Source organism: Monodon monoceros, unplaced genomic scaffold (assembly GCF_005190385.1).
Source record: "Monodon monoceros isolate NGI ecotype Baffin Bay Population unplaced genomic scaffold, NGI_Narwhal_1 Super_Scaffold_1, whole genome shotgun sequence".
In the NCBI taxonomy this organism is placed as follows: Eukaryota; Metazoa; Chordata; class Mammalia; order Artiodactyla; family Monodontidae; genus Monodon; species Monodon monoceros.
Window position 1 is genome coordinate 63,674,477 of NW_021703765.1, and position 67,439 is coordinate 63,741,915.

Below are 67,439 nucleotides of genomic sequence, written 5' to 3' on the forward strand. Positions count from 1 at the left end.
ACTCATCCTAAGGCTTAACTAGGGCTTAAGGATCTGCTTCCAAGTGATTCGCTCATATGGCTATTGACAGAGGCCTCAGTTCCTCACCATGTAGGCCTCTTCATTAATGTCCTCGTGACATGTCACCCACCTCCCCAGAGAGAGTGGTCCAGGAGAGAGCAAGGAGGGAGCCATAATGTCTTTTGTGACTTAGTCTAGGAAGTAATGTCACTTCTGCCACATTTTGTTAGAGGCAAGTGACTAGGTACAGCTCACACCGGAGGGGTGGGGTGGTAGGCTCCACCATGTGAAGGGAAGAGTATCAAAGAAACTGTGCACATCTTCAAACCACCACAGTTTCTAATGTTGCTTGATTAGGTAGAATGGCTTCCATAGTGTCTCTGAGTCCCCATCTCTCCCCTCTCTCTTTTATTCATATTTTACTAAGTTGTTGATTAAAAAACTAAAAATAGAGTTGCCATATGATCCAGCAATTCCACGCCTGGGCTTATATCTGGAGGGAACTCTAACTCAAAAAGATACATGTACCCCAATGTTCATAGCAGCAATATTTACAATAGCCAAGACATGGAAGCAACCTAAATGTCCATGGACATAAATCCCTTGCACTTCTAACTCCGTCATGGTGGCAGCTTCCTAGAGGACACAGCTGACACCCAGGCCCTGGCTCCTCCGAACTGCCAGACCCCTTACCCCCAGGGATGCCTTCCATCTCCATCCCGCGACACTAGCATCCTCTGTGCCCCCTCCCCTCCTCTCTCTGTCCAGGGCCTTGCCCTGTGTCTGGCACATAGTAGACTCTCAGTTACTATTTGTTTTTGAACGAATACAGAATGCTCTGGAGCTAGGCACTGCCTGCACCATTCTCCTGGCACAGAGAGCTGCAGAGAGCCCTCCAGGTGGGGCCAGGAGGCCAGCTCCACTGGGCAGAGGGAGGGTGCCCTCCAGGCAGTGGCGAGGAAGGCCCTGTGGTGGAGAGGCTCTTGTGGAGCTGGGAATCTCCCAGAGCCAGGGGAGGCCCTCCCCACAGGCCAGAGGACATCTGACCTGGCTTCTCCCCAATCCACTAAGTGACTATGGGCAAGTCACCTCTCTTCTGGGGCTTCACTCCATCCATCTCGACAATGGGATGAGAAGCCCTGCCTTGCCTGTCTCCCCAGGGAGGGGCAGGGGTTGTGAGCATCAGATGAGATCATGGCTGGGAAAATGTGAACAGGAAAGAGTGGGGTTCGCTGGGTCCTAGGCCTGGGGTCAGGGTGTGGAGGGGGAGAGGGACAGAGAAGGGAGGAAGAGAAAAGATTAGGAGAGAGGGAGACACACGCACACGCACGCACACACACACGCACACACACACACACACACACAGGAACAAAGAACAGAAAAATGCGAGACAGAGAAAGAGGGAACGAGTGAGAGAGAGAGAGACGATAAAAGGGGGGCTTCAGTGAAAAACTGTAAAGAGAGACAGAGGAGAGAAAGATAGAGAAAGAAATGGAGAGAGAAAATAAGATGGGGAGTTAGAGACAGAGAGAAAGATGGAAGAGGGGGATGGAGGAGACAGAAAGAAATGAGAATCAGAGTCAGAGAGGGAAAGCGACTAACAGCCAGAGAGGGATGGGTGAGGAGCCAGGAGACAAAGGGTTATGGGGCCGGATGGAGACAGACAGGGAGAAACAGTCTGACAGGGAGGGAGGGAGAAGGGAACACCTTCTCCCATGGACCCTGACCCTGCACTCCCCACTGTCACCCACTGTGCACCCTGCCCCACCCCAGACGGGTGGGGACCCAGAGAAAAGCCTCGGCCCCTCTGCCTGTAGGGCTCAGCTGGCCCTGTCCTGTCCTGCTGGTTTGGATCCCGACATCCTCCGTTCCGAGGCCGCTGAGGGGCACCCCACTGGGAGGTAGGGCTCTGGAGCCTGTCCTGTAGGCTCACTGACGTGGCCACTGGTTAATCTGAAGGGAAAACCCAGTGACACCCTCCCCTGAGGCCCGGGCAGGCCCCAGCCTGCCTCCCTTTGGGGCCCAGGCAGGAAGAGACCTCAAAGGTCAGCTCCACTGTACCCCTCACTGTACAGAGGAGGAAACCATGCTCCGAGAAAGGCAGGGACAAACCTGCAGTCACACAGCCAGGCAGTGGCCTAACCAGGACTCGCTGTCACAGATGCTATGGCCCCAAAACCTTTGAGACTTGCTTTCTTCTGGGTAAATTGCTTCCTGCCCAGGGGTGTCCTGAGCCGTAACAGTGTTTCGAATGCCAGGCACTGTGCTGAGAGTCCTGTGAAGTGGCTGCTGTGAGTATGCCCATTATACAGATGAAGAGACTGAGGCTCAGAGAAGTTGAGACTTCTAGGCCTGAAGTCACACTGTGCCAGGACCCAAGCTAGGTCCATCCGACCTTGAAAGTTGGGTTCCTGCTGTGGCACCTCCCAGCCTCCCTGGGTTGTTCACCAGCAGGAAAGGGCCCTGTAATATGGAAAAGGAGGGCAGAGGTGGGAAGTTGAGTTGTAAGTACCCAGCTTCCCCAGATGGTTGGAAGGTGAATAATACATCAGCTTTGAGACATAGGAACAAGTGTCTGGGTGTAACCCTTCCCTGTTGGACAGACCACCCCTGTCTCTTGAGGTACACATGATGCCTGCTGTGTCCCCCAGGTGACTGCAGTCCAAGGATGGAGGTGGCTGCAGACACAGCCCCCTAGGCCACCTCTGCTCCTCTGGGGACCACAGTCCCTTCACGCCCAGAGCATCAGCCCTGCCCAGTGTTGCCTTCTTCTTTAAAAATCAATTAATTAATTAATTATTTTTATTTTTGGCTGTGTTGGGTCTTTGTTGCTGTGCGCGGGCTTTCTCTAGTTGTGGCGAGCGGGGGCTACTCTTCGTTGCAGTGAGCAGGCTTCTCATTGCGGTGGCTTCTCTTGTTGCGCAGCACAGGCTCTAGGTGCACAGGCTTCAGTACCTGCAGCACGCAGGCTCAGTAGTTGCAGCACGTGGGCTCTAGAGCGCAGGCTCAGTGGCTGAGGCGCACGGGCTTAGTTGCTCCACGGCATGTGGGATCTTCCTGGACCAGGGATCAAACCCATGTCCTCTGCATTGGCAGGCAGATTCTTAACCACTGCACCACCAGGGAAGCCCCAGTGTTGCTTTCAAAGTCTTTTCTGGCTGTGTCTACACCATCTATCAGACCAGGAGGGCTGCTGCCGGGCCATGCCTATGCTTGGAGTCCCAGGAAGTGGGGAGCCCTGGGGCACTGTCCCCTGAATATGCTGAGTGCCTTTCTTAGAACCAGGACTGGGCAGGGAGAGCACCCAGGTGGCGGGGGGGGGGGGGGGGGGGGGGGGAGGGGATGCTCCCTTTCCCAGAAGCCTCAGAGCCTCCCGGGGGAGGGGTGTGGCCACAGAGCCCCAGCCCTGCCCTTACCTCCTTTACCCAGCCTTGGCAGAAGCCCGTGGCTCTCTGCCAGCTTCATGGAGGTGGTCTTGGCAGCCATCCCTGGGATGGGGAGATGACCAGTTCTGGGAGCCTCCTCTGAGCCCCCAGACCCTCTTCCCTCCCCAGGGAGATACAGATCCCCCTTCTGGCCCCTGCCCCCAGGGCCCAGGGCTTTGGCTCCTACCGTCCCCGTCCAGGCGAGGCTGGTGGCAGGTGACTGGAAGGCGTGGAGAAAGGCAGGCCAAGTGGGGGCGTGGGCCCCGGCCCGTGTGCTCCTCAGCCAATCAGCGGCCTGCCCAGCCGGTGGATTCAGTTACAAGCCCCAGATCACCCCACACTCCAGCCTCCTTCCTACTCCTCCCAAAGCTCCATTCATTGGCCCCGCAGCACCGGGTCGGCTGGGCTCGCTTCCGCTCAGCTACAGAACTGCTGCCTCGTGGGCCCACCAGGGTAGGATTCCCGGGGGCTTTGTCTGACTGGGCTGGGCCAGGGCAGAATGGGGGTTCTGGTGGTGCTCTTGGGGGTGCTGAACTTCCTGGGGGCAGCTCTGGGGGGCTCCCCTGCCCTCCACTTGCACAGCACCTCCTGCCACTTGGCCAGACCCATCTCTGGCAGCCCTTTGGGGTTCCTTAGCTTCTTGGGCAAGGATACCCAGGGACTAGCCCTGTTCCATGCCCGCTGGGATGGGCACGGGAGGCTGCAGGTGTGCAGCCGGCAGGATGAGCCAGAGCTCACTACAGCCTTCAGTACCCTCTGTGCTGGTGAGATCACCCGGGACTCCTTCATCCACACCCCTGGACCTGAGCTGCAGAGAGCCCTGGCCACCCTTAAGCGTCAGTGGGAGGCCTGCAGAGGGCCTGCCGAGAGTCCAGCAGAGACCAGGGAGAAGCGAGCAGCAGGGCAGAGTGGAGCGCCTGGCATGGGGAACCAGCGGGTGAAGAGAGGCTGGACCATGCCTGGCACACTGTGGTGTGGCATTGGGGATTCTGCCAGGAACTCCTCGGAGCTGGGTGAGCCATCGGCGTGTGGACAGGGGGGCTGGTGCGGGGGGGGGAAATGCAGCCTTTAGCCCTGGTACCCACTCTCCCAGGCTGTGTGTCCTGAGGAAGTGACTTAGCCACTCTGACCCTCAATTTCCTTATCTGTAAAATGGGGTGACCATAAATCTCATCGTGGGATGCTTAAATGTGGTTATAGATGGGAAAGGTCCTACTCACACCTGGGAGGCTTCATTAATTACCATCTGAGGAAGGAGGCTGGCTGGGATGGATCCAGGGTCGGCTGAGCCAAAAAAACATTACCCAAGAGGAGGTTTTATGGGCACAGGGTGCCCAGTGGAGGGGACGCCAAGACCCAAAAGCCTGGGTTCAAATCCCAGCTTAGCCCTTCCAAGATGAACGAGTCACCTCCCCTCTCTGAATGTTTCCTCACCTGTACAATAAACGTGACACCTCCTTCCCAGGGCTGCTGTGTGCTTGGGTGTGGGAAGTGCCAGGCATTTGGGAGATGCTCAGTAAAGGGCATCATTGCTCAGGTGGTGAAAAACATGCATGGCTTTTTTGCACTCTCGGTACAGCTGTCAGTGCATACACGTGGAGGGCTGGGAGGAGGACTTGGCACTTGAGTTGGAGCAGGCTGGCATCCTGACAATGCCTCATTGTGCCAGCGAGATTGCATCCTGCTGTTTACCATTCCAGTCCACACACATTCATAACTTTGGAGTTTCACTTGTGGTGTGAGCCCGAGAACTCTGGAGGCAGACACCAGTTCACCTGAGGGAGATCTTTCCATGGGCAAGGATTCCGGGGTGGGCTGCCTGGCACTTGGAGTTGCCCAACAGAGGCTGTACCTGGGTGTTCTCTTCAAGCTTTGGAACTGTGAGTCCCACAGGGAGAGGCCTGAGGCCACCCAGGTCATCTGTATCAGGGCTGGGATGAGAACCAGGTCTCTGCTCCCAACACCACGCAGGCATAGCCGGCATGTGGTGCCCACGACCCTGCTGAGCTGGTGCCCCCTCCGCTCCCTGCAGGGGTCTTCCAGGGCCCCGATCTCTGCTGCCAGGAACACGACCGCTGCCCACAGACTGTCTCACCCTTCCAGTACAACTATGGCATCCGAAACTACCGACTCCATACCATCTCCCACTGCAACTGTGATGCCAGGTTGGTGGTGGGCAGGGAGGGCTGGGAACTTGGTGTGGGATTATCCACTGGGATTACCTGGTGCAGAGTCTGGGATTCCAGAGAATCCTAAAGGATCAGCCAGCCGGAGTCCACTGTGCAGTGGGAAAGCTGAGGCCTAACAGGAGAGGGGACACTTGGACCCCAAATCACCTGGCTGGTAGTGACCAGGTGGTCTGGGAGAGGAGCCAGGTAGCTCTCTGTGGTCCAGGGACCTGAGTGCTGGCTCTGGGACAGGTTCCAGCAGTGCCTGCATGACCAGCGGGACTCCATCTCTGACATCGTGGGCGTGGCCTTCTTCAACGTGCTGGCGATCCCCTGTTTCGTCCTGGAGGACCAGGAGGCCTGTGTGGAGTGGTACTGGTGGGGCGGGTATGTGGCTGCCCCTTTCGAGCCCCTTCCCAGCCAGTGGGGAGCTCGGGCTCCAAGCCTGGGAGGGAAGCCTTTCTGTATGTCTGTCCTCCAGGGAATGATGCCTCGTCCTCCCTGTCTTCTCCTCAGGGTTGGGCCCAGGATGCAGACGCTCCCTGGGTGCCCTGCAGGACCTAGTGGGATGTGGGATGAGGGGTGGGACTGGCAGAGCCCTGATCTCCATAGAGATGAACCTGGGGACTTCTGGGAGGGGGGATTCTGGGTTACCAATTGCCACCATGTGCTACCTCCCAGGTGTAGAACGTATGGCTCTGTATCCCTCGCCCGTCTCCAGCCCAGGACCTTCTACAATGCCTCCTGGAGCTCCCTTGCCATCCCCCTGACTCCCAGTCCTCAGAACCCAGCACCCAGCAAGCCTCGGTGGATTCAGCATCCTCAGAAGTGGCCAGCACAGCAGAAAGAGTCCGAGTACCCCAGCCAAGCCAATGCCACAGCCCTCCAGGCCCCTGTGGCCTCCCCTGGGCCTGATGTGGCCTCCATAGTCCAGCTGGAGGTCACTGATTCAGGCCTCCAGGGACTATGGCGTGGCCTAAAACCTCAAGGTGAGCTCAGAACCTAACCTTGGGGGCTCCTGTTGTAAGGAGGTGTCCCTGACTCTGTTCAGGGTGGGGGGCCCCTGTGTTGCTTCCTTTCCTGCTCTGAGCTCCTTCTGGGGTCTCCCAACCTATCTCGTGCTGCAGCCAGAGGGATTTTTGTAAGCTCCAAACTTGTCCATGGCACTCCTCGCTGAGGCCCCACCATGATGTCCCAACACCCAGGGGTTGTCGAGTCTGGTCCTGCAGATCCTACTCCCCAGTCGAAACTCCAGTTCCACAAACTTCATTCGGTTCTTCTAAAGCCACTTGCTCTCTCCCCCTGCTGGGCCTTTGCACATGCTCTTCTTGCTGCCTGGAGAATTCTCCCTGACTCTTCCCCTCTTCCAGCCTCAGCTTAGAAGCCTCTGCCTCCAGGAAACCTTTTCTGACCACTCTCGACTCTCTGGGCTTCCCCATGGCAGCACTACTCTGTGTGTGTGTGTGCATGTGCGTGCGTCTCCTATGTGTGAGGCACTCTGAAGGCACAAAGGGCATGAGATGGAGGGACACTGTGTGTGTGGGACAGAGCATGTGTGCCGGATGGCAGTGGGCATCGGACAGGGCTCCTCTCACCACCACACCTGCCCCCAGGTGCCCGCCAGGCCTGCCGCGGCTTCCGCCGCCTGGACCAGTGTGAGCACCAGATCGGGCCCCAGAAGACCAAGTTCCAGCTGTTCAACAATGCCCGTGAACCCCTCTTCCACTGCAACTGCACGCGCCGGTGAGGCCTGCTTGGACCCTTGGGGGTGGGCTGCCTGTTGCCAGGCACTGGGAAGGGACACGTGGCTGACGAGGCCCTGCCCCAGCCTGAGCCTGCCTCTGCCCTCAGTCTGGCACGCTTCCTGAGGCTCCACAGCCCACCTGTGGGTGCCAACATACTTTGGGAGCTGCTGGGCATGACCTGCTTCAAACTGGCCCCTCCACTGGACTGTGCTGAGGGCAAAGGGTAAGTGACATCAGGGCCAGGAGGGATGGGGGACTTCCCAAGGGGTGGGTTGCCTCTGCTCCCTTTGTGCACCTGGGCTGAGAGGGTGATGGAGGGGGTCAGGGGACCTCTGAGCTCCACTGTCATCATCCCTGGGTTCGGCTCTGCAGTTGGCCCATGTAGGTTGCATCTCAACTCTGTCATTTACTTCCTGTGTGACCTTGCAAGCTGAATAACCTCTCCACACCTCTGTTTCCTTACCTATAAAATGGAGGTAGAAGCCAAGGAAGTGGCGTGTGTGACGTACATAGGCCAAGGCCTGTAGGACACATAGTAAAACACCTGCTTAACTCTTACCCCATAATCCACAATTTCATTTCAATTCTGATTCTCAAAGCTAACTCTGTTACTTTTCCTATTTCACAGGTAGGGAAACTGAGGCCCAGACTGACCCAGGTTTCTGCAGCCAGCTAGTGGCAGAACCTGGGCCTCTGGGTGCCAACCCAGGTTTATTCTGCCCCCTGCTAGGTGTAACAGCCCCCCACCCTCCCAGTCCCAGCCCTGCTCCTCTCTGGGCCTTGGTCACCCTCTCTGCAGAGTAGGGTGGGATTCTTGGCAGTTATGACCACCTGCCCCACTTTTCTCTCTTCACAGCTGTTCCAGAGACCCCAGGGCCATCAAGGTGTCAGCTCGGCACCTGCGGCAACTTCAGCAGAGGCAACTCTGGCTCCAAGGGACAGGCACAGACAACAGGCAGGCATGGACTTCAGAGCACCCAAAGGTCCCCATGTCCTTCTATGACCTGTGCCTGCAGCTGACCCAGGGAGCCGGAGGACCTTGAAGGACAGCAGAAATCCTGGAACCAGTGACCTCAGTTCCAGCTCTCCTGGGCACAAGACTGGACCTCGTCCCTGGCTTTGCTAGGCCCTGGGGGTCTCAGCTTCCCCTCCACGTGTTAGACTGAAGCATGGACGGGCTCTCGTGGATAGCCAGAGGGCTGCATGGGTAGGGTGGGGGGGCCAAGACCCAAATGCTGGACCACGTCTCCTGCTGTGCTGGGTGATCTTGGGCTGGTGACACAACCCCTCTGTGCTTGGATGTGGTATTCAGGAGGCTCATTCTGCTGCCCCAGGCTTGGGCCTTCCCAGAGAAATTAACATCCAGATGGGAATGGGGAGAAGGTAACATTGCAGCAGCCCCAGGAGGTACCAGGAGGAGGGACATATATGTCTATGTTGCAAAATTAATGCATGTCTCAAGAACTTGCCCAGGGAAGCCCCAGCGTCTGCCTGCTGAGGTCTAGGGCAGCAGGTGGGGTATGAGGGATGTCACAGAAGTGCCTGTGTCTGAATCCAGGGTGGCGGAAGCTAGAAAGGGGCTTCCCAACTCACCTCCCCAGGGGACCCCTTCTCTTAACAGCTCCTATGCTCTTCCTGGCCCAGCCCTGGCCCATTCTTTCTGCCCTAGACCTAAATTCAGATCTCCCCCGTGCCCTTAAGCAAGAGACCTCCTTCATTCTGAGCCTTAGTTTCCTCGTCTGAAAAAGGGGAGTGTAAACAGGACCTACCTCTACCTCACAGGGTTGTTGAGGATTAAGCGAACCAACTCACGGACAGCACTCAGCACCTAGTAAATGTTCCCTCCCTCCAGCACACAGCCAAACTGCGCTTAGGCGTCTGATTTTTTTTTTTTTTTTTTGCGGTACGCGGGCCTCTCACTGTTGTGGCCTCTCCCGCTGCGGAGCACAGGCTCCGGACGCGCAGGCTTAGCGGCCATGGCTCACGGGCCCAGCCGCTCCGCGGCATGTGGGATCTTCCCAGACGGGGGCACGAACCCGTGTCCCCTGCATCGGCAGGCGGACTCTCAACCACTGCGCCACCAGGGAAGCCCTAGGCACCTGATTTTTAAAGGTTCACATAACCTCTTGGAGGTCTCAGTTTGCTCACCTGTGAAATGGAGCTAAGAACTACACTGAACTCAACACCACAACTTGTGGTGCAGCTTAAAGGACATGGCATGTGTAATGTATACAGCTGGTGCCTGGTAATTGTCAGATCTGTCATCCTCTCATCTCTTTAGTCCCTTCCTCTGACTGTCCCCAACCCTAGACTGCTAACAAGTTAGGAAGAAGTCAGGAGTGAGGCTGGAGAATTTAATTCCTAATTGATGACCTCTAGGTTTGCTCCCCCATCCCAGATGGGGGCTGGGATAGGGGTTTGCTGATTGTCACAGTTGAGGTGCCAGGACCAAGTTTGGGGGACCCCAGTTGGCCACCCCTGGCCAGAACAGAGTGGCAGGTGCACATAAAGCTGGAGCAGTAGCAGGAGGGAGGCAGGTGGGTTTGCAGAAGGTTGGGGCAGAGTGGGGGCCACCTGGGCCTGCCTGCCCACCTCACCCTCAGGGCCCCAGGCCCCCTTCCTCCAGGCCCTGCTGACCCTGGGGGCTGGGAGACAGGCTGTCGGGGGCCGGGGCCTCCCGATCGGGTCCCCAGGAGCTGCCACCACCGGGGTCTACGGTCTCTAGGCGCAAGGCAGGCAGCAACCCCAGGCTTTGAGGCACAGATGGTGGGAAGGCCCAGGACCCAGGCAGCCCAGGGGGCCCCTCCTCACTGTTGCCCCGGCTGCCACCATCACTGCCCCCGTTGGGGGCTACCCGAGGCAGGCGGCGGCTCTGGGGCGAGGGGCTTCGGCTGGTGCCACGGCGTTCACAGGACGAGGGCTGCAGGGCGAGGCCGGGGAAGCGGGCCAGACCTGGGCTTCGGCTACGGTGCCGCTTGGACTTGCCAGGGCTTGGGCTGCGGGACTTGGATGCAAGCAGCTCCAGGGTGCTGTCATCCTCATCCTCCGAGCTGGCACCCGAGCTGTCTGTGCTGCTGCTGGCCAGCTCCGAGGTAGGCAGTGAGATCTGGGGGGAAGGCTGGTCACTGGGGTGCCCCTCTCCCCAACCGGCCACTGAGGCCTCTGGGAACCACTCCCGCCCTCCCCCTTGGCAGACCCAGGAAGGTCAGGATACTTGTAGGAGGTCACAGAACAGAATGTAGAAGCTGTAGAGGCATTTGAATACTCCTTAGGCCCCCCTGACCCTGCAGCCTGGCCTACTTACCTGGAAGGGCTCAGTGACCCCGATAAGGATGCTGTGGGTGTGGCTATAATAGCCCAGGATGAAGTCTCCGTGACCCTTGGGCAGTGACTCCTCACTGAATGTCACCTGGTGGGCCAGGGGGTTTAGGTCCAGGTTGGGGTGAGGGAGACAGCCTCAGGACCCTTCAAGCTGAATCCTGAGCCCCCAAGGGCAATGGGGACTTCCTCCCACTCTCCCCCTCCCCTTAAGTACCTGGTAGATGTTCCCATCCACATCCTCGTGTTTGGCCCAGACATAAGCCACGTAGTCCTTGCAGTGGCGGAAACCCACCTGGGGCAAGAGCAATCAGGGTCGTGACCCCTAAGGTCTGACCCCAGCAGCCTTAAACTCTGGGGAAGCCAGGGACCCCACGTGGGTCCCTGGCTGCCCCTTCAGGCCCTTCCTTCCCCGATGTACCGACCACCCCTGCCCGTCTCACCCGGTACAAGCCGATCCAGTCCCAGGAGCTGCGGGCGAACACCGTCTCTATGCGGTACCTCACCACAGCCTGCTCCGGCCGCACCCACTCGTCTGCCACATCCAGCCGCACAAGCGGCACTTCGTCTCTGAAGGCAAACTGCCCAGGGGCAGGGGGCAACATCAGGGGAGACCCTCTAGTATTCTACGCACCTAGAGCCCTTGGGCCTGCGTCGGCACAAATTGGCTGAGATGAAGGACCTTTGAAGCCACTGCACGGGCTGGGAAACTGAGGAAGAATAGGTCTAGGATGAATGCCAGGTTTCCTGCCTCCCAGCTCAGGGCTCTTTTTGTCCTTAGCCTCCTTAGGGAGTGAGTGAGAACACAGCTTTGAAGCTTAGTAGACTGTGGGTTTGGCCCTGGCTCTGCTATTGTTATGCAGTGTGACCCAAGGTGAGTTTCTTAACCTCTCTGAATAGAAGGGCTCCTGTCCTTAAACTCTGATGATCTTATTTAACTCTTGGGGTTGCTCTGCAGATTCAATGAGATACCATATAAAGCATCCTATAAACTTCTCAGTATACAGTAGGTGCTCAATGAATGACTTGCCTATAAGTTAACAAAGGAGTCCCATGATGCACTGGATATTCTGGAGTAAAGTGAACACCCATGAGCAGGCAAGAAGAGCTCTGGGTAGATGGCTGGAGACCGTCCAGGCTCTGCTACTAACCTGCTTCATGACCTCAGGTAAGCCCCTCATCAGGCTAAGTAAGACTCAGTTTCCCCACCTGTATTAAGGAACCACTATTAACCTTGTTTGTCATCAGTCCATGGAGACAAAAGAATCTTCTCTTCCCAGGGTCACCCCAGGCTGAGCAGGGGTTCACCATGTGGATGGGGTTGCTGGGGTGGCAGGTGGCCAGGGTATTGGCTTCACCTCTGTCCCTCAGGGAAAGACTCGGTGGTGCCAGCCTCAGGCTTTGTCTGCTCCCCTGTTTATCTGGTTTCAACTTTCTCTCCCTCCTCAGCTTCTAAGCCAAGCTGCTCCAGAATAAACCAGCACATCCTCTCCCTGCCTGTGGGTTCCTAACAACAGGTCTGGCCAGGTTGCGCTCTTGGAAATACCCTTTAGGGCCTTGTGGGGTCAAAACTCCTGCTGAGCCCTGTGCTGTGTTGCTTTGGATAAGAGATTTAAGTTCTCTGAGCCTCTGTTTCTCTCATCAGTAAAACTGGGAGGAGAATTTAGACATCCTCAGGGCCTACCACAGTATTCAAAGGGATGACATACATGAAGTAGGCTACACAGGCTCTGGCATATAGTAGGTGCTCAACAGGTAATGTTTTACAAGGGACAGGGTTCTAGATAAGGAGGGAAGGATAGGGCACCCAAAAGGAGTGGTTCTCAAGGTGAGGTCCCTGATTGGGGGTTAAACTTCACACCCAAGGCTTTTACCAAAGGTCATGGGAGGCCAGACATGGGCAGATTTCCATTCCCAGCTGAGGACATTGGCCACTGTCCCTCTGACTGACCATATGACAAAGTTAGCAGGGAAAACATTCTCTGGTCTGCTGGGCTCCCTCTTATCAGATCAAGAGAATCGGAGAGCCCAGAGTTGAGTTTCAGGACTGGAAATTGGGCTCCACCCCACTCTACTGCTGAGCCTGTGTGCAACTTGGGGCGCATGCCTACCCCACTAACAGAAAGTTGGACTACATGGTCTCTAAGATCCAGTTCTGACATTCTCGGATTTCCCCTTTTTCCTTTGGCAGCTAGGAGCCCCAGTCCTAAACACAGGGGCTTCCCTGGTGGTGCAGTGGTTAAGAATCCACTTGCCAATGCAGGGGACACGGGTTCGAGCCCTGGTGTGGGAAGATCCCACATGCCATGGAGCAACCAAGTCCATGCGCCACAACTACTGAAGTCTGCATGCCTAGAGCCTGAGCTCCGCAACAAGAGAAGCCACTGCAATAAGAAATCCGCATACCACAATGAAGAGTAGCCCCCGCTCGCTGCAACTAAAGAAAGCCTGCGCGCAGCAAGAAGACCCAACGCAACCAAAAATAAATACATAAATCAATAAAAATTTATAATTAAAAAAATCCTAAACACAATGCTAAATTTTATAGTAACTATATAGGGTTTAGCTTTGTATTTTTTTGTATCTCTACTCCCCCTCCCCATCACATATGGTAAGATGGTAAAAAAATAATAAATGAATGTGAATGAATGCTACATGGGATTTGAGTAAATATTTTCGTGGCTGGTCTTATTATATATGTGAATTTTAACATAAGTTGCCCTAGCCTTTCTCAGAAAAGGGGAATTAGAGATTAGTGGAAAAGGTATACCCTTTGAAATCAGACTAGTCAGGGTGCAAATCCTAACCTTCCCTTTAGTAGCCAGGTGACCCGGGGCAAGGGGTGCTGTGTCTCTGGGCCTCAGATTTTTCACCTGAAAATGGAGATCATGGGACTTCCCTGGTGGTCCAGTGGTTAAGACTCTGAGCTCCCAATGCAGGGGGCATGGGTTCGATCCCTGGTCCAGGAACTAAGATCCCACATACCGCATGGCATGGCCAAGAATAAATAAATAATGGAGATCATAATCCCACTCCCAGTCTGCTGTGACAAGTGGATGCTGCTGAGGGCAGGTCTAAGGGGTTACCGGTGGGCAGTGGGATGCTGAGCTGGGCCTGGGGATGTCATGCGGGGAGGATGAGGCCAGGACTCACGTGCAGGACGAACTGGGCAGCCACGGGCTTGTGGTCGCTGACAGTGTATTCCATGTGACTGTGGTAGCTGTGCTGGGTCACCTGGAGCCGGTGGCTCTCCCGTCCTGAGGGGCTGGGACCTCCACCTGGAGCCTTGACCTTCCACAGGATACGGTCTGTCCAGGCTGGCTTCCGCTTCTTGGCACTGTGGTGGGCAAAGGTAGGCTGAGTATCAGGGGTTGGGGGTCAAGGCACCTATGCCTCCTGTCTCTCTTTCCTGTCTCCCTTATCCAGAAGACCTCAGCCCACATCCCCACCTCTCATCCCAGTTCTGAGCTCACCTGGTATCATATTTGTTAGTACCCACGTCAAACTTGAAGGTGGGCGCAAAGTTGAGGGGCCCCTCCTGGAAGCCCCTCAGGATGGGCCAGGTGTTCTTGGCCATGTTGAGCTGTGAGGGTCCAGAAGCACAGAATTGGACAAGAGCTTGGGCAGGGCAGATGAGGGCAAGGACCATAGCCTAGGGTACAGGTGGTCCTAGGGCATGTTCTGTGTGCTTGGGGTTTTGGGGTCCAGGCTGGGATACCCCACCTGGTCTTTCTCCCAGAGCTGGTGGAGCTGCTCGCTGTCGATGGCAAATTTGACGAAGTGCAGGTCGTAGCTCTCGATGCGGAAGTTCAGGTCCCCGAACCAGAACACGAGGCTGTTCGGAGGTGGGGGTCAGCGGGGTCCATGGGGTGAAGAGCCCAGCCCAGATCCTTCTCTGCCCCCATCCAACCCGACAGCTGCTCCTAGTGATGACGCAGAGGGTGGGTGGGTTGCTGCAGGGCCGCCAGCCCACCACGGAGCAGCAGGGGGTGTAGACCTAGAAGTTAGGTTCCGACCCCTAGCAAGGCCTTGCCCCTCAGCAAAGCTCCACCCTGCAGGCTCCACCTCCCCATCAAACTTACCAGCTTTCTCGTTCCTAGCCATAGTGTGGGTGGTCTCCACCCCCATAGGCCCCGCCTCTCCCCACTAGGCGCACCGGCCTCGCCCCTGAGTCCCACCCCTCCTTCACTAGCCCCGCCCAAGCCCCATTAGGTCCCGCCCCGGCCCATACTCGTGATCCAAGATGCCTTGAGCTCCAGGCCCCTGGAACTGCTGGAGGCTGAGGATGGTCTGGAAGTTGTCCTTGCGCTGCTCCGCTTTGTCCATGTGGGCCGGCAGGTGGCAGTTCAGGAAACACAGCATGTGCCCGAAGGCGGCCAGTCGCACACTCACTCCACCCTTGTTGCCCTTGGGAAACAAGGTTGGGTGGGTTATGGGCGGGGCCTAGGCTAGGAGGTGAGGCCCGCGGGGCTTAGGGTGGGCGGGGTCAGCGGGTGAGGCCCAGGACCCGTGGAGGTGTGGAGAGGGGTGGGTTCTAGGGAAAGGAGTGGAACAATAGGAGGGGCGGGGACAGAAAGGGGCGGGGTCTAGAAAACGAGGGGTGGGGGTGGGTGGGGAGAGGCAGGCCTCAGAGTAAGGGGCGTAGCTTGGGGAGGGGATATTGCCAGTACGCGGGGGTCCGGGGACTAATCTACGGATCCCTTAGGGCCCTGTACCCTCCCAGGCCGCTTCCACGCTCACCCAATAGCCACCCAGGCCAGTGCGCGTGCAATCAGTCTGCACATCCCTCAGGAAGGGCAGGTGGTAGTACTTGGCGAACAGCAGCAGGATGACGCCCTGCATCCGCACAGTACTCACCTGCAGCAGAGGCGTGAGGAGGCTGAGAGACAGGACACAACTCCCCCGCCCCCGCCCTCGCCTTTTCCGGTTCTTAAAGGTCTGCTCTTCCATCTTCCCATTTCATGGACCCGGCCACCGAGGCCCAGCGGGCCCCACGGTGAATCAAGGCAGAGCTAGGGCCGAGTAATCCATGGGTCTCCACCTGCCCGGGGGTTGAGGGAGGAGTTACCAGCACGAAGTTGAAGGGCCCCAGTGCGTCCATGAAGAGCTCGCTCCACTGGTCGGTGAAGAGCGCGTCCTTGAGCCGCTTGTTGATCATAGAGTTCACTTCCTGCAACCTGTGGGGGACTGTGAGGCGGCCTTCGGATTGGGGGGGGCGCCCTAGAAACCCCTCCCGTGGGAGAGGGTCTGGGAGGTAGGAGGGGCTCAGGAGAGAGTCTACTCGCCCTGTCCCCTCACCCTATGGCGATCATGTCTGCCCTGTCACTGTCATCGCTGCTGCCCAGGTGAAGGAGGGATGTGACATCATCGGGGGGCATGGCGGTGCCCACGTTCCATGTGACCACAGTGATCCTGGGGAGGTGGGGGTACAGAAGGGGTTACTACTGGGGACCACTCTCTTACCCTCAACCTCCCTCCCACAGGGCTTTTTCTGGGGAAATAAGCTTGAGTATAAGCCCTCAGAAGGACCCACAGTGGGCCCAGGGTCCCTTCCACCAGACTCTTCCAGGGGACATCAACTGAGGCGGGGTAGGCAAGTCCCTTAGGAGAGGATGCTGTCTTCCGAGGGCCCCAGAGTGGGCCTAACACCCACAGGGAATCTTCCTCAGGGAGGTCAGCTGGGGTGGAGTAGGGTAAGCCAACCTAGAAGGATGGCTAGTCTTAGAGTTCAAGCCCCAGCAATGTCTTGGGAGAGGGCCCCTCACCAGAAGCCAGGGTCGCTCTTGCAGGTGGGCTGAGCTGACCAAGAGGAGGATGACGAGGTGGATGTAGAAGAGGAGGTGGTAAGAGGGGCTGGGGTTTCTCTGGGCTGAAGGTTGGGGCTCAGATGCCCACCAGGCCCGGCACCCTGGGTGCCAGGCCTGGGGAGGGCCATCTCAGGAGCTGGGGGGACACACGGGGAGCGGTTTGGGGAGCGGCTGGGGGAGCGGCTGGGAGATCGGGGTGGCTTGGGCAGAGGTGGGGGCACAGTCTGGGCTAAGGGGGCCCCTGGCCGGAAGGTGGGGTAGAGAAGTCCGGGAGAGCGAGTGCCAGGCTCTGGAGGACCCTGGCCCACATCCAGGGGCAGAGTCTGTGGTGTCTGGGACAAGACAGGATCCTCAGGGCTGCTGCGGGGGGCCTCAGGCCGGGCTCTGAAGGAGGGGGAGATCTGAGGGTCTGGGGGGGCTTGAATCAAGGATGGGGAGCCCACAGGACCAGATGTCTGAGTGGGGGGCTGGAGATGCCCTTCTGAAGGGGAGAGAGGTCTAGGGGCTGGGGCATCCCTCTGTTTAGCTGATGTCCATCCCACAGAGGCCAGGGCTGATGTCATGGATGCTGGAGTCAGGGCCTGTTCCTGAGAGGGTGACAGAACTGGACTGGGCACTGGGGAAGAGCTGGAGGGGGGCTGTGGGGGCTGTTTCTCAGATGCCATGGCCAGGCTCAGGCCTGAAGCAGCCAGGGCTGGCTTGGGTCCCATGGAGGCAGGCGGCACCTGCTTCTGGTCCCTGGACAGTGGAGCCAGCCTGGGCCCCAGGGTAGCTGGAGGAGGCTTCGGCCCAGCCGAGGCGGACACCACCAACTGGCCCACAGATGTTGGAGCCAGTCTGGAGCTGCGATGGGCAGGAGCTGTTTTCTGCTCTCCAGGGGTAGACATTGGAGCCAGGATGGGTCGGGGAGATGCCAGAGCCAGGCTTGGCCCCTTTGAGGAAGGTGGCATTGCTGCTGGTGGCCCCACAGGTGTCAGAGCCAACCTTGGTTCCGAGCATACTGGTGCTGCATTCTCCTTCGCTGAGAGCTGAAAACGTGAGTCCATCTTGGATAGGACAAGTCAGAGACTCAGAGTCAACCCTAACCAGGCCTCCACTTCCATATAGACCCCAGCAGACCCTGTCTAGCTAAGAAAGGCACATCTTTCTGAGGAAGTTCTTCCTAATTTCTCACCTCAATCCATTCTGCTGTGAATCAGCTTCTCTTTTGGAGGAAACAGGACATGGAAACCTATCCCCTCCCTCACCTGTGACATCTCTTTCATAGATGGGGAAAATAAGACCCCAACTCAAAGGAGGCAGAGTGTGAGCCTCTCAGAGTGAGGGCTCTCCTTGCCTTCCTGGCTGGCACCCACTCCCTGGCCACCCTGGAGTGTTGGGTGGCTGGAGTCAGCTTCCCTGAGCACTGCCCACCCCTGCAGTCCCTGCTGCTCCCCTAGCCAAGGGCTACTGATCTGACCCCCCCAGATCTTCCCACTCAGGACACCCTGGGGCCAGCCTGTTAAACACCACCCCCTTTCCTCCACAGTACACAGGAACCCCCAGGTTCCCCCCGCCACGTCCCAATTCCTTGGTCACAGCCCTCTCTGTCCTCGTCACCCATTCCTAGAGCTCTGTGCAGGAGCAAGAGCCTGGGTTGGGACTGGCCATGTCGATTCCCAGCCCAGCTCTGTGTGACCTTAGGCAAGCCCTTCCCTGCCCAGGGCCTCAGTTTCCCTGTCTTAAAATGAAGGACCCTGGTGAAGGATCCCTGGCCACACCTGATCCTGGGAAGCCTAGGTCTCATATCCTCTGCATGTATGAGCCAAAATTTGCTAGGCTTCCATTTGAGCTCCATGGAATAGTCATTCCTCCCAAGTGTGATTCTAACACCCAGAGCAAGTCCAGGATTCTGTTGATCCTGGCGCCGCACCACTGTGCACAAGTTGTACCCTCTTACCCTTGTCACCCCACCTGTGAGGACAGGCAAGCAGGTATCCTCTTTATGTCCAGCAGGTGGAGTGGGGGGTGTGGGGCCCTGCAAGGACCTCCTCTTCCTCTCCCATCTGTCCCTGTCTGATGCCCCTGTCTCCAGAAGTCAGGATAAAGTGTCCCTTGCCAGGGAGGGTAGACGAAGGTTTACACTCACCCTAGGGTGGCCCTATCCCTGCCTCCAGAGATGTAGTTCTGTCTGCATCCCGTGTCCTGCTTGGTTCAGAGAATCTGAAACTCTGCCTCCACCTCTGTCCCCAAACTCAGCTCTTTGAGGCTTGCATTTTGGGCATCCTCCTTGGTTCCTAGTGTCCCACTCCAAACCCCCACCCCAAACACCACACCGCCTCCAGCACTAACAACTTAGACATCCCAGATGTTACAGTTTCAGTCTTCAGGGACAAGCCTTCTCATTTTGCATTAGCTCAGAAAGGACAAGCAACTTGCCCAAGGTCACATAGCAAAGCTGGAGCACAGCTGGGTCCCCTGATACCTGGTCCAGGGCTTTCCCAGGAGGTCCTGGAGACAGCTAACTCCATCTCTCTCTGAGTGTCCCATCACTACCCCCTCAGCCCCTAGGGTACCCTGTTTGCCCAGTCCCTGCTTGGTGGGCAGAGGAGAGTGCCAGCCCCTCAGCCGGGGCACCAGGGTGCCTGCAGTATGTGTGTGTGTGTGGGGGTGGGATTAAGGATCAGGAATGGGGGAACTAGGATTTAGGGGTCTTACCTTGGAGGGTGCCCCAGTTTGGGAAATCCCATGGGGCATGGGCAGGGGGCCCAGGCCAGCCTGGGTCCCCGGCCTCCCGCTGCCACTGATGCCCTGGCCCTCCATGTCTGCAGCCCCCAGCAGCCTGGGTTCCCCTGGGCTCCAGCTCCTCCGCTAGCTCCCGGGAACCAGTGATGTCATCAGCCGTTTCAACCTGCTGAGAATTTAAAGACACAGGCACCAACTTCCCAACATAGAGGTGGCCAGGGCAAGGTGGCCTACCCCCTGGGGACTGACTGCTGAGCCTGGAATGGTCATGGTGGGGGAGGAAGCAGGGGGAGTGGGTCCATTGGTCTGGCACAGGTCCCAGCTGGCAGCATAGTGGAAGCTGTCTTTCTGTTCCCACCCTCCAGTCAGTAGGCCTGGCCAGCCCTTGCTCAAGGGAGGGGCATTGACACACCTGAGGGTAAGGTAGCTCAGAGGTCAGCCCCCTCTCCAGGGCTTCAGAGACACCTGAGTCTCTGCTCTGATCCTGTGACCTTCTTGACTCCCTGCCAGCTCAGGGCTTGCCTTGGCCCCCACCCTTGCCCCATTTTCAGGCCTTGGTGCCCGCCCCTCGCCTGGCTCTATCCTTCCCATCCCAGAGCCAGACACTCAGGCTCCAGCAACTGGAGTCTTTCCCATCTCAACCTCAGCACTGGCCCCTCCTCTTCTGCAGACACCTTGAGCCTGCCCTTGGATGTCCCCACAGCCAGGCCCAGCCCAGCTCCTCTCAGCTTTCCTCCTCCAAGACTCACTGGGTGTGGCTTGGGAGAGGGACTTGCTCAAGGTCACCTGGTGAGCTGGGGAGGTCCCCTGAGCCTCAGTGACCCAGGAACCACAAGAGTCAATTAGGATGTCTGGGGGAAGGGAGCTGGGGTGGAGAAAGCCCCAGCAGTGAGGGAACAGACTGGCAGGAGGGTCAAAAACAGGTCTGGGAACTTCTTTGGCCAGGACCCAGCATAAGGCCTGGTCTCCAACAGACCTAGGGAAGTGTTTGTTGAATGAATCAATCAATCAGTGAGAAGAGTGAATGAGTGACTGGTTCAGATACGGCCGGAGATAGCTGTGGGCTCTGCTTCTGCCTCTTCCCCACTCTCAGTCTTATCTGCTAAGCAGTCCCTGAAACCCTGATTCCTCCAGAGCTGCTTGATTGCTTACAGAGGAGTGATCTCACTCCGTTTAGGCAGAAAATGATCAGAGTTTTGTGCCCAGAGCTCCCTGCTGATCAACAGTCACCTCTGTATCCTCATGGACCGGTGTGGTCCCCTGCATGAAAGTCACGTGGACAGATACCTCATTCCCTCTCCTGGATGGGCTTCCCACCTCTGCTAGTCTCTGGGTCTAGTCTGTGTTTCTGGGCTAGCACCTCTATGAGGCTGGAATTTGCAGGGGCAGAGACCCAGGCCATATTAGGGTCCTGGGGTAGAAATGTGGTAATGGTGGAAGTGATGACGTTGGTGATGGGGGAGGTAATGGACAGTGGTGATCGAAGGGGTGGAGATGATAATGTATGTAATTATGATAATGGAAGTGAGGACTGACAGTGCTGGTGGTGGTGGTGAGGTGACAGTGCTGGCAAAGTGGAGGTAATAGTGGTGGGATGGATGTGATAGAAGAGGTAGTGGAGGTAATGGTGATGGCAATAGTAGAGATGATAACAAAGGTTGGTGATGGTGGAGGTGCTAGAATGAAGAGATGAGGGTTATAGTAACAGTGGAGGAGGGATGGGGCAGACGAGGTGGTGGGGGTGTTATGCTAACGGAAGAAGAGGTGGTGGTGGAGTTGGAGGTGAAGATGCGGGTGGTGGTGAGGGGGGAAGTGAGCGTGAACAGGGTGGTGGTGCTCAGGCCACCAGATGTGGGAGGAAATTTTGAACTTACCCTGCCTAGCCCTCTGACTCCTATTTTACAGATGGGAAAACTGAGGCCCCCAAGAGTACTTGGCTTCTGTTGCAATCCTGGAAGTGATGGGAGACAGATCCATGTCCCTGGAACCAGTCCTAGGGCTCAACCATCCGGGCTGAGACAGGAGCATCAATGTCCTTGAGAAACCAGGCAAATGTCATGCAAATAAGTATTCAAAGGGCTCCTCTGCCCCAGTAGGGCAGCCAGGATCTCCACCATGTCCCCTCCCTGAGCTCAGATCCTTCAGGGGACTTTGTTTCTGTCTCTGCCACTGACTTACTTGGAGAGTCACTCAGATTCCTGGTCTGTGTAAGGCAGATAAAAACAGTAGATACCTCCAAGATTGCTGTGAGAATTCAACAAGATAATACATCTGAAGAGTTTAGCACAGAGCCTGGCACAAGCAAGCTCTCAGTAAGGGCAGCTTCCCTGGAGTTACCACCATCACCACCACCACCACCACCACAATCATCATCCCCATCATCGTCATCTATTCCAACCTGCCCATTTGGAGGATGCTGAAACTGAGGCCCAGCATGGCTGCATTCCTGGGTCGGGGGGAAGGAAAAGGGACTCTGAGACCCAGACATGGCCTTGCTAGGGGAAGGGGGCAGGGGGCGGACCTCGGCTGAGAAGAGAACAGGGTAAGAGCTATATTTGAGCTCCTGGTATGATGACTAAGGAGGTTGATAACAGGCTCTGGGGCTCAGCGTGGCAGGCTGGGGGCAGCTGCCAGGGAGAACCACCCCCCTGGAGGTGGCTGTCTCCGGAGACACCTCCTGGCTCCCTCCCTTCCCTCGCTCCTGGGGGTAGGGGTGGTGTACTGAGGCAGAGAGCACATCTTTTCCTGCCCCATCCTGGAAATCTTAGTGCTACCCTCCAGGCTGTTTGGGTCAGGGATAGGAAAGGCGGTGGTTGATGGATTATCTCAGTTACTCTCCATAGTAACCCTGTGATGTTGGTAATAAGATCCTCATTTGACAGAGGAAGAAGCTAAGGCCTAGGGATTACACAGCCAGCAGGGGACAGAGCATGGGGTTCCCAGGGAGATGGTGGATAATTCTCCCCCACAGAGGTTCCTGTTGAACCTATTCTTTGAAGGAGAATCTGTATTGCCAAACTGAAAAGAGAAGAAACACCCCGGGAAGCAGAGGGAGCAGCAGGTGCAAAGGTATGGAGTATGAAGGGTTCCGGCTGTGAAAGGATGCAAACTCTGGACACGTGCCCTCATGGCCCTTTGGCTCAGAGTAAATCCCCCAGAAGTAGAGAAGGGAGAGAGAGATGTGCTTCTTCCTCTTTCTTCTTCCTCTTCCTCGATCCACCTCCCAGGGGCACCTGAGGATGGTAATGGTACAGAAGGATCTGTCCTCTTCGTTTTGCTCGCTGGTCACCTGTGAGGGAGGTCACACTGTGGCCACTAGTTGAGAAATGTTTTGAGACATAGAGGGTGCTACAGGGTAGTGTGGGAAGGTGGAAGAGGTAAGCATCAAGGAGGGCTTCCTGGAGGAGAAAGTATACAGGACCTGGAGGAGCATTTTTCCTCCCAAGGCTTCACTCCAGAGTTCCTTATTGGTACCAACTGCCACATGTTATATCACTCTCCCCTCGTTCTCACCTCTGGGGCAGGTGTCATCCTCACCTCCCATTCTGCTCCTCAGGAATGGGTTCAAGGAGGAGGAGTGACTTTCCCAAGGTCACACAGCTGGGGCCAAACATCCTTCCTTCCTCTCCTCAGCTCCCCCTCCTCCCAGGCAGGCTGGCACCGGCTGTCAGCTGCTCTGAAGTGAATGGCTATTTTTATTCTGGTTTGAGGGGATCTCGGGCAGCAGAGCCATGTAGGTTAGAAGGCTCTAGGACAACTGGCTTCAGCAGGCAAAGAGAGGTTTACTGCAGGGACAGAAGCTTGCCTGGGGGCTCTCCTTTCTTGCATGCTGACCTGCCCTTGGTGCCCAGGTCTCCAGAAACTTCTATATTGGAGCTCAGAACAGAGCACAGAGCCAGACTAAACCCTAGCCCTGAGTCCAGATCCAGCTTGAGCCCTAATCTTGGTGTTAACTGAGCCCCAATCCCACACTAAGACTGAGCCTCTACCCCAGCTCTAGATTGAGCCTTGGTTCTGGTCAAGTACTGAGCCTGATCCAAGCCTGACCCTAGCCTGATTCCAACTGGAGACCTCAATTCTGGACCCAGATCGAGCGCTGATCCTAGCTTAAGACTGAGTCACAGTCACAGACTGAACTTTAACCCTGGTTTGGACTAACCCTTGATTTTAGACTGAGCCCCAAGCCCAGGTCTAGACTGAGATCCAAGTCTGGTCATTAACTGAACCTGGTGGCAGACTGAGCCCTGATCTTGGTCACAGACTGAGCCCTGAATCTAATCATTGACTGAACGCTGGTCTCAAACTGAGCTCTGACCCTGGGTCACACAACTCTGGTCACATACTAGTCCCTGACCTCAGACTGTGCACTGAATCTGGTCAAAGGCTGAGCCCTGAACATAGTCACAGACGGAGACCAAATCCCAGTCACTGACTGAGCCCTGACTCCAGCCCCAGACTCAGTTCTGAACCTGGGCATAGGCTAAGGACTGACCCTGACCTTGTCTGAGCCTGGCTTTATCACAGACTAAACCACAAACCCAGCCCCACCTGAGGAGGGCTGCTGGCCTAGATTACAAACTGCCCCATAAAGGCATGGATTACGAGCAGAGATCTGTTCTGGGAGATCCTGGGCCTCCCATGACTGCTGATGCTGGAATGTTCCTGGTAGTGTTGTGGCCAGTCACTACCATTAGCTGGCTAGTCAACACTCAGCAGCCCAGGCTATGGCCCCTCCAGGACACAGAGTCCAGGTTAATGCAATGAGGGTGGTTTGGTGGCACCTGTCCAGTGAACAGCGTGGGCCCATGGGGTGCTGAGGTTTGGCTCTGTCAGCAGAAGAGCCATGGGCTCCACGGGGCCTCTGGATTCAGCCAATCTGAGGCCCTTGCTGGGGTGTGGGGTGGGGTAGAGGGAACCCATGGCATATGACCCATTCTTTTTGTTAACAAATGTTACTGTTTGTGTTTAGGTAACACATGTTTATTATAGAAAACACAGAAAAATATTGTAAAGGAGAAAAAAAAATTCACCTATAATTTCATCTACCAAGAGATGACCATTTTGACTTCTTGGGTTGTTTCCTTTAGATTATAGTTTTTGGTGAAGGCATATGTATTTATATATACATATTTTATAAAATCCATTGGCTACTCTGTTGCCGCCATACATCCATTGCAGCTCATATCCTTGACAATCTTCAGGAATGGGTCCCAACTGGTTAAGCCAGGGAGCATTTGCATTTCCCCAGACACTTGATTAGATCATGGATGGACCTAGTGAGATATAAGGAGACTTTTGCTGGGGGTTTTGGGAAAGAAAGCTTGTTTTCTCTCCTGAGAAGTTTACAAAAAAAAAAAAAAAAGATTTCCCCTTGGTTAGATATGAATGAAGAAGTCTGTGGTGGTACTGGTTACTACTGGCAGCCATCTTGACACCATGAAGGTAATTGGGCTAATGATAAGCTGATGTTATAGAAGCAGAATGGAAAGAGATCAGGTCTTGGTGACTTTACCAACCAGATCAAACCTCACCTGAAGCCCTCCCTGCCTGGACTATTTTGTTATTTGAGCTAACAGATTCTTTTCATTGTTTAAGCCAGTTAAACTTGAGGTTTCTGTGACTTGCAGCCCAGAGCATCACCACTCCCAACTGATATTACTGTTTCATAGCTTTTTAAAAAAATTTAATACCATAACTATGAGCATTCTCCATGTCATTCAACAGTATGCTGCATCATTTTAAACAATTGCTTGGTTCTCTACCCTAAGGAGGTATCACCATTTATTTAACTCATCCCCTGCTGTGACATGCTTCTGTCTTCTCTCCAGTTTTTCACCATGATAAACAGTGTCTTGATAAACATCTTGACCTAACAATTGACTCCCTCTCTGAAGATTACTTTGGGTCAAATTCTGAGAAGTGGAATACTGGGTAGAAGAAATATTTTTAGGGTTTTGATTTACTGTGTCAAATTGCCTTTCAGAAAGCTTGGATGAATTCCCACTTCCACAGCAGTAAATAGAGTGTTAGACATAGCCTGTCATTTCAATAATCTGGATAGAACCAATTATATTTACTGTGTCCTCATGCATTTATAGAGAATGGATATTAAATAACAGCCCTAAGCCTATTATTATTATATCTTCACAATCAAGTCAGTGAATGGGAGGTAGCAGGGTATGAACAAAGGGCAGAACTGACTTTTCCGTTAGGCTCAGTGTCTAGGACCCATCATACTTTTAGGGGTCCACAAAAATATTTTAATTTTAACTTCTTTTAAAATCGGAAGAAAAAAATGAATAAGTAATCATGAATCCAGCCTGGATTACATTCATTTTATTAAATCAAAGCAGTTGTAAAATCCAATTTTTAATATATGTTTTTTAATAAAGGAAGGGGCCCAGGAAGGCAAAACTGGTCATAATGCAGCCTTGGTTTGATGTTGAGGAGGATTCTGAGTCCCAGGCTAGATTCGGTGGGAAAGAGCATTGTGATCAATGTGCTGTCTGCCTTAGGCTTGAAGAGAGGAAGTAGCATGCTGATCTAGTTATCTTTGTCTTGGTGAGATGAACACAGGCATGTTTTAGGTTCAAATCCCAGATCCACAACTTAATTGTTTTACCTTTCTGAGTCTGTTACCTAACTTGTAAAACGGAGTTCATGGGGCCATTCTGAGGTACTGTGCCAGGTACTGTTCTAAAGAGCTTTCTAATGTGTATTAACCCTTTTATCCTCCCAGCTCCGACGTAATATTCCCATCGCCACACGTCTGCTCAGGAAATTGAAATCCAGATCGGAATTTCATCCAGAGAAATAAAAAACACAAAAAAGGATTCCCCAGGCCTCAGTTTCCCCATCTTCAAATCGGGTGTCTGACCCAGAAACTCGCGTGTCCGTCCGCATCCCGCCCGCGCCCCCTGCCGGCATGAGGGGGCACTGCCTGGCCGCATCCTGTCGGAGCGTCCATGCTCTCTGTCAGCAGAGGGAGGGTGGACACTCTCGGGGCTGGGAAAGTAAAGGGCTGAGAGGAGCCCAAACCCCGCCGGGAGAGCGCGGGCGGCCCCCACGCAGGCCCTGGGCGGAGACCGAGAGCTGGGGGCGTGGTCCCTAGCGGGGTGGGACCTCAAGCAGGGACCTGGCCAACTCGCGGGCCCAGACGTGGCGCAGTGGCCAGACGGTTCACCTCTCGCTTGCGGATCATCTTCGGCCGGGTTTCAATGCGCCTCCCGCTGCTTTCGCCGCCCCTGCTGCTGCTCCTCGCGGCAGTTGCGGCCGCCACCACCACCTTCCGGCCCGACTGGAACCGTCTACACGGCCTGGCCCGAGGCCGGGTAGAGGTGAGTGTGGCGGCCCCCAGGCTAGGGACCACCGACCCCTAACCCCGTGGCCCCTTGGCTTTGGAATCACCGCCCGTTCTGACCCAGGACCCTCCCGACTCCCATGTCCCCCTCGGCACCAGGACTGTCCCTCCCACTCCCCAGCCCCAGAACGCCCCAGCACCCACCGTGGAAGCCCGAGACAACCGATCTTGAGGCCTGGAAATCTGAAACCTCCCCAGTTCCCCATCCGGCCAGACATCGGGCCCCAGACACATTGGCCCTGTCCCCTAACTTCTTCCAGCCTATGACTTTCCCAAATCTGTCCTCTGGAGCCCAACCTCCCATCCCCCCATCACTTCTCTTTTTCCTGGAATTCCTCCCCACTCCAGTTCCGGTTGGTCTCACTCCCTTTGCCTGGGAGACAGAAGACTTTCTGGGAGCCTCCCTGCCACCTGGCTGGGAACTGCCTTACCACTCTTACTCCTCAGCAATCCCCCCACCCTCCCCTGCCATGAAATGCCCCACCAAAGTCCCCGTGTAACTTGGATCATCACAGACCCTCTCTGGGCCTTGGTTTTCTGCCTGAAAAAAGTTGGGGGGGTGGCGAGGGCGGGGAGGAGGGAGGACTAGAATGGGTAATCCTGGGGTCTGGACTCCCCTTCAGGGAGTACAGGGAGGGGCCCTCCCAGCCTCCTTTGTTGGGGAAGCAACCAGATGGTCTGTAGGGCTAGGCTGCAGGTGGCAGGGAGAGCCAGCTCTGCACCGGATGAGGTAGGGACCAGATGGTAGGTGTCTCTAATAGGGCCTCTCAGGGAAGTTCTGAGCTGTTTCCTTCTGGCCTGCCTCCACCCTGAGGTTCTAGGGGCCAAAGACCAGGTCCAGGTCTCTATGGCCTGAGGGGGTAGGGGGATCATTTCTCTTGGGCATGGGGCATGGGTCAACAGTCAGTAAGTTGTGCAGGCAAGAGCCCCAAGGTTGGTAAGTTTCCTTTGGGTTTCTGGTCTTGCTCCTCTTTTCCTCTGGTGTGGGTGGGCCTCGGCTTTCCCATCTGTACAGAGTTCCTCCTTCTACCCACAAGGGGCCTCCACTTCCACATCTTAGGAACTGCTGTTCCAGGGAGTAATTCACAGCTCAATCCAATGCCCAGCTGGGGAATGAGGGTGAGGGTAGATGTGTTACTCCTGACCTATGCCATTTTGTTCCCCTCCAGACATGTGGGGGATGACAGCTTAATCGCCTGAAGGAGGTGAGTTTGAAGGAAGGGATCCCCAGTTCTGTCCCCCCGAGCCTCTTTGGGGGTGGGCAACATGGTCCCAATGACCGGGTGGGGAAGGTTCCCTGGGCTGGGAGTCAGGAGCCTGCACCTGGCTTGCTGTGTGAACTCACTGGGCTTCAGTTTCCTGTTGGTACCTGGAGATGGTTGGGGTCTGATGTTCTGGTTCCTCCCCAGGTGAAGGCCTTCGTCACCCAGGACATCCCACTCTAGTATCCTCCTTCTGTTCTTGGGGAGGGAGAAAGGGGAGGGTATCTGCAAGAATCTCCTTCCACTTAACTTCACAGATAGGGATGACAAATGGTCTTCAACTGACAAGTGGGATTGATTGATAGTGGCTGCCCAGCGAATTCTGAGGTGGTCTTGGATTGGCAAGAGAAATTGACTAGTGATGACTGCCACAGACACCGGCACAGAGAGGAGACCCCCTTACTTCTTCGAACCCTAATTTCCTCACGTGTAAATGGGTATCCCTGCCCTGCTTGGGCAGACGAGGCAGTGTTCACATCGACAAGTCCCCGGGAGACCCCACCTGCCTCCGCCCACCACTACCTACCTTAACTCCATCTCCAGCCACAACCTGGTAATGAAACACCTCCCGGGGGCCGACCCGGAGCTCGTGCTGCTGGGCCAACGCTTTGAGGAACTGGAGGTGAGGCCTGGGGAGGTGGACAGTGGGGAGGAGGGGCGAGAGGCGGGGCCCGGCGCGCTGACCCCGCCCCTCTTCTGCTTCAGCGAATCCCACTCAGCGACATGACTCGCGAGGAGATCAACGCGCTGGTGCAGGAGCTCGGCTTCTACCGCAAGGCGTCGCCCGACGAGGCTGTGCCCCCAGAGTACCTGCGGGCGCCCGCTAGGCCCGCCGAAGGCGCTCCTGACCGCGCTGACCTGTAGGTCTGGGGACGCGGCACCACCCTGCCTGAGCCCTGGGGACAGAATGAAGCGCTCAGCGGCCCGGGAGCACCACCCTCGCTGAGGGCCGACGCCCAGTCCCCGAGCCAGCAGGGATGGAGTTGCGGGGGTCCCTCCTAACCCTCTTTCTTCCCTTCCCAGCTCCACTAAATCCCCTTCCGCCTTCAGCGAGACTCGACTCCTTCTTTGATGCGGGCGGGTGAGGAATGAGAGCTCCCCGAATACCCATAGGAGACCGCGCATCCCCAGCTGCCTGGCTGCCAGAGTGGGGACGTGGGCACACCTTACCCAGCTGCCCTCCATTCAGCCCCCCAAGGGAGGCAGAGAGGAATCAGGGTCGTTGAAAACCAATAATTTATCAAAACGCTGTGTGTGTATGCGTGGAAAGGTGTCGCAACAGACAGGGCAGCGGTGGGCAGGCGCACAGGGAGGGTACGGTGCCTGGATGGTGGCGGCAGCTTGCCGCTGCGGCCTTGCGGGCGGTGGGGAAGCTAGACATTCTTGCCGCGCAGGCGCAGCTCGTGGCGCCGCAGGTGGTTGTAGAGCGACTGCACGTAGGTGAAAACGCACTTGGGGTCGGGCTTCTTGCCCATGATCATCATGTCCTCCACCTCCACGAGGGGTACGCAGTCCACCAGCATCCTGCGGGGAGGGGGGCACGGGGGTGGTTGTCAGTGCTGGCCCCGACTCTTGCGGCGACCCTCTACCCAGAGGTCTTTACAACGCCACAGCCCGCTGGTCTTCCATAAACTCGACTCCTGATCAACTGAATGGGGGAAAAGCCTTCTAGGAAGGCAGAAGCCCCAGGCCCCAGCCACCCAAGCCTGGAGGCACCTCTGTGGGGAGCAAGGCGAAGGCATGTGGAGATTAAGGAGGAGATCCTTGCCCCATCCCAGCGCCCAGGCGCAGCAGACCCAGTGCAGGGTTGGGGTCTCAACCCCTAGCCCTGGGGAGGTCCTCACTCCAGACCCCACCCACTTCTCTCTGGAGGGCTGCCTCCTTCTCACCCTCAATGGCACACTCCAGCAGGCACAAGCCTCTCAGTTGGGCCATTGTACCCAAGGGGCCTCAAATCTTTCCCTGCACCCAGGACCCACTCCAGTGACCCTCTGGGCCCAGGATTATCTGCCAGCTCCCTGGCTTGGTACCTCCTGTAGAGCAGCCTGAGAACCCCCATCTGCCTCAAGGGACATCCCTGCTGTGTGAGATGGTGGCCAGGGCGGTGTGTGTGTATGTCTGAGAGACAGTTCTTTAACTCTTATTACCCACTTGGGTAGAGCAGGGGAAGCAGATGAGTGTCCCAATCAATACGAGCTGGACCAACTACATCACACTCAGGGGCAGGACTTGCTCCCTCCCATGTGCCATGCCTGGCATATAGTTAGCACTGTCAATGTTGTTAAGTGAGTTTCCTTTGGCAGGGAAGGCATGAGGGCAGGAATTGCTCCTGTTCCCAAGACACCCAAGGGCCCAGGACTACCTTCCATCTTGTGCCTTCAAGGTCAGACCTTCAAGGTCAAACAATGTAAGGGCTGGGGCCTACTCTCAGCTCACCAGGACTCCTTTGGGGAAGAAGGCTGGGAAGCAGGAGACCTGTTTCTGTCAAGGCTCTACTCATGGCCAGCTGTGGAAGCTAGAGAAAACCCTGCCCTGTGACTCAGTTTCCCCATTTTTCTGCAATAGTATAGTCATTCTTTGCTTCATTTGAGTCCTTGGAAGCACCTAGGATGAGTGAGAGGTTTCTGACTCTCTTGTTGAGGTGCTATGTGCCCTTGAGGTCGTCTCTGCCCCAGCTTGTTTCAGTTGTACTATGGTGAAGAGGCGGCCTCTCTTTGCAGCTTCTTCCAGCTGTGGCTATCTCCCCAGGGATCCTGGCCTCTCCCAAAGTGGAGCTCCCTCCCATCTCTGGTGTCTTCCCTGGAGACCTTATAAAGCCATTGTTTACACCGGGGCTCACGGCTCAGGGCTCCTGCTGCCCCAGTGACAGGCCAAACACCAGGCAATTCGAGCAACAGCACGGCTGAGTCACACTTTCCAACTGGAACAGGGCCGGACTGGGCCCCACTCCCTCCAGGCTGGCCTGCTGGGCAGCAGCTGCTAAGTCCATATATGACCTGGAGACAGCACCATGCCCATCTTTCCCTCACCTGCACAGCTTCTCTGAATATATGTGTGCACGTGTGGGCTGCCCCCCACAATGGCTCCAGGCCCCAAGGGGCATCTGAGTGCACTGCTAGCTCTGTCCCTGATTCACATTACTTTAGGCAATCCCCTTTCTCCCTCTGGGCCTTCGTCTTTTCTTCTCCCTACAAAATGGGTGGGAAAAGTGATGGGGCAAGGAAAACAGCCACAAGGTGGGGAGTCTGGAGTTCCAGTTTTTGGCCCTAGCTCCGACCTAACAACCCCTGGCACGCTCTGAGCCCACCTCTCTCCTCTGAGCTCCTGGTCTGTAATGGGCAGTTAGCTCAGGATCTGAATTCTCTACTGTGGCCCTGAGGTGAGATGACCAGACAGGAAATGCCACAGCTGGTTTGGGGATCCAGGACCCCCACCAGAAATAACTTCCTGTTAAACTGGCCTCACTCCTGAGCTCCTCAACTTGGAGCATGGCACCCCCAACTTCCCAGTGCACAAACTGGAGGCCTGGATGGCTTCCCTGACCCTCCTTCTCCCTCCCCAGTGGGTCCATCAAAAACCCCACCCCTCTGCTTAAGCTTCTCTAACTGTCTAGTCCATCCCCTCCCTTCCCATCCCTCATCCAGGCCTCACTCAAGGATTGTTCTTCAATGCTACCAGACCACATATATCCCTTCTCTGTTTGAAAACCTTTTATAACTCTTGTTGTCCTCAGAAGGAAGTTCAGACTCCTGACTGTGACCCCTTCCTCCCCCTCACATCCAGACTAAATAAACTTCCTTCCCTTCCTGGGTGTGCCATGCCCTCCACCTCCCTCGACCCCACCCCTGTGCACTGGCTGATCCCTCTGCCTGGGACTCCCTCTCCTTTAGCCTGAACTTGTCATTCAGATGCCAGCTTAGTTTGCACTTTTTTGAGAGCTGTCCTGGACCTGCCAGCTGGGTCGGGTGTCTCCCCGGGGATCCCATGGCCTCTTGGGCTTCCCCCATCTCAGTCCTGCCCACCTGGCTCATCACTGCCCATTGAGGAGAATAGTCTTGCCTGTGAGGTCCTGAACAGAAGATAAGGCCGTGCCTGGCTCCTTCTGGCTCTTCTCAGGGTCCCCCTGCTTCCCCACCCCCACTCCTGCCATTTCCCTGGCTTTTCTTTGTGCCCCACTGAGCAGATGCCAGCGGGGCAGCATAATGGGACAGGGGAGCAAGGCGGCATTCCTCACCGTGGGACCCCAGCAGGGGTTAGGACTTTTTGGTTTTTACCAGCCCCTTCTGGACCAGACAGCGGTAGAACTCCTGGATGTACGTGTACACGCACTTCCAGTCAGGCTCTCGAAGCCGCACCATGTCCTCTGTGTCCAGGAGCTGCGGGCAGTCCGCATGGGTCCTGGGGAGGGTAGGGGGCCGGGAAGGGGCAGGGGGGCGGGACCCGAGCGGGGCAGCAGGGGAAGAGGCAGAGAAGAGAGAGGGGAGGAGAACAGAGAGACACACACATACACACACAGAGACATGAGTTCAGTTACGTTCTCAGTGCTGCAGTCTGCCAGCCCCCCGCATGCCCCCTCCCCATTGTGGACGTGCCGCTCACTACCCATCACTAATGGTGTGCAATGCAGACAGGGGTGGGGGGCCAGATCAGTCACAGGTGCAGAGAACTCTCGGGGCAAGCGGGAGGGAACAAGGGGTGGGGGCGATGGCGTTGGCGCTGAGGTTGGAGAGGAGGGCCGTGCCCCGGGGAGGGGGGTGAGGGAGGCGTGAGAGGAGGTGGAGGGAGGAGAAAGAGGAAGAAATCCGGGGGGAAACCAGAAAGAGAAAGATAGAGAAAGACAGATGGAGGAGGGTGCTCAGGGTGAGGTGAGCAGAAGGGGCAACGATTCCAAAGTGGAGGGCTTGCTGATGTCCTATATAAGCCTCTGGCAACACCTATATAGGCTGGGCGGGCACGGTGCCCGGGCCAGGATCCTCCTTTTGGAATCTCCAGCCGGGATCCCGTGGGAGCAGGAAGCTCTGGTGATAGTGGGAGGAGAGCAGGACAGAGAAAGGGAGAGATAGAGGGAGAAGGGGGCAGAGGGAGGATGGAGGGGATATGGACAGGGCCACCTGATGGGCCTTGGCCCGGGCTGGTAGGCGGGCCTCTGGCTCCTTCGTTCCGGTGGGCACCTGGCACGCTCAGCAACAGGTGGGTGGGGTGGAAGAGGATGGGGGCTTTCTGGGGAAGGGGGTCTCAGCCGCTGAATGACAGTGCAGCTGACCAACTCCAGGGGGCCTCAGGGCAGCTGGGCCCGGCCCAGATGCCCAGCCCCAGACGCCCAGCTGACACCAGCAGGGCTGGGACCCACACTTACTCAGCAGATGAGAAGGCCACCTCGAAGTTCTGGCGCCGGTTCTGTGGGCTGAGCTGCCCATAATCGAAGGCTTCAGGGAAGAAGTTGTGCACCAGGGCACAGAAGGCCATCCCGTCACTCCAACTCGAGGAGAAGTTCTGGATGTCCACATGCTATGGGTAGTGGGAAGACTGGTCAGCTCCCTATGTCCTCCACCTTCCAGTGTTTGTTTGTTTTGTTTTTTAACCACACCATGAGGCATGCATGCAGAACTTCCCCAATCAGGGATCAAACCCATGCCCCCTGCAGTGGAAGTCTTAACCAGAGTCTTAACCACTGGACCACTGGGGAAGTCCTCACCCTCCAGTGTTTTGGTAATCCAGATCTATGGCAACTGAGCTCAGAGAGACCCTGTAGCTTGCTCAAGGTTGCACAGTAGGTAGCCTCCTCCAACTCAGTTTGTTAACTCCCGTGTCTGTTGCTTAGGGGGACAGAGTGACCAAGAGGCGCAGCACCACCCAGCTAGGGCCATGGTCATGCCCTCATCACTCCTTCCCTTATGTACAGAAATTTATCCAGTGCCTCCGACAGACCAATGAGGAGGGGACTCTAAGGGTGGGGTCTGGCCCTGAACTGTGCCCACCATCCAAGGGCCCTTATTAGGCCCTGCCACTTAATCACTTATCCTGGAATGTAGGGCATGTTATGTGTCCTTTGAGCCTGTTTCATCCCAGAAGAGGAATTCCCATCTTCTCTGCCAGACATGGTGGCTGTGAAGGGTACAGCTGCAGTTGGGGCCTTGTGAGGGTGAGGAGGCCCTCGCCTGGCCACCTGGTCTCACAGAGCTCACCTCGTAGCCACGCGTCTTGGCTCGGCACCAGTCCAGCAACATTTGCTTGATGCTGTTGGCACTGGGGACACCGAAGCTGGTGGAGCGCTGCACAGCTGCGCGGGGTCCGCCAGAGCTGCTGTGGGGGTGGTGTCGGAAGCAGGGTTACAAGGGGCGCCTCTTCCATCGGCCCACCGAGTAGGCCCCAGCCCCACCTTCTTTACCTTCAGGCCCCGCCCCCCACAGCTCCAGCCGCTCCCTTCTCGTCTCTGGCCCCGCCCACCACAGTCCAGACCCCGCCCCGTGCGGTCATTAGGCCCCGCCCCGCCAACTGCTGCTCACCACGCGGTGCCTTCCTTCTCCAGCTTCTCAATCATGGCCTTGCGCGCCTGGGAGGCCGAGGTCTTGGGCAGGCTCTGCGCCTTCATCAGCTCTTTCTTCTTCTCTGCCTGGAGTTTCTCCAGCGCCGCTAGGCTGCCGGGCCGCGGGCTGGCTTCATCCTCTCGGTCGAAGATACTGAGGGGTGGGTATGCCACTGTTAGGGCCGGGGAGGGCCGCCCCTGAGCCTCGATCCCCACGAGTCAAGGGAGGGGCCTTGTCACACTCCAGATCCTACTCTCTTGCGGTATCTTCACCACCGGCAACGCTGGCCAGCAAGGGAGGTGCTCTCATCACATCCATTTTACATAAGAGTAGACTGAGGCTCAAACGACAAGAAAATGGGAGTCAAGCTCTTTTCAACAGACTTGGACCCTGGGGAGTTTTCTGCGAAGGCTCATTGTATCGTCAGGTTACAGGTGAGCTTAGATTCTGGGCCCTATCAACTAATAATGACAACCAGTGTGATAACAGTAATGGTAATAATAATAATAGCTAGTGTCTGTTGAGCCTTTTCTATGTGTCATTTTAAACTTCACAAGAGTATGGAGGGGCTCTTACCACTTCCACTGAAGATGAGGAAACAGAGGCCTTTGGCCTTAGATTTCAGAGAGCATGGGGGGCAGCACAAGGACTTGAATATAAGTCTCTGACTCAGAGTTCCTGGACCCCTCTGGTTCCCAGCCTGAATTCTGATCCTACCTGCCCCAAAATGCTCTATAACATTGGGTGTATCCCACCTTCATGGGGCTAAGATGTAAAGATGCTCTGTGACATGGGACATGGTCTGTAGACACTGGGAAGTGGCAGTGCCACCAGCAGCTCAGTGTGGTGGGGAGGCTTCTCTAAGACCCCGAGCAAATCTCTGGCCTCCCCCATGGTGTGGTTGAGAATTAGGTGAGATGGCAAGGCAAGCAGGAGTGGTTTGACTCCCACTCTGCCCCTCCCTGGCTGTGTCCCCTCTTGTAGAATGGGTGTGCAGTGAAGTCCCCTGAGACACTGACTCCTCCATGGTCTGGGAGTGGGTACCTGTGCTCACCTGCCCATCTTCTTGGATGATGAAGAGGAAAAGGTCTTAGTTTGCATCACGGTGCTGCCACCACCATCTGCAAGAAAGGGGAAGGGGAGCAGGGTGAGGTCCTGGGCTGGATGTGGGAGATGGGGCGGGAGGTTGGTAGAGGGATGGAGTTAGCCACAGGCAGAGAAGAGAAAGTGACGGCTGGACAGAGAGACACACAGATGGAAGTTCGGAGAGAGTTTGAGGAAGGTGGGCTGGCAGGCAGGCATGAGAAGACGCCGGGCGGCCTTACTCTCTGAGCGCCTCACAAAACTCGACTCCACCGTGGTGGTGCGGGCCGTCCGTCTGCCATCATCTGCGGGGGCAGGGATGAGAGGAAGGGTGTGATGGGCACAGGGTCCAGCAAGGTAGACATGTTCCCACCCTGAGCCCTGATCTCTGCTCAGCCCCTTACTGGACTGGATGAGCCGCTCGGTCTTGGTGACAGTGCTGACAGCTGAGCCGTCGGCTGTCTGTTGGCTGTGTCGCGTGGTGGTCTTGGTGGCCGTGTTGCCACGGCCCTCCCCTGGGCGGGCCCGTGTCTCTTGCAGCCGCCGTTCCCGTTCCTTGTCCCGCTGGTCTGGGCGGGGAATGCCCCACGCATGCCCAGAAGGCCGCCATCGTCCACAAAGCACATATGCACGGGCACACGGGGCACACAGATGGGGTGGAGGGCAACTTGTTAGCAATACTGAAGACACAGCGGACAACGGTCCTCTCTAGGAGTAGCTGGGGGTGAGGGGGTAGCTATAACTTGGGAGGGAATGGTGGGGTGTGGTGCACTCAGAAACAAGGGGACATGGAATAGTTGAACTCAAAGGGAAAGTATTTGGATCCAAGAAGGGAGTTTCTGTGGGAATGAGTAGCTGAGTCCGGAGGGAGTATCTCCATCTAGGGAGGAAGCAGCAGAGGCCAGGGAAGGAGAAGCTGAGTGAGGGCAGTAGCTGAGCGGGCCTTCAAATAGGTCTTAGCAGGGAGAAGAGCAGCTAGAGGAAGAAATATCTAAATCCACGGATGGAGTGATTGTAGGTATCTGAGAAGCAATTCGATCCAGGGAAAGGGTAGTTGGGAGAGAAGCTGACAAAGGGGGTAACTGGGCCTAAAGAAGAAGCAGGTGGGTGGGCATAGAGGCTGGGTGGCCATCCGTGGGCCCTGCAGGAAGCAGCTAGATCCAGAGAGGGAGTAATTGAGAGTATCTGGAGAAGCAAATGAATCTAGAATCTGGAAGAAGGAATAGCTGGGTCTGGGGAGGAAGTAGCTGTGTTCAGGGAAGGGGAAGCAGGGAGGAAGCAGAGGCTAAGGTGGTCATCAGTGGACCTTGAGGAGAGAGAAGAAGCTGGGAGAAGGAGTATCTGGATTCAGGGAAGGAGTACTTGACAGAACTTGGAGAAGCAAGGAGGAGTAGCTGGGGGAGAGAGTAACTGGGCCTAGGAAGGAGAAGAGAAGCTGATTCTGGGTCTAGGAAGCGGGAGAGAAGCAGCTAGGGAACGGAGCAGCTGGATCTGGAGAAAGGAGGCAAGGGAAGAGCTGGGTCTAGAAAAGGAGAAGCTGAGTCTAGAGAAGAAGCTGGGGAGGGTGTTACTGAGCTGGAGTGTCCACAAATGGACCCCAATGAGGGGAGCAGCTGGATCTAGGGGGGGGCATGGGGCTCTCTACCTCTCTTCCTTTGTCGGAGCTCACGTAGCGCAGCCCGGATGAGCTTCCGCTCCTCAAAGTCCGTAGTCTGATCCAGCTGCAGACAGAGTCCCTGTCATTGCCTATCTGGTGCCTGCTGGCCCCGGCCCCTGCCAACCCCCAGTCCACCAGATCTGGCCATACCATCTTGTCCAGGACACTCTCATCCTCAATGGTCATCAGCTCCTCGGTGCTCAGAGGGCTCCGCCTCTCTGGTGCTTTGTCCACGCGGGTCTGCTCAGCGCCATTGGCCACCTCCACTGCTGCAGAGGGGGGCTCTGCTGGTTCTGGCTCCATCTGTGTGGTGCGGAGAGGGCATGGACTTTAAGCAGGGGTGTAAATGAAACCAACCATGCCCCAAAGTTCAGGGGGCCAGGCCCTGGGGCTTCTGGCACAGCCTTTGAAATACCACTAGCCAGCTGGACTGCCTGTCCAAGGATGACCATGTTGATGTCAGGCTCACAGAAGAGGTACTGAGAGCCTTGTTGTAGGGCTTCCCACGTACCCAGAACTGTCTTAATACAATTAAGGGAGGCAATAATGGTGATTTCCATTCAGTGGTGAGCACTGTATGAACACTAGGTATTTTACTGTCCCTATTTAACAGAAGGGAAAACTGAGGCTCAGGGTAGCTGCATGACTTGCCCACAGTCCTTCTATAAGTGTGATGCAGACTGGGATCTGAGCTGAAGCTAGCCTAACTCCTGAATCTGAGTTCCTTCTGCGGCTTCATTCCCAGCCCCCTCCCAGGCAGGCTGTGCTCTGTCCTGCCTGCTCCCAAAGCCTGGGTCCTCCTGGGCCAGTGCCCAGGCAGCAAGCACATGCCCGCCCTCAACACACCAAGGGAGCTGGACCAGGGCCCATAGGCTCCTGACTCCTCTCTGAAGCTCGCCCCTGCTCCCCACACCCCCTAGCATGAATCACCCCCTAAGGGGCCTCCAACCCCAACCTAGCCCCCCACCCCTCCCAGGGCATCTTCCCAGCGCCTTGCAGACAAGCCCCCAGCCCAACTATCAGAGCCCCTGCCCTCCTGGCAGGGCCTCTCTGTTTGCTGTAAGAGTAAGGAGAGCCGAGGTGGCAGCTGCTTCAGGGAGGCTCGGCCTGGCAGGGGCAGGGAGTGGGGGTGGGGCTGGAGGCTGGGCCCCGGCCAGGGGCTGCCAGGGCAGCTGCCGCGTGTGCCTCAGGGCCAGGAGCCTGGCACCATCTCGCCTCAGTCTTGGAGCGCTAGTGCCCCAGTCCCCTGTACAGATAGGTAAACTGAGGCTCAGAGAAGGTGGTAGGCCACCTAGGGTCACTGAGCAGAGGCAGAGCTTGGCTCAAAACCACCCGCCTCCCTGCAGCCCGTAAGGACTTACGAGACTGCCGCTGTGGGCAGGGCTTGCAGAGGAGCGGCGGCGGGTGCTGAAGGCAGGCGGGTGGGCCACAGGGGTCCCAGCATCCTCAGCCGCCTGGAAGAGGGCCTCAGGGTCGGCAGCGGCCAGGAGCAGCTCACTGGGCTCCAGCTCGGGCTCAAGGTCAGGCACAAGCGGGACCCCCAACCACAGGCTCAGCACCTCCACCTGCCTGCCCAGCGCATCCAGCCGCCGGCTCAGCGCTGCTGTCTCCGCCCGCAGCTCTTCAGCTGCCCGGGCCACCGGCTCCACGGCCGAGGCAGCTGCCTCAGCTGCCTGGGTCACTGCCGCCCGGCCTGCCTCCGCCACTGCCCGCAGCTCCTCCAACGCCCGGCCCAATCTCTCCTCGAGGGCTGCGGCCAGCTCAGACCTGGGCCCCGGTACCCCCGGCATGGTGATGGTGGGGGCTCTATGGTGGGGTGACGGAGGGGGCAGTGGTAGGGACTGCTGCTTCTGTCTGGCAGAGTCAGTCTTTGCAGCTGGCCTGAGGGCGAAGGCAAGGGCAGTGGGCCTGCCCCGCCCCTGCTGGCCTCCCAGCCTGCCACCTGCCAGCTGGGGCTGTAGCCCAAATAGAAACCTATTCTGGGCTCCCTCTGGAGGGGGCAGTGGGGGAGGGGTGGCCTGCCCAAGCAGGCGGACCGCCAGGCCCGGCCCTGGCCCTGCAGAGATCACAGACTGGCAGTACAGCAAGTCTGCACAGGTTCTGAAGGACTGCCGAGGCCGGGGCCCCATGCCCCATAGGTGGGGAAACTGAGGCAGGGAGTAAGGCATGGGCCTGTCTGGGCCACTATGTGCATTAGCCGTGAGGACCCAGTCTGCCGGACTCCAGAGCCTGTGTCCTCTGCCCTCATGCCATGCTGTTTTAGAAAGCTTTGAACCGATGGGGGCAATGGAGGCACAGAGAGGCGGGACTTCAAGCAATCTGTAGTAGCAAGTGCCTTATCCCCGAGATAAATGTCCTCTGCCTGCCTCTGGTGCTCAGATCCAACCACAGACTCTGAGCAAATGCATTACAGGCACATGATTTGCCTCCCCTTGGTTCTGGCTGGGGAAACTGAGGCAAGTAGGTGGTCATACCTGGCGCTCCCTGTGGCACCTCCCATCCACCCCAAGGGCCTCAGCCACCCTCTCCTCACTCCCTTGGCAGAGAGCAGTTAGGTCCTGCTCTGTGAGGTGAAGGGTGCTTTCCTGCCCCCACCCTCTCCCTATCACCCTTGAGAAAGCCCAAAGCTGGCTCTAGCCATTTCACCTCAAAGTCCCATTCAGCCCCTGGAACAGCACAGAGGTCATTACCTGGGCAGCTGGGCGGCCCGCTGGGGAACCCTTCCCAGGCTGAGCTCCCAGCCAGCTGATCCCGGGCTCCAGAATGAATAATGGAAGGGTGCGGCAGATTCAGTTCCCGTGGCACCTGCTAGGCTGCTGCCTCACCTGACTGGCACCCCCTTGCCTGTCCCCCCTCAGTGCTTCTGCCCAGGCCCCCCCCACCCCGAGATGTTGACGCAGATGGTAATCACTAATCTCCAATCTCCTAATGGGCCAGGCTGATCTTGGATGAGCAGATGAACGGCTCTGCACCTTGGGGCTGAGGTTCAGTATAGGCTGGGAGCAGGGCCACTGGGGCTGCTACAGGAAGAGGGGGGCAAGCCCTTATTACCCTTCTCTGAGCCTCAGTTGTCCCATCTGTTCACGAGGAATGAACCGACCAATTCTGGAGTAAGGACCAGAGATCATCATGTGGGAAGCTTAAGGCCAGTACAGAGTGAGCTTCTGACATGTCTAGTGGCTGATAGGTGGGGGTCTGGCCTTAGCTCTGCCACCAACTGTCTGTGGACTGTGGTCACCTTCTCTCTGTGGGCCTCAGTTTCCCGTGTGCTGTAGGGGAAGAGCAGAGCAGAGGAGCCCTGAGAGCCCTGCACCCTGAAGCAGTCTACATGAGGCGGCTGATGGTGAGGCTGGTGGGGTGAGGAAGGGCTCACCTTAATGCTGCAGCCTCCTCGGCTACCAGGGGAGGCATGGCTGAAGCTGGTGACGTGAGTGACACTGCCCAGCCGAGCCAGGTTCCCAGGGCTGCTGATATGCGTGATGGTGCTCTTGCCCCCACTGCTGGTGCTAAGGAGGGTGGGGGGCGCCCGCAGCCCCAGCATCAGTTCTGGATAGGGAGAAGGACTATGGTCAGGATCAGGTGGGGTGAGGGTAATTCCAGTCCAGGTTGATGGCGCCCAGTGCACCCTTTGGAGACACCCTGAACCCTGACCACAGCACCTGTCCTATGTGCAGAGCTGGGTGGCGGCAGGCAGTCATCCCCAGCAGTGGGGAGGCAGCGGGGAGGCCTACCTGCCCTCTGGTTGCCTGTGGGCAGCAGCACCCGGCCCGTGGAGGCCTGGCCCCGGCCATCCTTGATCTCGATGGTGAATGTGGTCTTCATACTGGCCCCTGGCTCAGCAGTGCCCACGGCCACGGCTAGCGGGGCACTGGGCGCCTCTGAGCGGGCCATGGGCCCCCCTGCTCTGTTTTCAAGGGGCCTGACAGCCAAGCCCCGCCCCCTGGGGCCCTCCTCCCTGGGGCAGCTCTGAAGCTGGGCCAGGGGCCGGGCTGTTCCTCGCTGATCCTTGTTGAACTGGGAGGAGGTGTCACTGGGGCCCCGTGAGGAGGGGCCACTGGAGGAGGAGGCAGGGGTGGTGCTGATGTGGGAGGAGCCTGGGAGCCTTGCAGGGGTCGAGGGACCTAGGGCTGCCCGGAGTGGGCCTTCCTGGAGCCCAGCAGCCATAGGAGAATCGGATGTGAACTTGCGCACACGGTCCCGTACGGAGCCAGCCCGCTGGAACAGGGAAGGTCCGCTGGCGAGGGGGGTGGGCTCTAGAAGGGACAGGAGGGCTGTCAGTGGTTGGATGGGACAGGGACTGTCCAGAGCCCGGGGTTGTGGGAACTGGCAGTACCTCGGTTCTGGACTGGCTGGCGGGGGCTCAGCACAGACAGGGAGCGTTGGCAGGGGCGAGGGCCAGCCAGGTCTGGCAGCATGGGAAGGCGGCGGCAGCCATGTGGGCGCAGAGAGAGGAGAGTGGATGGTGGGGTCCACCTCTCGTAGTCCTCTCTTCCACACCTCCTCAGCCTCCCAACCCTTTCCTGCACCTCAACCTCCCCAGCCTCCCCAGACCATCCTGCACCTCCCACAGCTCCTAGCCTCCCCACTCAGCTGCGTCTCTCTTACAGGCCCCTCCTTCCCCGACCCCGGGATAACTTGGACACTCCTGGGGGCTGGGGCTAGGCTTGGGCTGGAGGAAGGATGCCCAGATTCTCCCTGCTGATGGGGATGGTGGACACCCCCCTGGCCAGCACTGCCCACGGCTCCTAGATGGGAGATGGGCGCACTCCCTTATTGGGGAAAAGAATGTGCCTGAGGCCTGTTGCCTTTCAAGGCTGCAGGGAGGCCTCTGGCCATGGGTGCGGGAGTGGGGGGGTGGGGACACCTCAGGAGCAGTGGGAGGAGTGTCAGAGCCTGCCTGGACCTGAGGGGCACTGGAGCCATCTAGGCACAAGAACCCATTTTCCAGGCAGGGAAGGGGAGGCCCAGGGAGGCAGATGCCCCTAGCTACCTCTGCTGGAACCCTACCTGCTCTCTTTGTGTCGGAGGGACCTTTGGTAGGGCCATCAGCAGCAGGGGGCTCTGTGGGGCCAGGCAGGAGCTGCAGGGGAGACATGGCATGGGCAGGGCCTGACTCCCAGACTGGGGAGCTCACCTGCCTAGCATCCCTGTCCCTCATCTAGACTCACCTTGTTGACCACCTGCCCCTCCGTGCTGGGGGTGGCTGGAGGCTCCTGGGGCTCAGGGCTGGCAGCCCTGGGCGGGCTGGGAGGTGGCTTGGGGCCACCCAGAGCCTCAGTGGCAGGGCATGGGGCCTCGGCAGGCTCCAGTGGAGGCTCAGGAGAGGTAGTGGTGGGTGAACTGTCGGCTGAGGCAGGTGAGCTGGGTGTGCCCCCAGGTGGGGCCCGAAGCAGTAGTGTCACTGTCGTCGCGTCATGGCTGGTGCCATTGGGGGTTGGAGTTGGCTCTGGGACCTCTGCCTGCTGCTCCTGTTCCTCTGGCTTTGGCACCTGTGGGAGACCCGTGGGAGACCCACAGGATGTGGCCAAGGCTCTCCAGGCTGGCAGGCACCCAGGGCAGGGCATGCAAAGCAGAGGGGCTGGACACGGTTTCCTGCAGGCACATCTGCACAAGCACGGTCACTGGCACACCATGGGCCGTCTTTGATCCCCACTTTCCAACCTCTTGGCACTGCCTAGTCAAGGGCAGTTCAGAGATGACCAGATCCTAATGGCAGGGGTTGGGGACAGCAGGAGACCTGCTGGGGACTCCCAGACTTAATCAGTTTCTGGCGTGGAGGCCCCTGACCCCTGGCCTCTGCCTGGTTAATTATGGGGTTAGTGGGTAGGGACCCACTAGGGTCCACTACCCTAGGTAGGTCCACTAGGACCAGGGACCCAGCGCCCTCTGCTGGCCACTTAGGGAACCTGCACGACCCGACCTCTCACCCACACTCCCTGGAGAACAGTGCCGACACTGGCCCCTGACAGCAGGACCTGATAAGCCAAGGTAAGGAACTGGGCTGTACAGAGGGGGAGGGGCAGCCTCAGATGGTTTAAGCTGGGCAAGTACCAGGGTCTGATTTTCATTTTAGGGAGATCCCTCTGTCTGCTGAGTGGAGGCTGGATGGCCAGTGTGGGGATGGAAGGTAGGTGTGGAAGCGGGGAGGCCAGCAGGGAGGTCAACAGGGTGGTAATGAGTGACAGTCAGGAACCTGGGAGCAGTGTAGACAAGCTGGTTTTGCGGGGGAGGCCTGGGTAGAGACAAACTCTGGAGTGGAGACATGTGACTAGAAGTTGCCTGGGAGAGTGGGCAGAGGCCTGAGAGAGTCCCACTGTCCCCCAAACACAAGCTGGGGGCCCCCTCAGTTAAGTACCAATCTAGCCAAGACACATAGGCGCTCTGTGCTGCTGGCGTCCATGGGCACAGGACCTTGCCCACACCCCTTACCTCACACCGGTCCAGCCTGTGTGCTGCCCGCCCCTTGCTGTCCTCTCTTGAGCCACTGCTGGGACGCCCGCTGCACAACCTTCCAGCCAATGTGGCGGCTGGAGGGAAAGGGAGAGGTGTCAGGTGAGTGGCAGGGGGTCAGGGTGAGGCGTTGCTGGGGGCAGCATGCAGCAGGGCAGGGGTGGGGCCAGGGCAGGGCACGTACCCTCAATCTCCTGGGCCCGTACACGGCGGATGGCGGCTCGGATCAGCTTGCGTTCCTCGTACTCAGCAGCGCCTCGCAGCTGTAGGTGAAGGGTGGGCCACGGGTATGTGGAGTCCAGGTCTTCACCTGCCCTGCCCCCATCCCCTGCCCTGGCCCAGGCCTCACCAGTGTGGTCAGCTCCTCCACATCACTCATGGACTCCAGCCGTCCTGCCAGCCGTGCCAGAGCAGCCTGCTGCTCAGCCTTCCGCTGCTGAGAGCTGCAGGGACACCATGACTATAACCTCCATTGCCAGGGCCAGGTCATAGAGGATGTGGGCTGAGGGCAGAGGCCAGGACAGGGTACCTGGAACCTTGGCAGAGGGGCAGGTAGCTGTGCACACCCTCTGGCTACACGCTGGCACATGCACGCCCATGGACCTGAGCGCTAATATCACATGGGCGTGGCCAGGACACCATGACTGGCACGTGGTCTGTGCCCACCAACATCCCTGTGTACTCCAAATGCATGCCTGCGCTGCCATTTGCACACCCAGATGGGCAGCAGACACATGGCTCATGCCTACTTGCACAACACGAGCTGAACCCTGGCACATTCAGCCCCACCTGCGTGTCCAACCCCTCGCCACTCACTGCAGCCAGTTCTCCTTGTTGTCCTGCCGCTCGGCACGGAAGCGCTTGGATGCCAGGGCCTCCTCCTCGCGCTCCAGCTCCTGCCGCTGCAGCTCCCGGATGGCTGAGCGGATGCGCCGCCGCTCTGCTAGATCTGCTGTGACCTCCAGCTGCAGGGGAAGGGGTGGTGAGGGGCAGGTCATTTTGGCTGCCAGGGATGGAGGGCGGGCACTGGCTGCCCACGGCTTGGCCTGGGGCACAATGAGTGGTCTGTCTCCATTCCCTCTGCCCCAAGCCTGTCATGTGCCTGCCTGCCCACCCAAACTTGGTCTCAGGGGGAGACTCAGATCATGCAGCGAGGGCTTCTGGACAGCTCACTGTGGACTAAGATTCACAGAGTGGGCAGCCAGCAACCACCCACCTGTGCCAGGTGCCAAGTCAGGCGCTCATTCCTGTGACTCGACTCCTGCCTCTTAGAGCCCTTCATCAAACCCCCAAGAACCAGGGAGTCGTGGCAGGAGGAGGGAGGCCATCCTACGGGCCCCTAACAGTGTCCCTGGGGAGGGAAGGGTGATTGGGCTGCTGGAATCTAGCTGTGAGCACGAGAGACTCCCAAAGTACCACAGCCCTGCTGATGGGTGGCAGCCTCGTCCACACTGGACAGATGGGGAAACTGAGGCAGGGACAGGCCCTCAGGAGTCATAGCTCCCTGCCTGGCTGGGGGCTGTTGTTCTCTCTGCACTGGTCCTGCTCTAGCCATCACTGAAGGGGCAAAGGGGCCGGGGCTCAGAGTGGGAGGGCCAACACCCCTGGGTGCACTAGGGTCCACCCAGGGCCTTAGAGAGGGCGTCCATGGGGGACAGGTGCTCCCACCGGCTTCTTAGCCTGTCACTCCCTGGGAAATTGGGGGTGGCTGGTCTAACCAGGTCCAGGAAAGGGCACCTTCTCTGGGCAGTCAGCCAATCCTGTTGCCCCCCTCACTCCTCTACCCCCTACAGAGCCTCTGTGGCTCAAGGGAGAGAGGACAGGCCCAGGGCCCCCAGGAAGATAATGGCAGAGATAAGCCTCCAGTGTGGGTGTGCGCCAGGTGGGAGCAAGTATAGGCAAAGTGATTTCCTCCGCCCCCACCCCCAAATCATTCAGGGGTAGGCCCAGGAACCCTCTACTCCCTTCCTTTTTAGTCTCTTCTCCCATCATTCCTTCCTGATCTACAGGGGAGCCTGGTGGGAGGGGGAAAGGTTTCAGCAGGAAGTGTGGGCTGGCCCAGCTTAGCCATGAGCTCACTTGTCCCAGTCTGAAGAGGGTAGAGACAAGTGACAGAGCCCTCCAGGGAGCCTTCAGTCTTCACATTCCTGAGGAGATATGGGAGGGCTCCCGGAAGGCTCAAGCCAGGACCCCCAGCTGGCTCCAGCCCCAATCCAGTCCTGGCTGGGTGGTCAGGATCATATCCTTAACATCCCTGGTCTTGGTTAACATCTCATTTGTCAGACGGGACAATGGCCTCCCTTTAGGGCAGTGGGTGAGGATGGGGGCAGTGACTTCGGGTCCCCCCCCACCTTGCGGAGCTATGTATGGTTGGTTCCAGCCAGTCAGGATGGGAGAGAGAGAAGTGAGGGCAAGTGAGGACAAGATACCCAGAGGCATCTGTAACATTTACTGAGAAACCATGTGCTGGATCCTGTGCTGAGCCCCTTACTTGTCCTAACTTCACAGAAACCCTAGGCAATTTATTACTCCCATTTGACAGATGAGGAAACTGAGGCTCAGGGGGAGGTGATTTGCTTATGGTCAAGTGACCTGAGCCAGGATTTGAACCCAGGTTTCCATGACTCCAGGGCTTTCCCTGGGCTGAGGATATCTCTGTGGCCGGGGTCTGTCTGCTATGGTGGGTACCTTGAAGATCCTTGTACTATATTGGGGACCCTTCCAGCCTGGACTAGAGAGGCCCTGGGGCTTAAGGGGGCCTATCATGTGGGGGGGTGGAGAAGGCTCACCTTCCCACCCTCAGTCCTGGCCTTGACTCAGGCCCAGAGCCCTCCGTGGTACACTAGGAGATTCCGGGCTTGAGGGGACAGCTGGTCCAGACCCTCCTGTGCAGAGGGTAAAGAGGTTCAGAGATGCAATGACTAGCCCTTTGTCTCCTGTGTGGCCCTTCCCAACCCCCTGGGCTCCAGAGATGGGGTTCTCCTCCCTGAAAAAAGCTGATGTGGGAACTTGGTCACTTCTGCAACCCCTGGGAGCCTCAGTGTCCCCCTCCGGAAAATGGGAGCCTCTGTCTGATCCCCCGAGTGGGTGGGGCAGGGTTGTGGAATGGACAACCTCATCCCACTGGTCACCCTCCCGCATGACCCTTCCCTTTGGGCCTGGAGACAAAGTTCCGCCCACAGTGTCCCTGATGTGTGTCCTCCGTTCCCCGTCCTTTCAGGCCCCACCATCCTGAGTGGAGGGGGCTGTTGTTGGGAGGGAAGGAAGTACAAAGCGCCATTGTCCACTGGGGGAAAGGGAAGGAGATGGGGGGGTTTCCGAAACTGCCCAGTGAAATTCTCCTGGGAGGAAAGAGGGTGCTTCCTTTTCCCGGGGGGGCCGGGCCTCCGGGTACTTTGTACCCTCGCTGCTGGGGGCGTCTGACAGGCCCCGGCGTCTTCCTGGGCCTCGGTCTCCCCACCAGCACTACGGAGGAGACTTTCCAGGCATTCGCTCAGTCCCGGCTCCTCCAGTTGACCGATGGGGGACCGGCCGGCAGTGAAGCGTGGCCTAGCCAGGGGGCGCTGAAGGCCCGCGGGCCCTGCGACCGCAGCCGCCTGCACCGCCCACGCCTCTCCCACGCAGCCCGGTGCAAGGCGCCCAGCCAGGAGCCAGCAGGACAGGAAGCCGCCCAGTTCCGCCTGCTTTAACATCCCCGATTACAGAGAGGAAACTCAGGTTCACAGGTCACCCAGCTAGTGAGTGTCAGAGCTCGATCTCGAACCCGGGACCGAGGCGGAGGGCGTCCCTATATGTGGCGGAGGAGCACGTGGTGCTCGTGTCCCCAGGTGTCTCCATCCCGCACAGCCCCCCTCCCTGTTCGCAGGAATGTGCAGGAGCCGAGGTTGGGAGCGGGTCCCGGGTCCCCAGATCGGCCGGACGCTGGGGCTCGGGTCAGCTTTCCCTTATAAGGCCCGGCCCCGCGGGGAGGAACCCAGCTCCGGACGCCTCAGCTCCTGCCAGGAGGCCGGCGCCCGGGGCGGGACCCTCGGCAGCGCTGGGGCGCAGTAATGGCGGGCGCCCGGCGGTGGAGGACCCCGGTCCCGAAATGGGAAAGACCTCCGGGGTCCCGAGACGAGGGGCGGGGTCTTGCTAGTCCTTTCCCAGGGAGGGGGCCGGGGTTGGGGGGGGGGCGGACTACAGCCAATGCTCCGGCTTCTCTGAAACCCTTTTCCAGCACCCAAACCCGCATGGGGTGGGGGGTGGCGGCTGGAGAACCCTGAGCCTCAGAGTGGACCCCTAGAGAAGGGGATGAGCAAAGGTCTGGCTTTCTCTCCACTATCCACATTAGGATTCTGACCACGTCGAGCTGACGTGGTGGGACCCTTTGGAAACCCATCTCCCTCAGGCTGCACACAGCGCCTGTGGCGGTGGCAGACACCCAAAGTCTAAGGTGCTATCCGAGGACACAGAGGCCGAGTGCCTTGGGTAGATGATGGCAGTGGCTGGACACTGCCCAGTGACTGGGCTGAGCTAGCTGGCTCCAGCCCCTGCCTCCAGAGGAATGGTATGGGGGTGGGGTGGGTCATTTGCCTTCTCCCAGGGAAGGTAAATCTTTAATTTACCCCCTGGACAAGGGTCAGGGGCTGGGGGGTGGAGCTCTGGCCCCTCTTCCAGTTTCAGTGCACCCTGCCCTTGCTGGTGGGCCCATGCCTGCCCTGCTATATTGCCCCACATCCTCTCTGTGCATGATATGTGTGTTGGCGGGGAGGGCGGGCTTCAAGAAGAAGCTGGGGAAAGGGGATAGAGTGGGCCCATCCTTCTTCCATGCCAAGATCTGGGCCCATGCCTCATTCCATCCCCATGCCAACTGTAGGACCTAGATATTATGTTCACACACATTCCCCCCACCTCCCATTTTACAGATAAAGAAACTGAGGCTCAGAGTGGGAAAAATGACAGATTAGAAGTCACCGTGTTCATAAGGGTCCCCAAGGCCTGTCTCTCTCTGTGGGCTCTTTTGGACTTGACTTATCCAGGTCTCTTGGTCCCCCATGACCCCTTTTGGGGTTTGTTTGGATCCTGGCACACCCTTTTCCGAGCTGGGTGCCATTGGGCAGGTGACTTCACCTGTCTGAGCCTCAGTGTCCTCCTGGCTCTTGGAGCTACTGTAACCATTCTGTGAGATGGTGTGCTTAGCGCCCAGACTGCTCCCTGCTGTGCCCTGGCTTATTAATCATTGCTGCTACTGTTATCATTGGGCCAGCCTCCAGGGGTGGGTACTGCCCAGGCTGTTGCTTGAGAGAGGCAAATCCAGCCTCCCCACACCTGTAGACTGCACATGGGTGAGTCCTTACCAGTTACTATTTAAACAGGTGGTGGCAGTGGGGGGCTGGGAGGAACAAGGCCTCAGCACCTGGCATGGACAAGCACATGCCACCAGGGCCTCTGCATCGGCCACACGGAACAGGCCTAGCCCTGTTCCCCGGAGCCCTTCTCCTGCGCCCTCCCCCATCACCTCCTCTTGTTAGCTGAGAGGTATCCTGGACAGGCCCTGCCTCTCTGGCCTGTCTTGTCTGTCCTCATAGTAGGGATAATGGAACCACTTACCAGCTTCCGCAAGGCTCCCTCATCCAGCCCAGCTAATGTTTCGTCCGCCATCTTGCTGGCCCCTAGCTCCGTCCGTCCCCTCCTGGTGAGTTCCCCAGTGCCTTTGGCAGCTGACACCGGCTCAGGGAATTCTGCAGGGGACAGACATGAATCAGGCCTTCTGGGGCCTCTAGAAACCACAGGCACTTGGGCTTTGTGCCTCAGTTTCCCCCTCTAAGCCATGATTATCCATTGGTGTTTGATCCTTATCTGTGATGTGACTCCTGGCTGGGAGGTGCCCTCTGCCCTAGGGTAGTGTGCTGGAAAACTCAACAAACCAAGAGTAGGAGTCCCTGGTTCCAGTCCAGCCAGCTGGACTGCTAGCTTGCTGTGTGGCCTAAGCTGGGCCCTTGCCATATCTAAGCATCAAACAGGGAGGGTAGGGACCTGGATTGTGAAGCCTGGGCCCAGTAAGGCCCACCCAAGCTGTGGTCACCACCAGGGGGTGCCCACCACACTCCACAGCTTCCTGCCCCACCCACCCATCCCCAGGGCCTGCCCAGCCCCCACTCACCCCAAAAGCTCAGCCTCTGGCTATGGGCTAAACCCATATCCAAGTCCTTGCTGCCTTTGCCACTCTCGTTCCCCCAGGTAACTTAAGCCATTGGAGGTAACATTCTGTCTTCTAATTCTTGAGGACAGCCCTCTGTACACACCCCTCTCCACTCCTCCCTTTCCCGCCCTCCCCCTGATGCCAACTGCCCTGACCTCATGAAGCCAGGTGTCCAGGCACCCCGCTCCTCCTGCCAGTTCACACACTTAGAATTCAATTCAGCTGGAAGAGCCTTCAGAAACTGATCTGTCCAGCTTCTGGACTTAGGCAAACAGGATTGGAGAGGACCAGAGGATTGTCATGGGGGAAGGAGGATCCCAAAGACCCAGAGGGCAGGGAATGGATTTAATCTTGGCCACCTCTAGCTTCTGAAGTCCCCTTCCAAAGTGCCCTCAGGGGCTCAGGACACTCCCTCTTGCTCTATCACTGCCTATCATAATGGCCCCCTAAATCCTGGCCCAGCCTCCCAGTGTAGCTCTTTCCTTCCCCCTGCAGCCCTAATATCTTTCTGGAATTTGAGGGCCCACAGCATGACACACCGTAGGTGCTTAGTTAATGTATGGTGACTGAAATGGCCCCTGGATTGCCCCCGCTCCTGTTGATTCATCACTCAGTCATCCCTTCCCCCTCCCCAGTCACTTGTCGAGTCATCCCATCCAGTGAATGGGTCTGGGGAAGGTCCTAGTCCACACAGTTGGGGTTCTTTGGACTCTGCCTGTTCAAGTCGCTGCTTGCTTTTCCCATCCTTGTAGGCTCGGACAGGTAGCAACCTCCCAGCCGCCCTCTGCTGGGTCCTTCACTTAGCAATCACCAGACTTGGGTTCTGTGGACACTCTGAGTTCCCCCATGTCTTCTGAGGGGCAGGGGTCCCTAACGCAGAATCTAGGACTCCCAGGGAAGTCTCTTTCTCCTCAGGGATTCCTGGCGCTGCTCCACTCCAGTTCCATGGCTCCCTGTCACACAGTGTGAGGTCCCCGAAGATTGCGAGGAGTCTCAGAGGAACGTAGGAGCTTCCTCAGGGTTTCTGCCCCCACAGACTAGCACCCCTGAGGGTCGTAGAGCCTCCTGGAGGTCCGTGAGCGTCCTTTCCCCAGGCCTCAGAACTTTATCGCATGGGTTAGAGCCCCTATGGATGGGTGGGGGCTCCCAGGTTCAGGAGTCCCAGAACCCTGGGAGTCCACCTATCCGGGTTCCACCCTCGGACCCGTCGGGGGTCCTGCTGCCGCCCGGAGGTCCGCACACCCACCTCTTAGTCCGGCCCGCCCGCCCGGCACGGGCTCAGCTTAGGTCGTTCGGGATCCAACAGATGGATTAGGAGCGGTCAGGCGGAAGGCGCCGCGACCGGGATGCCAAGCCCGCTCAGCAACCGTCCCCGGAATTCTGCAAGCGCCGCCCGTCCAGCCGCGCCAGCAGCCCCGCGGGTCCCGCCCCGCGCCACGGCGCCAACCAATCCTGGGGAGAATCCCGCCCACCCTCGTGCCCCATTGGGGGAATTCAATTTGACGGCCACGCCCCTAGAAGAGGCCCCGCCCCTCACGGGCCTGGGTTGTAGGGGTTTGCAGTCTTGGGGCCACTGTTCAAGCGGCCTTCGCTGGTCGGGTGGGCGTCACCAGGAGGATGCAGCTTTGCGCCAAAGTCAGGGAGGGCGCCCAAAGCCGCGGTAAGTGGCCCGGGATCGTACTATTCGCGGAGCCTTCAGGACTGTCCCTCTCCGCCCTCCTCTTTGTTCGTGAGACCCTGTCCCCTCACTCGACTCCGCCCCCTCCTCGCTTCAGTGCCCTGGCTTGGCCGCTGCCCCCAGGCTGCTTTCGGCACACCTGGTCCGGGTCACCTCAGAGCAGGGACTAAGTGGCCGGCAGCACCTTGACCCTACGTTGAAGTACCTCAGGGACCACCTCAGATGGAGCAGGGTCAATCACACAACTCCCCTTCCCCAGCCGACACACTTTTGCACAGATATTGACCTTATCTGTCATGCTTCTCGCTTCCAAGCCCCTCAGCGTCGGCCTCTTGCAGCGCTGTGGAGTTAAATAGGGAACACGAAGTCCAGAATTCTACAAATGGAGGAAACTGAGACCCAGAGAGAGCCAACATGCCCAAGACAACATGAGGAATCAACCAGGGGACCCAAGAGCTCAGACCCACTGGAGAAAACCACTCTGTCCCCTGTGATAGAGGTCAGGGTGCCTCCCACAGGTCTCCATGGACATCAAAGGGAGTTGGATCCTGGGAGGTGGGGTCTGGAATCCTGTCTGTCAAATAATAACAATAATAATATAGACTCATTTTTTTGTACTTGCCATGTACCAGGCATATAGTCCCTATAACGACCATTTGAGCCCAGGATTACTGTCCCATTTTACAGTTGAGGACAACAGCTGATAGGTAGTGGAACTGTGGTTCCTACCAGCACCTTCTGAGTATAGATAGAATCTGTGCTTTTAACCACTGTGATATGGGGTTGTGGGGAAGTGGTTTCAGCCTGTTGCTCCAGCAGAGCCCCTCAGCCCCACTATCCAGATCCTCTGTGACCACCCACTACCACACCTTGCCCCCATCTAGAGCGAGGGCCAGTATCCACTCTGAGACTCTTTTAAAGGTGTCATCTTACTGCATCCCAACATCCCTGAGAGGTGGTCCCGTTTTACACATGGGAAAACCACGGCTCTGAGAGGGAAGGGGCTTGTTAAGGTCACACGGGAGGAGGAGCAAACAGAGCCCAATTTGGGGCTTTAGTTCGAGGTCCCCTTCTCCTGAGAAGGCCCCATGTAGGCTCTCTCTGGTTAACCTAGATGCCATTTTTTTTTAATAAACTTTATTTTTTTATTTTTTATTTTTGACCACGTGGCCTGTGGGATCTTAGTTCCCCGACCAGGGATTAAACCTGGGCACTTGGCAGTGAGAGCTGAGTCCTAACCATTGGACCGCCAGGGAATTCCCAACTTAGATGTCATCTTATTCTCCAGAACAAGGTTCAGCGCCCTGCAAAGCCAACTCGGTCCTATTCAAACCTCGCGCGCCCATTGGAACAGCCTCCTGGGGCGGGACATACGTAAGCCACCTGAGTGGCGGCTCTTGGCTCCAGTGAATGGCCTGCTTCGTACTAGCTCTGCCCCCACCCCCCAGGAGGGAGGAACGGCACAGGTGAATTTCTGAGAGCGGACTTTGTGTCACACACACGCTCACTAGTTCCTGATAGTACTGAAGATAAGCATGGGTCCTGCCCTCCATCAAGCCCTCAGGGCTGGGGTCCTCCTCCAGACCTACTTGCTTTCCCTTCCTATCTGAAAGGGGTGGGACGAGATGGTGGTGAAACAAAGATCAAAGGGCAGCCCGGTGTGGTTCTGGAGAAGCTTGCAGCCACAGCACAGGAAGGAGTAAACGTCCCATGAGGAGGGTCCTGGTGTTTACTGAGCACCAGTTGCATGCAAATTGACCACTGTGCAAGATAAGTATTACCCGGATTCTACAGAGGTGGAAGCTGAAGCTCAGGGAGGTGAAGGCACCTTGGCTAGTAATGGCATTCAAACTTGAGTGGAATTCTGCCCCATGCTAAAGCCCCTTTCCTCCACCTTGCTGCCTCTAGGATGGAGGAAATCCTGGAAGACTTCTTAGAGGAGGAGCAAACTGATCCTTGAGGAAGGGTGCAAAGAAATCCATCCCACAGAGAAGAGGGGGAAAGACATGAAAGAGTATTAGTGGCAGGGGGACAGTGTGAATAAAGGCCAGGAGGTTTGTAAGTGGGAAAAGGAGGAGAGATGGGCTGTGGATGGAGCAGGAAACGGGGATGGAAGACCTTCCATCTGTGAAAGGCCCTGAGTGACAGGTGAGTAGGGTGAACATGTCTTATGGGCACTGGGGAGGCCTGGGCCTCAGTCTGTCCATTTATAAAATGAGGAGCTTGGACTGGCTCACTTCAGGCCCTCCCAGAAAGGGTCCAGATTTCTCCAGGTCCAACCCTGGACTGGCAGAGTAGGGAGTGGCTGGAGCAGCTCAGGGGCCAAGGGTAATATTTTGCTCCAGTCTCTCAGTCTGAGAATAAATATTTTTACCAAGCTGGCAGTGCCAGATCCCTGAATCTCCCTGGCTTCCCCTCCCCCTCCCTGGTGTCCTGCAGAGAAAGTCCTGGGGTCAGGAGGCAAGAGGAGTGATGGGTCTTAGGCCTGGCTCCAGCCCAGGCAAAGTTTTGTTCTCCTTGGAGCCTCAGTTTCCTCATCTGCAAGATGGGGGAGTTGTGGCCTGAGATTTCTAAGCCCTCTCCCCACCAAACTAGACAACATAAAATTCCAAGACTTTCAGGGAGACCCCACCTTGGGATGTGTTCACAAGTGGCTGTGAGGCCAGCCAAGGCCAAGACCTTGGGCCTATGAGGGGTCTAGAGCCTGCTGGGCAGTGGGAGGGGTAGAGGGGTTAGAGCTGGATGGGAGTTGGGCCTGCTGTTGGGGTCTCACAGCCTGGTGAGGGTAGGGGGAGAGATGGTATCTGGACTCTAAAAGTTGTGGAGAAAAAGCCCTCACTTGCTGTTTGGCAGGTGGAAGGGGTGGGGAAAGGCAACCTGGAGAGGGCACAGCATGAGAGCAAAGGAAATCAGGTAGGACTCTGAGGACTTTGCTGGGGAAAAGTCACGTAGGCGAGGCTGGAGCATGGGGACCCTGGAGGAGAAGAACTGGTTCTTGCTGGGGTTGGCTGGATCCAAGGGCTGTGACCCTCTCCCTCGTGGGCAGAAGTGGAGGCCCCCAAGGTCAGCAGCCACAGGAGTGGGGCTGGGGATCTGTTTGGCAAACCAGTTTGGCAAGGCTGTCTCCTCCATGATGTCATCCAGCTGCTGTGTTCTCTGAGCGATAGTGTCAGATAAACTTCCGGCCTTGGAGGAGAAGGGGGCCCGGCCCTAGGTGCTGAAGGATGGGAAAGGAGTGACTCTTCAATGTAGGAAACTTGGAGGCAAGTGAGCCCTGGGAAGGAGAAGGGAATCTGAGATGCCCAATGGGTTGTGATGAACCCCAGGAGACCAGCCTCATGGAAAAAGGAGAGGGTTCTGGATGGGCCGGCCTGGACTTATCACTTCTGGGAGTTCCCTGATGCCTGGCGTAATCTAGGCTTATGGCAGCGGCCCTGTATAATTGCTGCCTAGTGGGTTGGAACCATAAAAACACATGAGTGCAGTTTTGTTATTATCATGAACCTCACAGCTTGAATGTTGTGAGGTAGAACCATCATTATACAGAAGAGGAGACAGGCTCAATAAGGCCAAGCCACACCAGCACCTCACACAGGATTAGAACCCAGAACCCTTGATTTTTTTTTTTTTTTTGCTGCATGGCGTGGCTTGTGGGATCTTAGTTCCCCTACCAGGGATTGAACCTGGGCTCCAGCAGCGAAAGCATGGAGTCCTAACCACTGCCAGGGAATTCCCCAGAACCCTTGCTCCTAACCATGGTACCCTGCCATTTGGGATCTCTGCCCACATGGGGCCTTGTCATATTTCTTAACTACTTGTGAGCGCAGCAGCTGAATTGTGGCATCATAGAGTCCTAGATGCCCACCTTGTGGTAATCTGAGTTCCAGAGAGGGCAAGGAACAGGCTTCAGGTCACACAGCAATTGGAGGTGGAGCCACTTGGTACCCCAGATCCCCAGCCTCCCCAAATCCTTGTTTCCCCCTCAGGGCCTGGCACACTCAAGCATGAAATAACAATAACTAGCACATACTGAGTCCTTACTATGTGCTATTCATTCATTTATACATCACCACAGCCATGTGAGGTAGGTGCTAAGATTATACCCATTTTATAGATAAAGAAACTGAGGCTCAGGGGGAAGTCACTTGTCCATGTTGACGCTGCATATCGGTGGTAGGGCTGGGATTTGAACCCAGTTGTGTGGACCCTTTCCCCTTGGTGGACCCAGTAGGCCTCACTGTAGGTATGAAGACCTCTAGACAGGAGGGTGGTTGACCCCTTTGCAGGCTCCAGAGGCATGCAGCGTCCAATTCATAGTTTCTACGCAGGCCTGGCCTCCCCGGGGTGGGCAGAAAAGTGCTGAGGCCGCGAAATGCTCTGAACCTTCCCAGAGGAGGCGGCCACGGTGGGAGGGAGTGTTTGGTGCAGACCTCAGAGCCAAGTGTAGACGTGGCGGCTGGACCCACTGCAGGCGAGGGAGGGCAGGCAGGGTGGGGCCCAAACCCAAACCAGCCTCCCAGCAGTGTTCCCAGCCATCCGCCAGCCAGGCCCAGCCCTGCCCGCCCTTCTAGCTCCCCATCTGGATTTGAGATGAGGACGCTGGGCCTAATAATAGCTGAATGGTAGCAAAGGCAGTGCCTGGAGCCTCAGCCAGTGGGGGGCTGGGATCCCCATCATCTCATGCTGGCTTGGAACAGGTTTCTGAACTTTTAAAATAATAGCAAGTGCTTATGAAGTGCATACATGTGCCAGGCATTGTGCTGAGGTTAGCCCACAGTAACTCATTTATTCCTCACAACAACCCAATGAGATAAGTCTGTCATTAGCTCTATTTGACAGATAGAGAAACCGAGACACAGAGAGTCAAGCAACTTACCCCTGACTGTTATAGCAGCCTCTCATTGCTGAGCACACAAGTCTGTCCTAGGGACTGTGCTAAGCACTTTCCATGTATTTTCCCATTTGAGGAAAATGCACAAGGCATCATAGGCAGATCACCATTTATTTAGATGATGATAAAAATGAGACCGAGAGAGAAAAGGGACTTGCCCAAGGTCACATGGCTGCAAGAGGCAACTCAAACCTAGGACTCTAGAGAGGGTAAGACCTTGGCTTCTGGAATCAGATAGACCTGAGTACATCACTGATGACATCACTGCTCTTTAGCTGTGTGGCCTTGGCAAGTCACATCACCTGCCTGAGCTTCTGTTTTCTCCTCTGTAAAATGGGGGTTTGGTTGACATGATGCTAACACCACCTGCCAGCTACTAAGCCCACCTTGGGGGTAGTAGGTCATTTACATCATGCATTTATGTTGTGCATTCTCTCATTCAGTTCTCACAACAGCCCCCAAGATGGGGACTCCTCTTCTCTCACACCTGTTTTATAGAAGAGAATGTGAGGCTCAGAGAGTGGAAGGGCCTTGCCCAGGACTGACAGCAAGTGAGTCAGGATTTGAGGCCAGTGCTGTGAGTCCAGAGGCTGAGCACTTTTCTCTTTACACTTTGCATCCTTAAACTGAGGCACAGAGAGGGTGTGGGCTCTGCCTGGGTCACAGAGTGAAGTAGGTCTCTAGGGCCATCTGATGTGTAAAGGCCAGGAGGGGAAGGCCTTTCCGCCAGCCCCAGGTCACTGCAGTCACAGCTTCTCCAGGCTTGAAGTTCAAGGTGTTTCCTAGACTCAAATATCTGAAAAGATGCCCTGTTCTTCCAAAGCCCAGAATGAGATCCAGATTTGGGGGCCCCTTCCCTGGGAGCCCAGGGTGCTGGATTCCTGGTTCAGCTAGCAGAAGTGGGGAGGTTCCTTCTGGCCAAAGAGGACCAGTCTTTGGAGTCATACGGGAAGCTTGGGGCATGAAGAGAGCTTCAGGTTCTGCTTAAATCCTGATTCTTCCATTCACTAGCCACTTCATCTTCCTGAACCTGGGAAGGAAGTTTCAAATGGGGGCACTAATACCTCCTGTAGTAGTTTGGTTGCAAAATAACTTCAGTGCTTTGCTTCCCTGTATGCAAGCCCCTTTGCAGTGTGACTTTGGAACTCCTCCCATCAGGAGATAGAGCCTATTTCCTCATTCCTTGGACCTGGGCTCAGCCATATGACCTATTTTGGCCAATAGAATACAGCAGAGGTGACTCTGCCTGTTCTGAGTCTGGACTGTAAGAAGTCTTGTAGCCTCTGCCCATTCTCTTGGAATCCTCCCAGCTGTCATATGACCAGGCCTGAGCTATCCTGCTCCAGGATGAGAGACCACTGGAACAGGAATGAGCTGTCCTGGCTGAGGCTGTGCTAATCAGCCAATTAAGACTAGAAGAACCTTTAGCTGAGCCCAGACCAAATTGCCAATCCATGAAATCATGAGCAAACTAAACGGTTGCTGTTTTTTGTGGGGTTTTTTTGTTTTGTTTCTTTGGCTGCGCTGTGCAGCATGCGAGATCTTAGTTCCCCAACCAGGGATCGAACCTGTGCCCCCTGCAGTGGAAGCATGGAGTCCTAACCACTGGACCACTACAGAAGTCCCTGGTTTCTGTTTTAAGGCACTAAGTTTTGGGGTGATTTGTTATGCAGCATTATTATGGAAATTAATAACTGATACAGTTTCATTCAGTGCAATTAATGGTAACTGCTGTAACAAAACAAAAATCTCAGTGGCTTAACCCAATGATAGTTTATTCCTCACTCATGCAAAGTCTGATACAGGTCAGGGGTCTCCTAACCCATCTGCCTTGGAAGGCAGCTGTCTTCCAGGCAGTGACTCCCCAAGGCCCTCCCTGGAATCCATTCCTGAATCCTCTGCATATGGAAAGGGAGACTAAAAATCAAAAGAGACTCACCCATTCTTAATTGCCTTGGCCCGGGGATGACATGTAATTTTCATTGGCCAGAGTGTAGTCACATGACTCTGCTAACTGTAGGGCCCAGGAAGAGGAAACAGGTTGAAGAACACAAATCATTGGCTCTGCCACATTCCCTCCCTCACCAGGCACCATGAGGAGTCAGGCAGTACCTAGCACAGAGTGGCTTAAATAAGGGGCAATTTATAGGTGAAGAATCTGAGGCTTGGGACTTCCCTGGCAGTCCACGGGTTAAGACTCCGTGCTTTGGGCTTCTTAACCACTGGTGGCACAGTGGTTAAGAATCCGCCTGCCAATGCAGGGGACACGGGTTCGAGCCCTGGTCCCGGAAGATCCCACATGCTGCGGAGCAACTAAGCTCATATGCCACAACTACTGAGCCTGCGCTCTAGAGTCTGCGAGCCACAACTACTGAGCCTGCGTGCTGCAACTACTGAAGCCCGTGCGCCCTAGAGCCCGTGCTCTGCAACAAGAGAAGCCACAGCAATGAGAAGTCCACGCACCGCAAAGAAGAGTAGCCCCCGCTCGCCACAACTAGAGAAAGCCTGTGTGCAGCAACGAAGACCCAACGCAGCCAAAAATAAGTAAATATAATAAATAAATTTATTTTTTAAAAAAAGACTGTGCTCTACTGCAGGGGGCATGGGTTCAAGAGAAAGAAAAAAAACAGATTATGGGGCTCAGAGAGGTTGACAAATTTGCCAAAACCACACTGCAAGCCAAATGAGTAGCTGTTTTGTGGTAGTGAAGGGCTCAGAACAGATCTGGAGTTGGACAGATCTGGGTACAAATCCCAACTCTGTCGTTTCCTTGCTGTGTGACATTAGGCTAGTTACCCAGTTTCTCTGCGTTTCAGTTTCCTCATCCACAAAATGGGGAGGGGAATAGTTCCAACTTCACAGGGTTAGGGTGAGCATTCAGGAGCTTATGTGTGTCAAGAGCTTAGCTCAGATCCTGGTACATGGCACCTACTTAATAAATGTGAGCCACCTGGGCAGGCATGATGCTCTTTCTCATCTTGCCAGGGTCAACAAATTTTTATGTTTTGTGCAAATTCTGTCCCTTCCTCCTACCTCTTGTGGTATGAATGGTTTTATTTACTTGGTTAAGAGAAGGAAAATTTCCCCCAATTGGATATGTTACTCAAGCCTTTACAAGCACAAAGCCCCCAAACACCCATGGCTGTTCTGCTGTCAGAGGTCTGAAATTATTTCATTATTGCTTCCTTTAGACTAAAGCTTGGCTCTGTAAAATGCATCCTCTTCCCAACCCACCCCTAGGATTGTCCCATCACTGGGATCGGGGCAAGAGGGTCTGTAGCTAATGGGCTCCAGCTGGGGAAAGGCCAGGGCCAGGGCCAGGGCCAGAGCAGACCCTACTGGGTGTGTGGTCTGGGCATTATGAAAATTCCTGCCCAACCAGAAGGAAAGGTCCAAGATGGGTGAGATATGGCTTCCCCTCCTTTCACCCCATTTAACCCATCTCTGAGCCTCCCTTTGAAGCCAGGCAGACAGGTTCGTGAGCATCGTGGCGCTCACAGTCTGGAGGTGGAGACAGACTCAGTGAACAGAGCGCCATATAAAGTTTTCATTACAGATTACGGTCATTTCTTTGAAGTGGGAACCACATGGCACTATGGGAGCTTGTACTGGGGGCCTACTTTAAATTATTTTTAAACTTTTGTTTTTGAAGAGATAATCCTGGGAGGTCAGAGAAGTTATCTCTCAGGAGGTAATTACGCTCAGATCTGGAGGATAAGAAGAAATTTGCTGAACAGAGAGTTGGTCTTGGGATGAGGGGTGGTGTTCCAGGTAAGGAACAGGTTGTGCAAATGCCCTGAGGCAGGAAGGAACAACCTCCAGGAACTGATGGAAGACTAAAGCAACTGGAGTTTGAAGGGTTAGGGAGAAGCGGGGTGCAAATGAGAAGGGAGAGGGGAGCAGGGGCCAGTCCCTGTGGGCAGGACTGGCTACACAATTTGTGGGGCCTGATGCAAAGCAAAAACATGAGACCCCTTTAAGAATTTCAAGATGGTGACAGTAAATCATTAAACTAAGTGTGGGGCCCTGTGCAATTGCACAGGTCATACACCCAGGACAATGGTCCTGCACTTGGACCATTGTAAGGAGGAAGGACTTTGCTGTGAGGGCTGCAGGGAGCCACCAGAGGCTTTTGAGCTAGGGGTGGTAAGATCTTATTTGCATAAACCCAGGTGCTGTCTCACTATACCACACCTGATGGTATGTGACCCTCTTCTCTCTGCACAGGTGGCCTGATTCATTTTCCTAAAATATTTTACTTGGAATATCACTCTCCTGACCAAGAACCTGCAGTGGCTCCCACCCCCTTAACAGATCCGGCCCAAACTCCCTACCTAGACGTTCAAGGCCTTTCATAATCTGCCCTCACCTGACTTAGTTAACCTGCTATCAACATAAGGCTATGTGCCGAATCCCAGAGCTGATGAACTAACCCAAGGACTCACGGTAATTACAGGAGGCCAAGGCAGGACCGGAACCCAGGTCTTCTGCGGTAGGCAACCCCCTGCCCTGGAGGAGGGTGCAGCCTCACAATGTGCTTTGTACCCCCCAACCTAGCACAGAGACTTGCACCAATAGGTGCTCAGTATGTGTCTGTGGCAGCGAGTTCCTCCTCCAGGGCAGGGTATTTCAGAATCCAGGATGTAGTTAGTGTCCTTCCTGACTCCTTCTGTCCATCACCTCTACCACTAGGCATTCACCAAGCCCCACTGCACCGCCCCGGGCGGCGGGGGGCGGGTGTGGGTGTGCTGGGGCCAGGTCCTGCCTATAGACACGTGTTTGGCCTGCACAGCTTTTAAAAAGCTTTTCCAACTTATCATTAACGTTTAAAAATCAAGAAATTTCACATGGCAATCTGCATTGTTGTTTCTCTGCAGAGTCCTGGGCCTGGATTCCCCAGGGGAAGCCGCGTGCTCCCTAACTGGACCCTCCGAGGGGTTCCGCCCTAAGTCCGAAGTAAGACTGTGGAGTTTGGAACCTTGAAGAAAGAGCGCCCTAGTTACCACCAAAGGCCAATCAGGATCCTGAAATCTGACCAATCAGATGATTGGAGGTGGGGCCATGTGGAGTAAGCCTCACCCCCAGCCTCTGCAAAAGAGGAGAGGAAAGGTTTTGCTCCAATTCTTACAACCAGCTCCAACCTGCTGGTTGACTCCCGAATCCCTGGGGGCTGAAAGGATGCAGCGAGTGTTCCTCAGACAGGCCAAGCTGGTCCCCCCCAACCAGCCTTTGATCTTGCCCGTGCTTTCTGCTTGGACAGCTCTTTCTCTTCATCATCACTCTGGCTGGCTCCTGAGTACCATTCAGGTCTCAACTCAAATGTCACCTCCTTAGAAAGGCCTTCCCAGCGCACCTATCTGAAGCTCCAGGCATTACTTTGTATTGTATTATCCTTTTGTATTTTTATTATTTGTTAAATCATAGCAGTTATATTCTGAAATTTATGTGTTGCTGTTTTTTTTTTTTATTTTTTAAAATAAATTTATTTATTTTTGGATGCGTCGGGCCTTCATTGTTGGGTCTTCGTTGCTGCGCTTGGGCTTTCTCTAGTTGCCGTACGTGGGGGCTACTCATTTTTTTAAAAATTCTATTTATTTATTTTTGGCCGTGTTGGGTCTTTGTTGCTGTGCACGGGCTTTCTCTAGTTGCGGCGAGTGGGGGTTACTCTTCGTTGCGGTGCGCGGGCTTCTCATTGCGGTGGCTTCTCTTGTTTCGGAGCTCGGGCTCTAGGCACGCGGGCTTCAGTACTTGTGGCACATGGGCTCAGTAGTTGTGGCTCATGGGCTCTAGAACTCAGGCTCAATAGTTGTGGCACACGGGCTTAGTTGCTCCGCAGCATGTGGGATCTTCCTAGACCAGGGCTCGAACCCGTGTCCCCTGCATTGGCAGGCAGATTCTTAACCACTATGCCACCAGGGAAGTCCCTGTGTTGCTATTTGGCTCCCACTAGATGTGAGCTCTGAAGGCAAGGACCAAGTCTGTCTTGCTCACCACCGAGTTCCCAGGGCTGCGAATGTGATCTGGTACCACAGAAGAAGTTCAGCCCAAAATTGTGGAAAAGTGAACCACTGGACTCACAAAAGACCTTTCCCTGGCGGATACCCATGACTCCTTGATGCAGGTGTGGGTGGGAGCCGGTTGGCAATTAGGAAGCAATTAGTCACCAGCTAATTAATGCACAAGACAGCTTGGGGGCTGGGAGGCAATCAAGGGACTGAAGCCCACAAAGGAGCCTCAGGTCTCTGGGAAAATATTGATAGAGGGCAATGAGGAATCCCCGGGGTAATGTTTGAAAACCTCTTCTGTGTTGTTGAAGGAGATTCAAATGATCAGAAGCCCCCCAAAAGGGGACTTGGTCCCTTTAAGAAGCAGGTGGGTCTAGCCAGGCTCTGGTCGTGGGTCTGGAAGAACTGGCCTGTAAAATAAGCGATGGGATGAGGAAGAGTCACCCTTTTCTACTTGGGGGATTTACCTTTGGATATTAAGAAAGGTTCTTTTGTTTGCAAATACCAGAAACCTCCTAGAGTAACCTGAGTTAAATGGGGACTTTATTGGGAGGCCAGAAGGGGTATCAAGATTATAAAAATTTCAAGGTAGAAAGAGGGGACCCAACAACTCATGTTGTTTCTGTTTACTCAACATTGTTTTCTGGTTTCCAGACCCTTCTGATCATCCTGTGGTCTGGAGCTTTGCATTCAAAGTGTGGTCTGTGGAGCAGCAGCTTTGGCATCTTCTACGAGCTTGTTGGAAATGCAGAGTCTCAGGCCTTGCCCCAGACCTACTGCATCAGGATCTGTATTTTAACAAGATTCTCAGGGGATTCATGTGTACATTATAGTTTGGGTGCATGGCCACAGGAATCAACTGGGTAATGGTGGGACGGTGTCTCTTAAACCTGAAGGTTCCTAGGAGAGCTGCTGCCTTGGTGGTCTCCAGGGGATGGTTGTTCCCCAGGGTCCACTGGGGAGAGGGCAGTAAAATCGGCAATCTTGAGCTGCTGTTAACGATTCTTGCTTGGGTGCTAGCTGGGCGGGAGTCCAGCCCACAGCAGCCTGCTCCTCAGGTGGGAGATGGTCCTGGGGAACCCAGGCCTGTGATTTGCCAAGGAGGAAACTACTCGGGACCCTGGAGGGAATGCCCTGTATGCTGCTGGATTCCTACTTAGGGGACTCTATTTTGAAGGGCTCATCTTCTTCGCTGAAGGAAGGCAGAGGATGGCCTGGGCTGATGTTTAAAGCTGGGACTTTAAATCTGCCTGCTCTGATCCTGGCAAGCAGTTCCTAAAAAGCTGCCCTCAGGGCACAGAATGGGAACAGCCATATTGACTCTCCGCAGTAGGAGTTCCAAAGCACCTTCACCTCTTATCGTATTTGATCTTCCTAATGATCTTTTACAAAGGATGTAAACAAACAAAAAAACAAAACCACCAGTGAAGCATAAAAGTTTCCTGCCTTTAAAAAGGGTTAAGTGCAACCCAAGGAGTGTTGCTACTTAACTTGTACCTCCCTCTTGGTTTGTTAAAATCCTGTTCCCAAATTAAGGTGCTGTTGGGTTAGGAGGTTGGATCGTGGGTGAGCTCATCCTCTCACATTATGAAGTTTTTCATTTAAAGTGTGCCTATGCTGGGATTCCCTGGTGGTCCAGTGGTTAAGACTCGGTGCTCCCAATGCAGGGGGCCTGCGTTTGATCCCTGGTCAGGGAATTAGATCCCGCATGTCTCAACTAAAGATCCCGTGTGCGGCAACTGAGACCCAGGGCAGCCAAATAAATAAATAAATAATGATAAAAAAAATAAAGTGTGCCTATGTAGATCTCTCAGCAAGACACAAGTATCCATGCAGGCTTATTCAGTACTCCCTGGAGCTCAAGAGTTTCCCTTTTAGGGCCAAAGCATTATTGGAAGAAGGCAATTCCTACTTCTCCCACTATTTCTCCCATTGGAGAAAGGATCTCCCGTCTGCCACCCACAGGTCCCAGGCATCACACGGCATCTCGAGGCAGCTCCCAAAATTGCGTTCAGATGCTCCAGAAGGAAACTGTCAGTCTCTACAAGGCTCACCTTGTGTCTCCAAAACTTATTAAGTGACATCATAAGTAAGGCTTGGTAAATAGGATGAGGGAGTCTGGCCAGTGAGGACAGACAGAAGCCTGTGGGTATGGATGCAGGCAGAACAGAAATGGAGACTGGTAATAGGTGGAGGTGAGGACAGAGCTGAGTGCCTTAGACAGAGAATGAACAATCCCAGTTAGCTTTACAGAACACTTTCATAAACATGGTCCTCTATCCTCAGAAGCCCTGAGTGGTAAAATTTAATTATACCCAATTCACAGATGAGGATCCTAAGGTCCTGCAAGGTCATCAAGCTACACAAAACTGAGCCATGCATCTTAGACCAGTGCTTGGTTCATAGTGGGTGAATAGTTGATGTTTGTTGAATAAAAGTAGAAAGTGTGCATTGCATAGCACCTTTAAAAAGAACTGTAAATGATGAGAAGTTTACATTTTTGCGTAGTCTTAAGTATCTCCCCACAAGATACTTACTAATTATAAAGGAACCCTTTACAAGAGAAACTTGGCAGGCACATCCTTAAACCAGGTGATCAGTGTTAACTTCACTAGTAATAAATCACGCTGACAAGATGAAGCCCTTGTATGCTGTACTAAGAAGGGCACAAAATTACTTCTGTGCTATTCTTGCCAAAAATGCATAATCTCGATCTGATCAAGCGAAAACCACGAGACATCCAAATTGAGGGATATACTGTAAAATGACTGACCAGTACTCTTCAGTGTCAAGGTTATAAGAGATAAGAGAGACTGAGGAACTGTCACAGATTGGAGGAGGCTAAGAAGACATAACAACTAAATACAGAGTGGGATGCTGGATTTGATTGCAAGGAAAACTGGCAAAATTCAAATAAGTCTGTAGGTTAGTTAATAACACTATATTAGTGTTGACTTCCTGGCTTTGATAACTGTACCAAGATTAGGTAAGATGTTAATATTAGGGGAAGCTAGGTGAGGGATATAGGAGGTGAAGAGTTTAGGAGAGCTCTCTGAACTATTTTTTGCAACTTTTCTGTAAGTCAAATTATTTCAAAATAAAAAAAAATAAACTATAAGGTAAATTTTATATATGAATTCTAAATTTATAAAACTATACATGCACCCCAATGTTCATAGCAGCATTATTATTTTTTTTTATAGCAGCATTATTTACAATTGCCAAAATATGGAAGCAACCTGTGTCCATCAACAGATGAATGGATAAAGATGTGGTATATATACACACACATAATGGAATACTATTCATTCATAAAAAAGAACAAAATTTTGCCATTTGCAGCAATATGGATGGACTTGGAAGGTAATACACTAAGTGAAATAAGTCGGGCAGAGAAAGATAAATACTGTATGATATCACTTATATGTGGAATCTAAAAAATACAACAAACTAGTGAATATTACAAAAGAGAAGCAGACTCACTCACTGACATAGAGAACAAACTAGTGGTTACCAGTTGTGGGGGGCATTATAAGGTTGGGGGAGTGGGAAGTACAAACTATTGGGTGTAAGATAGGCTCAAGGATATACTGTACAACAGGGAGAATATAGCCAATGTTTTGTAATAACTGTAAATAACTTTAAAATTTTTTAAAAATTAGATAACCTCTAAAAATCTTGACAAAGTAAGGCATTAATATATAGCTCCTTTGGATGACACCTCTACCAGTGCTCACTTTTCTCTTCTAATTTGAGATAACATTTTGAATCTCTGTATATTCCAGATTATTCTTAGCTCAAATGCCACCTCTTCCAAGAAGCTCTACTTGATCCCTACAGCTAGAAGTTGTGCCTTCCTCCCCTGAACTCCCACGACACCTTATTTGCACCTCTGTTAGGGCATTTATCACCTCCATGGTGGACATCTATGGTATCATCCACCCAGCCTATCCGCCCAGCTCTTTTTCCTCCTGCTCCTGACTCCAACCATGATGTTCTCACAGGAGCTGCCATGTTGTTACAGACACCCCCCCCCAAGCCACAGTTGATTGGTCCAGGGGTAGACATCTGACTCTGTTGGGCCAATCAGACACCTTCCAGGTTCCCCCCACTGAAACTGAGAAGTTAATTGGTCTGTCTCTGGTTGCTGGAGCCATGAGATATGAATGTGGAAGCTGTTAGCCATTGTGTTCTCTGACACATGGAGGAACCCTGTCTGTAACTAGAGAGAATCTAGCAAATGCAGCAAGAAGGAGAGAAAGAGAGAGAGAGCTGATTCCATCTGTTTTGTTCTTTTGTTTGTTTTTATTTTGGGTTTTTTTTTTTTTGGTGTAAACAACAGATTTATTTCTCACAATTTTGGAGACTGGGAAATTTGAGATCAGGGTGCCAGCCTTGTCAAGTTTTGGTGAGGGCCCACTTCCTGGGCTGTAGACAGCTACTTTCTCACTGTCCTCACTTGGTGGAGAGCAGAGAGAGGACTCTGATTCCATCTGTTCTTGAAGTTTTCTGTCCTTGCCAGGAATGGTTGGTTGGTTGGCCCTGATGTCTACTACGTAACCCCCAGAATCCAATCTTCCAATAAAATCCCCTTCCAATAAATCTTTCTCTATTAAGGTAGCCAGAATAGTTTTCTGTGGCTTTCAACCAAAAGATACTCAATGAATATAGCTATTCTGAGTTATATGCATAAATGTTTTCTCTCTCCCATTCATCTGGAGATTGCCAAATGCCCATCTTAGATACAGTTCTCCCTGGCCTGCAACGAGTGACAAAACTAGGACCATTACTTATAAAGATAATTTTCAAAAATTGCTAAATTCTGAGATTAGTCCTTATTAAATTTTATGGTGACAGAAAGTAATGTTTTATTTTTCCTTTTCTTTAATGCTCTTTGACAAATAGCAAAATGTTGGCAACTGTGTGCCTCATTTGGGGAGAACACTTTACTGGAATGTGAAATCGCAGAGTCTGGGGAGCGCTGTCCAGGTATTGATTCCTCTGGCAGGGCCGTTGTCTGGCTCCCAGTACAGCTCCTGGCATGGGGTAAGGCAGGAGATGCCTCCAAAAATGAGTGAGATGAGGTAACGGGTTTAGAGAGCGGTTCTGGTCTCCTGCCTGTCATGAGGAGATGATCTGATTTAAAACTATTGCAGCT

The 67,439-nt window shown here is 55.5% G+C and overlaps 4 protein-coding genes across 12 annotated transcripts; 2 read left to right on the forward strand and 2 right to left on the reverse strand.

Moving 5' to 3' along the window:
• The first annotated feature begins 3,813 nt into the window (after positions 1-3,813).
• Positions 3,814-8,581, forward strand: PLA2G3 (phospholipase A2 group III). Its single transcript, XM_029233844.1, has 7 exons — positions 3,814-4,438; positions 5,458-5,590; positions 5,846-5,980; positions 6,275-6,582; positions 7,207-7,336; positions 7,445-7,561; positions 8,195-8,581. Exons 1-7 carry the CDS (start codon positions 3,925-3,927, stop codon positions 8,379-8,381), a joined length of 1,524 nt encoding a protein of 507 aa, XP_029089677.1. The 5' UTR covers positions 3,814-3,924; the 3' UTR covers positions 8,382-8,581.
• Positions 8,582-9,678: 1,097 nt separating this feature from the next.
• Positions 9,679-19,356, reverse strand: INPP5J (inositol polyphosphate-5-phosphatase J). 4 transcript variants are annotated; one of them, XM_029227763.1, is made up of 15 exons: positions 19,161-19,356; positions 18,063-18,183; positions 17,448-17,509; positions 16,422-16,599; positions 15,955-16,068; positions 15,725-15,833; positions 15,397-15,513; positions 14,888-15,063; positions 14,380-14,491; positions 14,130-14,239; positions 13,810-13,993; positions 11,100-11,237; positions 10,874-10,951; positions 10,643-10,747; positions 9,679-10,444 (listed from the first exon to the last, which is right to left on the reverse strand). In XM_029227763.1, exons 3-15 carry the CDS (start codon positions 17,473-17,475, stop codon positions 9,938-9,940), a joined length of 1,956 nt encoding a protein of 651 aa, XP_029083596.1. In that variant the 5' UTR covers positions 17,476-17,509; positions 18,063-18,183; positions 19,161-19,356; the 3' UTR covers positions 9,679-9,937. The 4 variants fall into 4 exon arrangements, with proteins under 4 accessions (XP_029083596.1, XP_029083592.1, XP_029083606.1 ...); XM_029227759.1 differs by lacking the exon at positions 18,063-18,183; XM_029227773.1 differs by lacking the exons at positions 16,422-16,599; positions 18,063-18,183.
• Positions 19,357-25,563: 6,207 nt separating this feature from the next.
• SELENOM (selenoprotein M) lies at positions 25,564-28,856 on the forward strand. 2 transcript variants are annotated; one of them, XM_029224534.1, is made up of 5 exons: positions 25,564-26,524; positions 27,717-27,752; positions 27,957-27,991; positions 28,353-28,431; positions 28,515-28,856. In XM_029224534.1, exons 1-5 carry the CDS (start codon positions 26,405-26,407, stop codon positions 28,671-28,673), a joined length of 429 nt encoding a protein of 142 aa, XP_029080367.1. In that variant the 5' UTR covers positions 25,564-26,404; the 3' UTR covers positions 28,674-28,856. The 2 variants fall into 2 exon arrangements, with proteins under 2 accessions (XP_029080367.1, XP_029080376.1); XM_029224543.1 differs by lacking the exons at positions 25,564-26,524; positions 27,957-27,991 and having other exon boundaries at positions 27,732-27,752; positions 28,067-28,431; positions 28,515-28,816.
• Positions 28,857-29,028: 172 nt separating this feature from the next.
• On the reverse strand, positions 29,029-51,112 carry SMTN (smoothelin). 5 transcript variants are annotated; one of them, XM_029224506.1, is made up of 21 exons: positions 50,954-51,112; positions 49,116-49,246; positions 44,343-44,491; positions 43,876-43,969; positions 43,711-43,789; positions 43,506-43,603; positions 42,245-42,565; positions 42,084-42,156; positions 41,410-41,481; positions 40,808-41,329; positions 40,450-40,622; positions 37,227-37,379; positions 37,065-37,140; positions 35,824-35,988; positions 35,662-35,724; positions 35,391-35,457; positions 34,316-34,489; positions 33,995-34,112; positions 33,166-33,317; positions 32,044-32,207; positions 29,029-29,333 (listed from the first exon to the last, which is right to left on the reverse strand). In XM_029224506.1, exons 2-20 carry the CDS (start codon positions 49,164-49,166, stop codon positions 32,063-32,065), a joined length of 2,745 nt encoding a protein of 914 aa, XP_029080339.1. In that variant the 5' UTR covers positions 49,167-49,246; positions 50,954-51,112; the 3' UTR covers positions 29,029-29,333; positions 32,044-32,062. The 5 variants fall into 5 exon arrangements, with proteins under 5 accessions (XP_029080339.1, XP_029080348.1, XP_029080321.1 ...); XM_029224515.1 differs by having other exon boundaries at positions 33,995-34,109; positions 50,954-51,080; XM_029224488.1 differs by lacking the exon at positions 32,044-32,207.
• Positions 51,113-67,439: the final 16,327 nt, after the last annotated feature.

Coding starts and splice junctions, on each gene's coding strand:
- PLA2G3 (XM_029233844.1), top strand. CDS start 3,925: ATGGGGGTTCTGGTGGTGCTCTTGGGGGTGCTGAACTTCCTGGGGGCA. Junction 5,981..6,274: donor GAGTGGTACTGGTGGGGCGG/GTATGTGGCTGC, acceptor GCTACCTCCCAG/GTGTAGAACGTATGGCTCTG. Junction 6,583..7,206: donor GCGTGGCCTAAAACCTCAAG/GTGAGCTCAGAA, acceptor ACCTGCCCCCAG/GTGCCCGCCAGGCCTGCCGC.
- INPP5J (XM_029227752.1), bottom strand. CDS start 19,265: ATGGAGGGCCAGGGCATCAGTGGCAGCGGGAGGCCGGGGACCCAGGCT. Junction 14,492..14,887: donor CAAGGCATCTTGGATCACGA/GTATGGGCCGGG, acceptor ACCTCCGAACAG/CCTCGTGTTCTGGTTCGGGG. Junction 10,952..11,099: donor ACTGGATCGGCTTGTACCGG/GTGAGACGGGCA, acceptor CTCTTGCCCCAG/GTGGGTTTCCGCCACTGCAA.
- SELENOM (XM_029224543.1), top strand. CDS start 28,243: ATGGGTATCCCTGCCCTGCTTGGGCAGACGAGGCAGTGTTCACATCGA. Junction 28,432..28,514: donor AACGCTTTGAGGAACTGGAG/GTGAGGCCTGGG, acceptor CTTCTGCTTCAG/CGAATCCCACTCAGCGACAT.
- SMTN (XM_029224522.1), bottom strand. CDS start 49,166: ATGGCGGACGAAACATTAGCTGGGCTGGATGAGGGAGCCTTGCGGAAG. Junction 37,141..37,226: donor AGAGTGTCCTGGACAAGATG/GTATGGCCAGAT, acceptor CTCTGTCTGCAG/CTGGATCAGACTACGGACTT. Junction 35,458..35,661: donor TTTTGTGAGGCGCTCAGAGA/GTAAGGCCGCCC, acceptor CCTTTCTTGCAG/ATGGTGGTGGCAGCACCGTG.